At 32.5% G+C, this 72,089-nt stretch overlaps 5 protein-coding genes and 1 long non-coding RNA gene across 7 annotated transcripts in view; 3 read left to right on the forward strand and 3 right to left on the reverse strand.

Annotated features, from left to right (window-relative positions):
- LOC146953071 (transcriptional activator hap3-like) overlaps positions 1-425 on the reverse strand; it is a 1,427-nt gene extending 1,002 nt beyond the window's left edge. Inside the window, exon 1 of the mRNA XM_085744222.1 lies at positions 341-425. Coding sequence (XP_085600348.1) covers positions 341-395 — 55 coding nt within the window. The 5' untranslated portion in view covers positions 396-425. The remainder of the gene's footprint in view (positions 1-340) is intronic.
- Positions 426-17,038: 16,613 nt separating this feature from the next.
- Positions 17,039-22,632, reverse strand: LOC146953072 (dihydrofolate synthetase-like). The gene is made up of 4 exons (XM_085707766.1): positions 22,466-22,632; positions 18,759-18,890; positions 18,038-18,169; positions 17,039-17,620 (listed from the first exon to the last, which is right to left on the reverse strand). The coding sequence occupies exons 1-4, from the start codon at positions 22,533-22,535 to the stop codon at positions 17,268-17,270; spliced, it is 687 nt and encodes a 228-aa protein (XP_085563892.1). The 5' UTR covers positions 22,536-22,632; the 3' UTR covers positions 17,039-17,267.
- A 3,724-nt stretch (positions 22,633-26,356) lies between these two features.
- LOC146953073 (dihydrofolate synthetase-like) lies at positions 26,357-37,634 on the reverse strand. 2 transcript variants are annotated; one of them, XM_085707775.1, is made up of 11 exons: positions 37,221-37,634; positions 36,120-36,217; positions 35,825-35,975; positions 35,568-35,630; positions 33,725-33,881; positions 33,510-33,598; positions 33,038-33,229; positions 31,788-31,887; positions 28,077-28,208; positions 27,356-27,487; positions 26,357-26,938 (listed from the first exon to the last, which is right to left on the reverse strand). In XM_085707775.1, the coding sequence occupies exons 1-11, from the start codon at positions 37,479-37,481 to the stop codon at positions 26,586-26,588; spliced, it is 1,728 nt and encodes a 575-aa protein (XP_085563901.1). In that variant the 5' UTR covers positions 37,482-37,634; the 3' UTR covers positions 26,357-26,585. The 2 variants fall into 2 exon arrangements, with proteins under 2 accessions (XP_085563901.1, XP_085563898.1); XM_085707772.1 differs by lacking the exon at positions 33,510-33,598 and having other exon boundaries at positions 33,720-33,881.
- Positions 37,635-39,045: 1,411 nt separating this feature from the next.
- On the forward strand, positions 39,046-41,561 carry LOC146953074 (ubiquitin-conjugating enzyme E2 10-like). Its single transcript, XM_085707781.1, has 5 exons — positions 39,046-39,199; positions 39,302-39,380; positions 40,356-40,483; positions 40,792-40,896; positions 41,281-41,561. The coding sequence occupies exons 2-5, from the start codon at positions 39,311-39,313 to the stop codon at positions 41,428-41,430; spliced, it is 453 nt and encodes a 150-aa protein (XP_085563907.1). The 5' UTR covers positions 39,046-39,199; positions 39,302-39,310; the 3' UTR covers positions 41,431-41,561.
- Positions 41,562-47,503: 5,942 nt separating this feature from the next.
- LOC146953075 (SUMO-conjugating enzyme UBC9-like) lies at positions 47,504-50,702 on the forward strand. Its single transcript, XM_085707785.1, has 5 exons — positions 47,504-47,614; positions 47,718-47,796; positions 48,903-49,030; positions 49,373-49,477; positions 50,305-50,702. The coding sequence occupies exons 2-5, from the start codon at positions 47,727-47,729 to the stop codon at positions 50,446-50,448; spliced, it is 447 nt and encodes a 148-aa protein (XP_085563911.1). The 5' UTR covers positions 47,504-47,614; positions 47,718-47,726; the 3' UTR covers positions 50,449-50,702.
- A 3,842-nt stretch (positions 50,703-54,544) lies between these two features.
- On the forward strand, positions 54,545-55,143 carry LOC146953076 (uncharacterized). Its single transcript, XR_015008024.1, has 2 exons — positions 54,545-54,696; positions 54,959-55,143. It is a non-coding gene; the product is annotated as an uncharacterized LOC146953076 (long non-coding RNA).
- The last annotated feature ends 16,946 nt before the right edge of the window (positions 55,144-72,089 follow it).

Raw genomic sequence — 72,089 nt, forward strand, 5'->3', positions numbered from 1 at the left:
ACTCTATAACAAAATATAAGCATCCCTCAAAAAAAAAAATATAAGCAAAAAGTAAGTCAAAGAAGGTTGATGTATTTGGACTAAATTTTAAACCAAATACCTCAATTTTGTTTGACTCACTTTTGTTTATTTTTTGTAACAGACAGAGTATTCAATTATGGAGATCATCTTTATTCCTCAATCTTCTTCAAAGTAAAAAAAAAAAAAAGAATATTTAAAATATGTATCATCACTCCTTTTAAAAATAATAATTCTTGATTATTTTTGAGAAATAAGAGGATCTAAACCCATAATAACGAAGATACGATTGTGTACAATTTTGGTTGTTTAGGGTGCTTACCAGAGCTTGATTGTGTTGAACGACTAAGGTTAAGGGACGGGATTCCATTCTCCATACTACTTTTAAGACTTTAATTTGATTGATTTAACAATGGATGTGAATTTTAGTCTATACTCCTCTGAGTTTATAAAGGAAGAATGACTTACACTGTAAATTAGAAACGTAAAGTTGTTGAGATGTCACCGTATTAGTCCATGTACACGTGTTTATATAGTTAATGGCACACTTTTTTTTTTATGTAGAAATTAAACAAAGTTAAATAAGAGATAATTTTTTTTGGTCAATATAAAAAAAAACACGTAGTTTTATGCACTTTATATTGAATTCCAATAAATGTAAAAGAAAAAAAACTTATATTATATTTAAATTCATTAAATAGAATCATTTTTTTTTTCTTATATGGTGAAGCCACGAGGTGGATCATTGAGGCCAGTGATGTGGACATCACATCAAGCATCTGAATTCTGCTTTGAACATTGAAAAAAAATCAAGTTTTTCACTATCTTCTTATTATATCTTTTTATTAGCAAACTAAGTGAAGTTTTAATCTTCTTTTTAGTGAAATGGATTCCAATAATAACCATTTCAACACCCAAAATTATTCTAATTACCCATTTAACTACGAAAATCCCAACAATTATCCAAATCCAAATCAATTTTTCAACCAACGTCCTCAAAACATACCTCAAAACGCACCTAATTTTATGTAATTATAAAAACAAAAATATAAAATTAAATAAGAATAAGAAATAAAGGGTGGTGGGGTAGAGTAGGTGGTGGGGTAGAGTGTTGAATGAAAAAACTATTGGAGAGAAAAAAATTGAATGAGTGTTGAATTAAGAGAGAGAAGATGATGTGGAGTGTTAAAAATTGAAAAAGTGGGTGTTGAAGGGTGTTGAAAGGGGTTAACCATTGTACATGGTCTTATACATACTGTTTCACATCGAGCTGCTTGATCTCGAGATTTTTGTTTAAACATTTGCAATTGTTAATTAATTGTTTTTTTTCCTTTATAAACATTTTAAATAAAACATAAAACACGTAATTAAATAAAACATAACACATCATCACGGATCATCTAAATTAATGTCTTCGTTTGGTGTGTCCATTAGTGCCCTGATCTCTTCATAGTTCATGGGCCGGATCAAACTTTGTTGAATTTGTTCAACAGATCTGACCAACGAAGCGTCTAACTCGATCGACCCTCTAGTACTATACTGACCAAAGATCGAGAACACGGTTCTAACGTCGTTGTCGTTCATGAACTTCATCCGGCTGAACCGCACACTCCCGGCTGAGTCGGTCGACGGACGTCGATACTCAACACCATCTACCCTTCGTGTGTCTTTGTAGTTTATTTCGAGGTTGATTTGATTCAGCTGACTCTTCAACCCGGGGAGGGTGACATCAGTGGGAATCCTGAACAGATGGGGTGTGTTATACCCTAATTTTGGACCTAAAAATACTAACTCAATTCTTCTTTTCTTGCATTTTAAAGTCATTTGATATGTCTCTGATTAATTGCATCTTTCTCTGCATCTTATTTCAATGTTATTTGCAAAATTCACATGGAAGGGTATTTTAGTCATTTCCTATGTCAAATTTCTCTCAGTCTTTCAAAATTTTGTTTGAGTCTTTTCATTTGGTTAGAATAAGTCTCTGTTTCATTCTATGTCAAAATCCATTTCAAAAACTGCATTTGAAGTCATTTTGGGTCAGTTTTGCCCCTAGGGGCATTTTAGTCTTTTCACGTGATAAAACCCTGTTTAAATTCTAAAAATTGTCTCTGAGTCTTTTAATTTTGCTTGTATGAGTCCTTGCTTCAATGTCTTGTTAAAAATCCATTTTTAAATTGCATCTGAGTCATTTTCAGTCGTTTTAGCCCCAGGGGCATTTTGGTCATTTCACACGAAATTTCGGCAGAGAGAGGTTACTTTAAAGTACCTCATTTAGGCCAGTGGTTCGTTTTAGTCCGTTTTGTCAATTTTAATCGTTTCACTTTACGTTATTTTCCGGTTACCAATTTTAATTCATTTTATTTTTAATTTTCATTCTAAGTCATTTTTGTTAAAAATTGCAGTTTAATCCCTTTAGTTTAGTTAATTGCATTTTAGTCCATTTTTGTCCAAGTCATAGTCCAGTGCCACGTGTCAGGTCCCAATTGGTCCAAGAGTTAGTTATGCCACATGTCAACAGTCTATTGGTCCAGTCCGTACAAGTGTCAGCTATAAAGCAGGCCAACTCACCAAAATTCTGCAGAAGCAATCATTACATTCCAACTCATCACAAACAACTTTCCCATTCTCTCTCCTCCATTCACCAGATCAAAGAACGAAAATCTGTAACAAACTCTCAAGAACAAGATGAAGATTCATCTTCATCTTCATCCATAAACCAAAACAATTCTCCAGAAGAATCAACAACACAATACAAACCGTTCCAACTGATACATGGCGATTCTCAGAGATTCGTCATAGAACCTTCATCATCGAATCCATCACTTCGCAATTCAAGCGCAGGTCCGCCACAAATCGTGACGAACTCAACACGATCACGAAGCTACGACTGAGAAGAAGAAGGATCGAAGCTAAAAAGTGACGAATCCAGCAAATTCACAAAGAGCAAGATACGAAAGAGAAGAAGAAGGTGAAACCGATTCATCTCGGATTCCGAATCAAAAACGGTTCAAACTGCAACGTGTCAACAATTACAGAAGGAGTGGAAAGGAAGATAGATCGCAGCACAAGAAGAAAACGAAGGTGAAAGCAAAGGATTCCCTCAGCATCCTTGTTCGATTTCGAAGACGCGTGAAGCTCTTTCCTCTCAGTTCATCGTTTCTTTGTCCATCACTGAGGTACCGCACCTTCCTTTCCTTTTTTCTCCGTTTGTTTTTGGTTTCGAAATCAAAAGAAATGTAGATCTAGGTTTCGATGCCTTTCTTTTTCACAAAACAGAGGCCGGATTCGTCTTTAGAACGATAAAAGCTTTAAAAAGATGTAAAAATCTTTGAGATTGGACGGTTGTGAAACTCGTCGGAATCCACGCTTCTCGCCGGAGAAGATGAAGATTCCGGCGAGAATTTGAACTTTCCGGCGGACAAATCCAGAATCCGGCCGTCGTTTTGTTGAAAGAGGAGAGAGCTTCTCTCTCTAACTTACCCTAGAGAGAGAAACGAGCATGATTTGTGTTGATTCCCTCATACATTTTGCTTTTATACCTGCTCCTAATCCTATGTGCGCTCGCCTACGGTATTCTGGTGATCCTTCGTGTGTTGTAGCCTCTGGATCTTGGATCTGATCCATGTGGATCAATCCAACGATCCTCAGGCGTTCTGATGATCCGTTCCCTGTAGTATGCGGGCTTGGGCTTAGTTTTTGTGGTTGAGGTTCATTTTGCTGGATTTTACTGCTGTTTACACCACTGCCTGATACTGTTCACACCCCTGTTATGCTTAAAATCTTTGTAAAAAATTCTAAAAATAATTCTTACATGTTTCTTGGTGATCTGGAGTTTTTTTTTTTTTTTTTTGTGATACTTTGCACATGAAATTTGATAAAAGAATATGTGTGGTTTTTTTGCTTTTTTTTTGTTAAAATTGATAATTCTCTTGCACTTTTTAAGCCTAAAAAACCTTTAAAAAATTCCTAAAAAATTCATATAGGCTTCTTGATGATTTTGTAGCATTTTGTGATAATTTTCACATGTTAAAATTGGTTAAAAAATAAGGTGTAATTTTCTTGCTATTTTGTGACATTTTGTGCTAAAAATGAATGAAACTTTGCTTGATTTCAATCCCCATTGCTTGATGAACACTTGTGACCTATGCCACTTGATTTGAGAGAGTTTTAGCTAATGTTTGTGTTGATATTAATGCATGAGTATGAATCTTGATAGGTTACTTAGTTTTTAAGTTACTTGTGTAAATAAATAATGCAAATATGCTTGAAGTTTGTTTTAAAATGCCAAGTAAATAATGTTTCCTTAATTCCCATTCCAAGACTTGATTCTAAACCTTTAAAAATGTATTGGAATGTGAGAATTATAGGTCATATGGTTCTTGCATTCTATGGACAAATTTTAGCCATGTTTGCACTCATTTTCTATCTTTTATGTTCTAGTGTTTCTCTTGCTTTATTTCCTTTGATATTGTCATGTGCTACTAACTCCTTTCATTTCATGTTTCATCATTTCATAAGCATCTCCATTTCATCCCACATTCATCTCTATTTTTTTTACAATTTAATTTGTACCAAAGTTAGAATGTAAATATTTAGGAGTTTTGTAATATTTTCCTTTATGCACTTTTAATTTCTTGGCAAAGAGGCCATAGAATGTATCTAGGGCATGATGTAATGAGGACAATGGACTCTAATGATGTACACCGACACAAGCACCGACACATGCACACACATCACTATATAGTTAGAATATGCATGTTTAGATGTATGTGTAGGATTGTATGTTTAGATGAATGTTTAGGCTTTATACTTAGAAAAATCATTTTCCCAAAAACTTGAACAAACTTCACTCAAACTTTTTTCATAATAAACCTTGGGGTCAAAACCCCATTGAATTTTCCTCTTATTTTCTTAATCAAATTTCAATGAAAAATAATCATATTTGACTTCTTTTGCAAATCACTAATTCAAACTCACAATTTCCTAATCTCATGCCCTTGAGGTCTCTTTCTATTCTTCAAAACTCCATTTTCAAACTTAAAATCAACCAACAAAAACAAAAACATTTTTGGAAGAGAACTACGGTGGATTTGATCCCTTAAACGGGTACGTAGGCAAGGAACAAAATTCCTTCAATTCAAATAAAATAAAAATTCAAACACATTCTTCTCCCTCCAATTCTTCACTTAGAAAACTCTTAGGCTTAATATCACTTTTCAAAATAGCATTTAAAAATAAAGCGCGCGCGTAGAAATTAAAGACGGTTCCTATAGGTTACTATAGTCGTTATGGGTGCCTAACACCTTCCCGTAGCGAAAACAACTCCCGGACCTCGATTCTCAAGGGTTTTGCTTACTTTTTCCCTTCCCAAGAAAAAATGAGATATCACCGGTTTAAAAGGATTCAAACGTAATCAATGTTTGACACCCGAAAACCAAGATAAAACAGGGTGGTTTTCCCCGTTGTAGTAAACTGCAACTAGCTTGGTGTTCGGATCAAAGACAGAGTTTTCCATGGTTTTTTTATGTGGTTTCTGGTTATGAAAACAGGGACACCTATTTATAGAGGTCTCTGGGCGTCATGGACCACAAAAACTGTCGGTGCAATGTGGACCACAAGAAAAAAAATCATGTTTCGGATTGTATAATCCAAAATGTCTCTCACCTTACATAAGGTGTGCAGTTTCCTTCACATATTCACCAGTATCGAATAAATTCGGATTATATAATCCGGAAACCATGGGGAGAATTCGGATATTATAATTCGGAAACCATGGGAGGAATTCGGATTATATAATCCAAAATTAGTTAGTTTCTTTGGTTGGTGGTCTGCACCACAAACAACACGTTTTCAAAGGTTTTTACCAGCATTAATGTTTGGTAAAACCCCCTTTGAACACGTTTTTTGACTCAGCATTATGGGGAGTTACAACCTATGCACAAGTATTTACTATAAATAGCCTCCAAAATGCCACCATTTCTCACACCATCACACCCTCTCATCCTCTTCCTTCTATGAACAATATGTTTCCATCGTTAGCCTTTCATAAAAAGAGGCTACTTTGGAAACTCAGGGTTTGTATGAATGGTCAACGAGGAAGGCAACGCGCTGCAAAGAAGCACGATCCGTCTGGTGCAAGGTTGGATTGTTTTGGTGTAAGGTTGACCATCATGGTCTCTTTCTCCCTGGAAACAAACCTTACCCCAGTACCTTCCCCCCAACATCTCTTTCTCTTTCCAACCCCCCCTTTCCTCCCCATCAACTTGCGCCACTGGTTTAGCTTTTCCCCCTCCCCCTCCATGTTCTTGTGCTGTAGATTTAGTTTTAAGCTTTAGGTGTTTTAATAATTTTATGTAATAAGCTTTAAGCTTCAAATTTATTGTAAATGTATTAGTTATTTTAATAAAATGAGATTTTTTGTGTATTATTTTTGTTTATATTTGCATTTATTTTATGATTTTGGCATCTAAATAATATTTTTTTTGGTTGTGGTCGGGGTTTGAACCCCGGACCTTGCATATTTTTATGCATTGTCCATACCAATTGAGCTATGCTCACGAGGACGACATCTAAATAATATAAAATAAAGCAAAGTGCATTTAAATTCTGGTAAAAGGGATTTTCGGATTATATAATCCAAAATTAGTTAGTTTCTTTGGTTGGTGGTCTGCACCACAAACAACACGTTTTCAAAGGTTTTTACCAGCATTAATGTTTGGTAAAACCCCCTTTGAACACGTTTTTTGACTCAGCATTATGGGGAGTTACAACCTATGCACAAGTATTTACTATAAATAGCCTCCAAAATGCCACCATTTCTCACACCATCACACCCTCTCATCCTCTTCCTTCTATGAACAATATGTTTCCATCGTTAGCCTTTCATAAAAAGAGGCTACTTTGGAAACTCAGGGTTTGTATGAACGGTCAACGAGGAAGGCAACGCGCTGCAAAGAAGCACGATCCGTCTGGTGCAAGGTTGGATTGTTTTGGTGTAAGGTTGACCATCATGGTCTCTTTCTCCCTGGAAACAAACCTTACCCCAGTACCTTCCCCCCAACATCTCTTTCTCTTTCCAACCCCCCCTTTCCTCCCCATCAACTTGCGCCACTGGTTTAGCTTTTCCCCCTCCCCCTCCATGTTCTTGTGCTGTAGATTTAGTTTTAAGCTTTAGGTGTTTTAATAATTTTATGTAATAAGCTTTAAGCTTCAAATTTATTGTAAATGTATTAGTTATTTTAATAAAATGAGATTTTTTGTGTATTATTTTTGTTTATATTTGCATTTATTTTATGATTTTGGCATCTAAATAATATTTTTTTTGGTTGTGGTCGGGGTTTGAACCCCGGACCTTGCATATTTTTATGCATTGTCCATACCAATTGAGCTATGCTCACGAGGACGACATCTAAATAATATAAAATAAAGCAAAGTGCATTTAAATTCTGGTAAAAGGGATTTTCGGATTATATAATCCAAAAATTTATGGGAAATAGAATTCGGATTATGAAATCCAAAGGGTATTTTTGAAATTTTATAGGGCGCGTGAAAATCCAGCAGGGTGGAAAAAGTAATAGTCCAAAGTTAATTAGGTCTTTATTATAAAAGATAGAATTGAGGGCTCCAACTTACAAAATGGGCTTTTTTTTAGAAGTGGAAAGGATTTTTTTTACCATAAAAGACAAAGACCCAACATACAAAGGAGATATGTTAATCATGGAGGGACCATATTCATAACCATGTGTAAATAGTAGTATATAATAATAGGATAGTAATAGTATAAAAAAATTGAAAAATTGGGAGGGACCACAGCCACCCCTGGCCCCCATGGTCCCTCCCTCCCTGAGATCACCGTATGAGTTGTATTAGCTTCCATTGTTTACCATATATTAATATTAATTATCACAAGAGATCATAAACTCTTATGTTGCTTGATGGGACTAGAGCGCATAAGTATGAATAAGAGTTTCATATTTGATGACAAAGTAAATGTTGAACAATATATAAGTGAATTTGATATTAGATTTGGTGGTTCAACTGGATCCTTGCATAAAAAATCTTTCTGACAATGGCAGTCAGATAGTGTGGTCCGTTGATGTTGTGTGTCAACGCTGATGCAAAGTGGGTGTAAAGGCTTCCGCTTAAGGGGAAGTGATTTTAAATGAATGGATATAACCGCACTTGAGGGTGGGGGGTGGATTGCCTTGAAGTGTTAGGTTAAGATATCCAATTTTACATATGAGGTTTCTTAGAGTCCAATGTGATAGTACCTCAGACTCTTTCATTAACTAACAATGGTATCAAAGCCAATATTTTGACTAACTAAATGTATTGAAAAAGAGTCTTATATTGGATAAAATAAGGTGATGTTTAACATTATGTAAGTGATACGACTCATATACCTTACATCTTATGAACTTGAGTGAGGATATGGTATCTATCCCACTTGTATGGTTGCTCAAAATTCAAGGAAAAGTCTTAAACTTTCTCAAACACACAACTACCAAAGACTTCAATCCACCCACAAGACTAGGGTTATTGTCATGAAGAAAACTAAAACTAACTATCCATATTTATGATAACAAATTTTAAACATATGACATGTCATCTTACATTATTTTTAGCATGTTCTTCTATCATTTTAGTAGTAAACTGAGTCAATAAAGAGGAGTTTTAGAGAAGTTGCTCATGGTTTAAGAAACATTTTGTAATGTTTTCATATTGAGTCATGTAGTTCTATTTCTTCCCCAAACCAAGCAATTTCATAGATGGTTTTTAGTATTGTATTGAAAAATCATGTAATTTAACAAATCAAGACATCTCATAATGTTATGGAAGATAGGGAATGAAGATTCAAGAGGCCTCTGAAGACATTAAAAGTTGGGAAAATTTTGTCTCAAGTCCTAAGACCAATGTAGAGTAAGAAAGCACTAAAAAAGGACAAAGAAAAGGAAACAAATGGCATAGGGGGTTGAGGCCATGTGCCCGAGCGTGCATCTCATGTTTACCAGATCCTTGGAACTGAGAGCAAAAAGCTAGTTCAAGAGGGAGACAAGCGTTAGGAGCATCAAAAGGAGTCCATCTCTTCAATCTTTGTTCGTATAATGTTTTATTTCTTTGTAATATGTCTTTTGTTACCATGAGTACATAATCACCCGTTGATTATGGTTCTAAGATGAACCTCTGAAGGGACCCAGGAAACTAACTTCTTGAATAAGAACCCTCGTTTCATAAATGATAGTTATTTGCATTAATTCCAACAAAGAGATAAAGAGAATTCGAAGAATCCTAATCACAGCTAAAACTTTGAATCAAAGCTTTACTTTACTGCAATCAAACCAATTGCTTTGAGCAATCAAATCAAACATGCAAACTCTCACTTTTTACTGCTTCTATTTATCGCTTTTAATAGGTTTAACTAGTTGCCTCGTCGAAACAACAATCCATTCGAAGGTGATTTGACTTACTACTGTATTACTTGGAAACACTTTGGTGACTTGCCAAATTTAGTTATAAAAAACTCAAATATTTTTCTTGGTGTAAAATAGGTATCTTCCGCGCGCGCAAATGCAAAGACTAATCTTCCGCATCTTGTGGGCCCCATATGTGCGACAAATTTTCCTAAGAGTTTTAACGTGTGACCAAGGATGGATTCCAACCCAGGACCATGGTTAAGTTAGAAGAGACGTGTGTCATCTCATCTAAACGCTCTTGGGTCAAATATTAATTGACTATGTTTTTTATCTCAATTAATTATGATAATTTTATTACTAAGATTTATGTATTTGCTTAATTTATAACAATTGTAAAATATTTAATAAATTTATTAAAATGCTCAAAAGCTTACATTAAAGTATAGTCATAGTACTATATAATGTATTTGAAATATCAAATGTTGCTATCATCACATGAACGTCTTGCATTCAAGGGCGAATTAAGTTCACTTGCCACATCATAAAACTCTTCAAATGTGTCTTCTTAAGATTGTTGTTGATTTTAGATCGTTACTACTTGTTATTTTCAGCATAGAACATTATTTTAAGGTATATGGTTTGATTTTTTGATGAGTGTTTATTATAGCTTAAATTTTTTGTATGCAATATGATTTGTGTAATTAACTTATATATTAAAGTTTATTTTAATGACTTGCCCGAACTTTTTTCCTAGCTCCAACTAATTTTTTTTTTTTTTAAAGAAAGTTATTTTTAAGGTCGACTAACCTTATTTATAATCAGCATGTAGGACATGTTAAATTTAACTTAACAATAAAAAGAAATTGTAAAATTATTCATAAAACTTTATAGACTTGGCTCTATATATAAGAAAACTTCATTGATTTCCCAATCTGAAAACACATTGATTACTACCCACGCAATGTGTGTGAGCAAAACATTACTGCTCTCTTTACCTAAACCTTTTCTTTCTGCTGCAGGGAGTCCCACATCACTCACATTGTCGATTCTGTTATATTTCCATGACCCATGTACTGCCCATGTCTCCATCCCCATTTCCTTTGACAGTTGGCGGCTAAACTTCCATTGCTGCCCCTGCTTTCAATCATGATGCATGTTTAAATTGAATTTGCATGGAATACTAGAGTGATTGAAGTTAGTTTTGGAGAGAATCCAAGTTAGTTTGTTGCACTTTAAGATTAAGTTTGCACTTGCATTTGCACTTGCACTTTATCGTTTTGAATAAAATGTTGAATGCTTATGCTGCATGCTAGTAATCTATATGGATCATCAACAATAATGAAACTGCCAATAGTAGTTGAGAAAATGCAGTCACAATAATGTGGGCACAGAAAAAAGAATGCATCCGTTGTTCTATTTTGTCTTATAGTTGCTATTAATTTTGAAGATCTTTAGTCCCTTTCATGATATATATAGGAAAAGGTTTCTGCAATTTCATGTGCAACAATTTCATATACTATTAATTTTCATATTATATGCTTTGGAGTTATGAGAATGGGACAGGGTGAATGAACCTTCTTTTTTGCAAAATTTGTCTTAATTTTCACATATAAAAAATCAATTTTGTACTATAGACATAAATGTGGCCTACTTATGTATGAAAAATAAAAGCGTACGTACATTTTACCACAGCTATTTTAAATGCTATTGTTGGTATTCGTTTCATGTACTTCATACAAAGCCAAAATTTGAATTTGATCTCTTTTTCTATGATAGTGACTACATGTTTTTGAATTAGCCCCACAATTAACCTTGGGATTGAATGTTTCAAATATAGGGACTTTCACTATTCCATATCTCCCTTTGTTTCCTTTGTAACCCTTCTTTATTTTTTCACTATATATCAGTACTTCTAGAATATGTACATCTAGAAATTAGTTTTTGGACGTTATACAAATATAGAGAAATTGGCTTCCAAATTCTTGTTTAATTAACCTTCGGAACATTCTTAAAAAAAATAGTTTTGTTATAATTTCTTTAAAACCAGAAACTAAATTCTACCAATAACAACTAAATCAAAATTAAAGGATTAAGGCATACATCCAATCATTGCTCTTAATTATAGATGTTGATTTTCTTCTAAACTTTCAAAATCTCACATTGATTGTCCAAGCAGGCATGGAATCCACGTTAGAGATATTGGGGGCGGTCGCCCCCACAAATTTTTATTTGAGTATTAGTTTTTTAAAAATTTGATATGTTTTTCATGAAAAATTAAGTGATGCACCAGTAAAATTAAGGGATGCCCCCACATCAGTACTTATTTGATCACGTACATAGAGAAATATATTTTTGAAAGTGTAAAAAATGAAAAAATATAGACCAATTGTAGATGTTGAGGTATCTTCAATTTTTTGGGTATATTATAATATAAATTTGTAATCTTTAAATTTTTCTTAATTTATGCATTAATAATTATTTTTTATATTATCGTGTCCTCGTTTATTGAAATTTCTAGATCCAGCATTTGGGTCTAAGATTACTTAATAGAGGCTTTGGACTTAGCGAATCAAAACAAATGAATTGCAAGCCTTTATATAACTTTTGGGTGTGCCATTTAGTTTACACCACCAAATAGAATGCCCCAACTTACACCACTAAAATAACACCTTGTAATAGCTTTTTCATCATAAGATCCGGACCGTTAGAATAAATTTATATTACATCAATGACTTATATTGAGGTGGTGTAAGTTAGAGCAATATATTTGGTGATCCAAACTATACTTTGTCTAACTTTTGTCCATCAAAGAATTTACAACAAGTACAACACAACCAGTGATCCTCATTCCAAATGGGATGGTGTAATTGAGGAAAGAGTAAAAGACCGATTTTGCCCATAAAGAGTAATTATCATAATGTGCACTTAATGGATATTTGTCCCATATTTTTTTTTTAAGATGCTAAATTAACCCACCAAAATTGACACCGAAGAGAATTGAATCTGAGACCTTGACGATGAACACGTTCCCAGACACCAAGCCAATACCACCTTAGAAAGCACAACAATGAACGAGCATTGCACAATACCTTTATTAGTTTCCTCCAATGACAAGACATTATTTGGAATCTAAGTAAATAAAAATAAAATGTCTAAAATGATTATCAACAATTAATAATATCCCAATCACGTAGAACAAAAAGAAAAGTCCACCAATTTCAAAAACGCACCAACACCACTTTTTTATATTCAACAACTCATTTTCATTCTTCAGTTCACAGATTCTTTGCAAATCCGAAGGGAAGATCTCTTTTTCCTAGGTAACCATATCTACAACTATATGTTGTAAACACATGTTTTCGATCTATTCATATTTTGTATTATGATTTTAGCTGATTATGGATTTCGATATATTTATGCTAGGTTTACGCTATGGCTTCAATGCGGCTCTTGAAAGAACTCAAGGATATGCGAAAGGATCCTCTACCTTATATCAGTGCTGGTATTTTATTTAATTTTGTTCATTTTTTTTACCTTATCTCAGTGCTTTGATTATTATTTTTAAATATTTTCATTGTTTTTCATTTTGAAATAAATATTTGGAGCTTGTTTGTTCTTAGTGGCACCAATTTTATGTTTGGTTCGGGTGCGTTAAAGTACATATTGTAATTGCATGTTGAGAATATTATGTCGTTCATTTTTGTTTGACATTGTTTTCAATTATTGAAGGGACATGGTCATATGCAAGTGTGTTGAATTGGGGGCCCTTTCCCCTACTAAGTTAATTTAGTTAGGGTTAATACTTAATACCTCAAATAGCCCTTTTAATTTGGTAGTGGACTGAAAATAGCCCCTCTAAAATAAAATAAAAATACAGATTTCACCAATGTAGTTTTGAATTGCTCATATTTTAGTCCTTTAAACAGGTTATTATCATATCTCACCCAATTGCATGGGCTATTTGATGAATGTTTTTTTAACAGAGTCAAGGCTAATTATGAAGAATCTAAAATTATAAGGGTGGAATATGTATTTTTTATTTTTACAGAGGCTATTTTCATACCTCGTCCAAATTAAAGGGGGTTCTTTAAGGTATTAATCCATTTATTTATACTTAGGTGTTTGATAATTGTATTTATTTTTCACTAAAATTTAAGGGCGGCTCCCACTAAATAAGTGATTTGTTAAAAATATTAGTAACAACTAGTGGGTATTTTACATATTCAATTATGTACTTATTTATTAAGTTGGTTTGAATTTTGTTTGTGAAAACTACATGAGTTGAAATAGTACAAAACATGAATTGTTGAATGATTCTTCAGTAATAGATGTTGAGGCATCTTCAAATTTTTTGGTATAAATTGGTATCGACGTCTTTCACTTCATTAACATAGTTGTATGCATGAAATTTTAAATGATAATCATGTCAATGTTTTATGACGAATATTTTTTTTATCTAAACATTAAACATTAATTTATATGGTAAGATCATGTAATATTTTTTTTTCACCAAAAAAAAAATATTACATGATCTTACCCATATAAATTAAAATTCATGGATCCATCCCTAGAAGTGGGTGTTGTGTCGAGATTGGTTTTAGTATCATTTATGGATTAGTACAATGTTTGTTTGGCTCCATGTGGATACAAGATTCGAGGATTTTATGATGTTGTTATCGAATAGATAAAGTGGACGTTTATATGTTTTCATAGTTTGGCGTCAATGTGCAATTTTAAATTTTATAAATATCAAATTATATTTATCTTCTTTTTTTACCTGACAATATTATTTCCTAGATTATGCATCTATTGATGATGTTATTTGTTTCTTGACTAGATTATTCATAAATCAGTTTTGGAGTTGTTGTAGATGGGTATTGATCGATGTTGTAAATTAACATATTATACTTGGATTATGGTCCAATCACTACCTAAATGTATAAAGAATTATATCATTGGTATATTTTGGTGCCAAATATTATTGAACTTATGCCCTGATCTAGATAGATTTTGCTTAACAAACTAGTTATGCAACTAGAAACCATGTGAAATTTTTTGTATAAGTGGCTAGGTACGATGAAACTACTTTATCAGATAAGTTATATATACCATTATACCAATTGACATTGTGGGTAATGGGACATTATATAGCCTTTTGTTTTTTTAGGTGCACTACTTATGTTGGCACTTAGAAAAAAAAAATTGTGTTTCTTTTTTGTTTTGACCTTGTTTCAAATTCAATATACTACAGGTCCTGTTGCTGAAAAAATTGTGTTTTAACAATTCATGCTTAATTACTTATGCATGGTGATGGGTCTTTCAGGTTTCGTTCAAGACAATGATATCTCACCCAAACTTAAATAGTAGTGGAACCATTTGGATTGATATATTAAAGGACCAATGGAGCCCTGCTCTTACCATTACTGAGATAAGCTTTCATTCCTTGAATTATGTTTCCCATTCTTCAATTGCAATTTATTTTTGAACTAAGATTTGATTGTTTCTTACACTTGTTGACAATAAGAATTTATTGAACTAGGGATTCATCACAATGTTTTTAACAATATCAGTGAAGGGTGTCCAAAATTCAACATAATAAATAAATAAATAACCTTAATTAAGAGTGTGTTTGATGAGAAAAATATTTTGAGGTAATGTAATGTTTTGAGAGAATTCAAATTCTTTTATTTAATTTTCATTATTTAGATGATTAATTTGGAGAATTTTCAAAATGATAGAAATTTATGAGGCATTTTGTTCAAGTTAAAATTAGAGAAATTCAAATAACACCTAATCATAGGCACCCAAACAGAAAGACTACTAGCTTCACACCACCCACTGCTAGCGAGAACAAGGTGAGCCAAGGTGACTCCCAAAAAACCAATACCACGAAGAGAATTGGAGATCTTATGAACAAATTCCTCCATATTTAGAGTCTTACCAGAAAACACAATATCATTACGAGCTATCCAGATGGTCCACACAACAATATATCAGATCAACAAAAAAAAAACCACGATTAATCTTATATCTCCCAGCTAGCCCCAAAATCCCTCTCAACAAGACAAACCAAATCCATATGCAAAATCAGTAACCAACCTAACCACCCAAAAATCTTATACCACACCTTAGAGGACACCCCATATTTAATGTAGTTTTTTTTTTTTTACATAACAACAATGGTACCAATATTAAGATCTGGTTATGGAGTTATATCTAATTATTATTTTCTTTTTCATTATTTCTCTGACATTTATAGGTGTTGCTCTCTATTTCTTCCTTTGGTTCCTGAAATTGCTGATGTATACCAGACAGACAAAAATGAGTATGAGGCAATTGCAAGAAGATGGACCCAAAAATATGCCATGGGCTAACAATTAAGCATCTAACAGTCTTTGTATGAAATATTGTAGTCCTCTATTAAGGTCCCTCCATTTGAGAATAAAATAAGGAACATTTCTTCAGTTGTTTGTATTGTGCAAAAGACAAATGCTACTTTCAAAATTAAAAGTTTGTTCAATGTTTTAAAAAATGTATTAATTAGAGATTGGTTGGCTTCTTTTTTAGGTTACATATTATTGGTATAAAATTTTCACACTATTTAGCAGTGACTAATGTCTGTTGACGAACCCCTAGGCACACAAGATAAATTCTCTCCTCCTAAACGAATTTGCGGTGCATAAGAAGTATACGGATTGAACTCTTGACCACTTGTTTAAATGACTCATATCTCTTACCTCTTGTACTAATTTATTATCGGTTGGTTAATTTGTTTTATTATCAGCTTATAGAGGAGAATTTTAGACAGAAAAAAAGATATAGAATTTCAAGATATATGCTGTTGGAGAATAAACAGCAACATAATCAAAAATCCCAACAATATAATATCATATCAGTGCCATATCTGCATAATTCTGATATTCTAATGTTCAGGCTAAATCTATGTGAACCTTACGTAGGCACAGCCTTTGTTTGTGAATTAGGACTCGATATTGTATCACATATAGTAATAATTTAAGGGCCAGCTAACCTTTTTTTTTTTTTTTTTTTCTTTCAATAACTTAAGCTTCATTCAAATTTTGAAACAACAAGAATCCAATTTATTATGAGTTGGGATACTCATCATTCACATTTTGAAAGTCAAATACATGCTATCAATTTACATAAAAAATTTAGAAATCAAAAGTACGTTAGCAAACCAAACTTTAAATCCTAACAACCAAATTAAATTCTTCCACATACATATGGCCAATGATCAAGAATAATGAAAGATCAACAGTCTTCAATTACATCCATCCTCGAAAAGAAGAAGAAAAAAAAGTTCTAGATGTTTGCCCATTTTGACTATAGGTGCTCTTTGAAATGACCAAATCAACCACATGTTGACAAGTCTTCTGTAAGACCGAATCAATGTTGAATTTGGTCATAAACACGATAAACTCCTTATATACGATACCGACAAAATAAGACACTCATTGATGCCAAGCTACAAAACAACGAGCAAACAAAAGAGAAAGAATGCAGTCACACCAACAAGGGATGACTATGACACTACGGTTGGAACCTAATAGGGGATAAACCCTAGCAGAGCGGTGCAATAAGGAGAGTGGGGCTTGAAAGTTTTGAGATTATTTTCCATAAATGCCACCTAACCTGATTTCCCATGATACATATACAAATATAATTTCGGATCCAATTGTACAAAACATTGATTTAATCTAATCATATACTAGAGAAGCCTCATATTGTTCCTATTAAATACATAAAATATCCATTCTAGACTTAATAAGTACATTGTTATTGAATGGTGATCATACATTATGTAAAAGCATACTATTAATCAGCAAGAGAAGCTAAGACTGAGGATACAATATGCAGTGATCCAGTGATGACAATAACACCCTTTTCATCTCCTCTTATGTTTAGAATCTCATTTGCAATTCTCAAGCAATCCTTTAAAGAAGACTCAGTAGCCAATATGGTCTTACCATCAGTCAAATTGCTTTCTGAGCTTACTGGCTGTTCCTTGAATAATTCTGTGTATTCTGTCATTCCATCATGACAAATGTCGACGCCAAGCTCTTCAGAAGCTTTAATCCAGGAATCTCTCAACAAAGAAGCTGGTGTTGTTCGAGTTACAGCTCCAGCAATAGCAGCTTCAGTCAAAATAACAGTCTTCACATATGCACCTGAACAAATGTCGCAACAGATTTAGAGTTTTAGGAGTGCATTTTACACTAGTTTTATATGTTCAGCTAAACAAAAGCCTACATATTGCATCAAATAATTTGACTTCTTTAAGATGAGTGAATTTCAAAAACAAAAAAAAACGGAATTATAAATTGTAGTTGGAGAGTAAATTGAATGAAATTACAATTTTAAACTTCACAGCTCAACATATCTATGCTAATTTATTTTTAATTAATAGTTTAAATCATTTTACTAATAAAGGCATTATAGGCAGGCTGAAATTAGAAGTCTAAATGAATTAAAATCTAGTTGACATTTTATTCCCTCATTCAACAAAGTTTATGAAACTATAGTTAATATGATGACATGATATTTTATTTTTCATTCAATTAGCACATCAGATTAGCATAGTTTACCTGAGAGAATCTCTCTAGCAAAACCTGCATGGTCTTTGTCAGACGCCATTGCAACAACAAAAGCTAATGGAGCCTTGGGAAACGCCACCCTTATTGTATTCATCAGTGCTTTGGCAGATTCTTTGGTGTGGGCTACAGAATGAATAGACACAATTATAACTATGGTGCTTATAAATTCACATTTTACAATACCATTAGAAATTTTACAAACATAAACTGTCAAACAGGTTATGCACTTGAATTTGCATGATATTGTTCATGATTCTACAATCAAATTCCATTTAAATGTTTCATAAGTCTTTTACATATTTTGTTTAAACTACAGCTTTAGCATGTTTCATAACTTGGCATGTTTTATAAAGTAATTTGACTTCTTGCAAACCAGCAAAAATCATGTGTTTCAAGTCAAGAATACTTATTTTTATATGGAAATTGAAAGGCACTGACAGGCGTGAAACTAATCACACCCAGAGCATGATCTTGGTGGCCCTTTTTTTCACAAGCGAGGACAATATGAAATATTAACAATGTGTCCAGTCTGCAACAAAGAATTATCATATTTTTATGTCTATCTTTCCTTAAAAAAAATTAGAGGATTTCTAGAAAATTTTCCAAAGCAAATGAACACAATTTTTTTAAACAAAATGAAATCATCAGGTTATCCCATGGTTCCCTCAAAAAAAGGTTATCGCATGGTAATAAAAAGAGAAGAGCAGTCAACCTCCATCAAGCAGTATTGTTGCTCCAGAAAGTCCCAAGGCCTTGGCTTCTTCAGATTTTAGGAGCTGACTCCTTCCAAGGAGGTATGTACGCTCTAACCCACACCTTATAGATTCATCAGAAATTTTCCATCCTAATCATCCAATAAACAATTTATAGTGATGGTTATTACCAAAGCAAGAAAATTGAGACTTACAATATGAACTGGTTGATTACATAACAATGCAAAACATTGGGGGTATATAAACAAAGGTCCAAAGGCTGCAATTCACTCAAATGACTGGCTACCCTCTTCTTCCCTTTTTCTATTATTTATATACTTTGTACCCCTATCTACCCTCTTTACTTATCTTTGTTTACTAATTATCTATTTGTTTCTAACTAATGGTGTTGTGTAACACAATACAAGACTTTGATTTCATTTGTCATGGTTAGGGTCAAAATGACGGAGACCAAGAGGAAAACTACAAAAATAACTAAGTAGGAGAGATAGAAAATACATAAGCAATGTACGCACAAAAATGCAAGAGGCGTTATACCACGCATTGTAGACTGCATCTATGAAGCACGGACACAGGGACACTTGTAATGTAAAAAACATAGGACACGGCTATATAGATATTAATAAAATTAAGCAATTTATGAGCACAATTTATAAAGACACTAACATGAGAAGCAAAATTCATATTTATTTAAACTCGGTACTTTCAATCAACCAAAAAAAGACATAAATCAACCAAAAGAAACCGAGTACTTTCAATTATGAAAAATATTCAAAAACAAAATGATAAAATCATATCCTAGTCACTCCACATTGAGAAAATCAGCCTCTAAGCCTTGCTCGTCTAAAGACAAGTCAGCAACATCAAGAAATCCACTATCATCCAAACCCATCTCCAACGATATCCCACATTTTAGTTTCTTCTTGATGGTATTGGGGAGTGCTCCTTGATAGAAGTCGAAGGTTACTATGCAAATATACTAAAGTTTTCGCTCTATGTAGTGCAATCATGTTTCTCTTCAAATAATGGAAAAATGAATATGTGCTCTAATTTCTTTCACAACACGAAGATGAACAAAACTGTGCAAGTAGCTTATGTGCAACCTTTTGAAGTAATCAAGCTCGATTATCTTTATCAACAATAGGATCAAGATTGTCAAAACCTTCTCTTTCATCTTAGAATCAGAAAACAACTTTCTGAAACATTTTTATCTTTCCTCGGTGAGCTCAATCTTCAGTTATCCATTATGTACTATACTAATGTGAAACCCGTGCATTCGCACGGATTAATATATCGTCGATCTACAAACATAACATTTGCGGCAAAAGCAACAATTACATCAGATTTTTTATGAATATAAACCTATGTTCCACACACATGCCATTACTAAGTAAGTTCAAAAGAACACAAAATGTTGTCCACAAAAATGCAGGAACTGCTATGGTGACCAGGGTTCCAACATGGGTAGAATTAGCGTTGGCTGCGCACTAAACAATATCACCAGGATCAAGAAATATTGACATATTACATTCAATTTCAATTCCAACGCCGAAATCTAAAACTTAAAAAGTGGTAAGCACAAAAAGCTAAAACGTATAAAGTAGTTAGTGTTAGAGATGACATCACACGCACAATCAATCTTAACGAATAAAAGGAAGATCAAATAAGTTCATAAGAGTTGGATGCCCTAATGGCCCAAACAACCTCATTTTCGTCATCTCCTCAACCACATATATCTCTATCCATACAAAATTATGAAAGGAGTAGATAAAAAAATGAGTTGTCTATTTTGATGGATTTTTCGACCCTGTTTCATCGATCGAGCCCCATAACCTCTGTCATCTCATTTCATACAAACCCACGGAAGCACAGTAATATACCGAGCAAAATGGTAATCTAAAACTATTTTCCCTTTTCTTTCTCTAGTTTGTTATGCATGTCTTTTTTTTTTTTTTTTTTTTGCCTTATGAACTCGATTTAAACCAACTGTTATGTGATTTCCTATAAAGGATCGGGTCAAAACGATTTTGTGAAGGTGGGATCCAACTGTTATAAAAATAAAAGAACAATATTTTTCCCGCAAAATGCAGAAATTGTTAAATCGAAAGAAGATCAAGACTAAAGAATGGCAAATGGGTAGCATTTATGTCGAGTCTGCAATTTTTGCATGTGCTGAAGTAGTAATCTTCATCGCAAAATACTACTCATTTGTCATTCTTTAGTCTTGGTCTTGTCCATGGCTTTTCCCCGTGTTCTTTGATGCATACTTTAGAGAAAACTAAATTTGTTGGTCATGGTTTCCTTAGCGTCCAATAACGGTCAATGTTTTGATCGGCCACAATCATATACTTCATTCGAAAAAAGTTTTTAATCTCCATATATCAGTTAACATAATTGTACCTAATTTATGTGTTTCTAAATCACCCGAAAAGATTTTTAGCATGGCTAGAACGTATTTTGCACCAACATGACCTGTTTCAAAAGATACAGTTAAAAGATGTGTTGCGGCTTCGAAATTCGGAATTCGATATCGAATGTTTAGCAAACCTATTCTAAAACAAAATTCTGAATTTTTGTTTAATTCTAAGAGGGAATAAAAATCTAGCCGATGTTCAATCTCATTTTGTGATCTAATGATAAGTGAAACATCTCTTAATCTGCATGATTGAATTACTTTTCCATTGTTGGAGGTTTTATTCAATAGTTGCGATGTTTGTTTTATACTAAAGATATTTTTCAATGAATTCTCTATCTTTTACCTCATTAAACCCACATATGTTAGGAAGGTCAAAACAAATTAAGGACAACATCACTTCAAAATGAGCAGAACCATGTGGAGAACTTGTTGCAGCCTATAAAAAATACATGGAATCAAAGGGGTGTGACTGTTGTTAGCGATGGATGGAGTGATCCACAGAGAAGATCTCTTATTAATTTCATGGTTGTCAAAGAGAGTGGACCTATGTTTCTAAAGGCCATAAATTGTTTTAATGAGATAAAATATAGAGAATTCATTGCTAAACGCATAAGGGAGGTAATTATGATGGTTGTCCCTTCAAATGTTGTGCAAGTAGTGACTAATAATGCACCTATTTGTAAGCCAGTGGGTTTAATTATTGAGGTTGAGTTTCCTTCTATTTACTGGACTTCATGTGTTGTTCATACATTAACTCTTGCTTTGAAGAACATATGTGGGATGTCGTTGGAGATGAGTTTGGATCCTTGAATGGATTTCTTGAAGTTGCTGACTTGTCTTTAGATGAGCTAGGTTTAGAGGCTGATTTTCTTAATGTGGAGTAACTAGGATATGATTTTAACTTGTCTTTATAATTTAGAATATTTTTCATAATTGAAAGTACTCAGTTGTGTTTGTCTTTTTTTGGTAGATTGAAAGTACTGAGTTTAAATAAACATAAATTAAGCTTCTCGTTTTAGATTTTGTATAAATCGTGCTCATAAATTAATTTTATTAATATATATATATATATATATATATATATATATATATATATATATATATATATATTAAAATAGCCGTGTCTGTGTCCGTGTCCTATGTTTTTACATTACCGGTGACCCCGTGTCGCGTCGTGTATCGTGTCCGTGAGTGAGTATGTTATTTATAGCTTCTGAACTTGAATGGCAATATATTATATTCATAAGAAAAGAAAAGTCAAAGGCCAAGCATAAGTTAGAAAATGTGTACCTAAATTACGAAGACAGAGTGCCACACAAGTAGCAGTTGCTGCATTTTGAAGTTGGTGAGCACCAGGCATTTGCAGCTTCAAATCATGCAACTTACAGGACTGCGTGAATAGCTATACTTAGTAAATTTCTCATAAACATTCCCATGATCAAAAATAAAATACAGATTGAAAATTAGTTAACTAGCACAGCAAAGTGGTAGAGAGGGGGGGTGCACTTCTTTGAACATTCAGATTTCAGATGAGTGATATCATACAATATAAGACATGTGATACTGTGACACTTGAAGCTCAAAAAGTTCTCTATTACTCTGTTATAATTTTGGACTCCCTGCTTTTGTTGTAGATTAACACATTCAAGTAGACTACTACTCCAATAAAAGATTTAATGGTAGAACATTATCAATATGTTATCTTCAGAACATGTAATGATATTTGGTATTAAGAATGTTTACATTATTGGGAAAGTTGAGCAACAAATTAAAGTTTTCCATGTGTTGTACAAGAGTTAAAAATTTGTGAATAAAAAATTAAATTTCATTGACCACATTCATTTGTAGGAATAAAACTTTCCTTTGCAAACAGGAAACTATATGTCGTCAAGTTATTATGTTATCTTAAATGTGCTTTGATCTCACTCTCAAAAGTTAACTCAGAGGATGAGGGTGCTCAAGCACATATCAGCATTTCACAGCCTTAGAACCTTAACAAGTAAACAAATGCAACTTCAATACCTACCCACACACGCAGTGTGGATCAGGGTCCATTGCCTGCAAAGCCATCTCTGATGTCATGTTAAATGTGTTTGGATTTCACTACTAAAAGTAAGCTTAAAGGATAAGAGTGCCGAAACACATAAGCACTGCATAGCCTGGGGTTCTTGGTAAACACACAAATTTCGTCTTGACGTTTTTATTTAATTGGATTATGGTCCAATCACTACCTAAATGTATAAAGAATTATATCATTGGTATATTTTGGTGCCAAATATTATTGAACTTATGCCCTGATCTAGATAGATTTTGCTTAACAAACTAGTTATGCAACTAGAAACCATGTGAAATTTTTTGTATAAGTGGCTAGGTACGATGAAACTACTTTATCAGATAAGTTATATATACCATTATACCAATTGACATTGTGGGTAATGGGACATTATATAGCCTTTTGTTTTTTTAGGTGCACTACTTATGTTGGCACTTAGAAAAAAAAAATTGTGTTTCTTTTTTGTTTTGACCTTGTTTCAAATTCAATATACTACAGGTCCTGTTGCTGAAAAAATTGTGTTTTAACAATTCATGCTTAATTACTTATGCATGGTGATGGGTCTTTCAGGTTTCGTTCAAGACAATGATATCTCACCCAAACTTAAATAGTAGTGGAACCATTTGGATTGATATATTAAAGGACCAATGGAGCCCTGCTCTTACCATTACTGAGATAAGCTTTCATTCCTTAAATTATGTTTCCCATTCTTCAATTGCAATTTATTTTTGAACTAAGATTTGATTGTTTCTTACACTTGTTGACAATAAGAATTTATTGAACTAGGGATTCATCACAATGTTTTTAACAATATCAGTGAAGGGTGTCCAAAATTCAACATAATAAATAAATAAATAACCTTAATTAAGAGTGTGTTTGATGAGAAAAATATTTTGAGGTAATGTAATGTTTTGAGAGAATTCAAATTCTTTTATTTAATTTTCATTATTTAGATGATTAATTTGGAGAATTTTCAAAATGATAGAAATTTATGAGGCATTTTGTTCAAGTTAAAATTAGAGAAATTCAAATAACACCTAATCATAGGCACCCAAACAGAAAGACTACTAGCTTCACACCACCCACTGCTAGCGAGAACAAGGTGAGCCAAGGTGACTCCCAAAAAACCAATACCACGAAGAGAATTGGAGATCTTATGAACAAATTCCTCCATATTTAGAGTCTTACCAGAAAACACAATATCATTACGAGCTATCCAGATGGTCCACACAACAATATATCAGATCAACAAAAAAAAAACCACGATTAATCTTATATCTCCCAGCTAGCCCCAAAATCCCTCTCAACAAGACAAACCAAATCCATATGCAAAATCAGTAACCAACCTAACCACCCAAAAATCTTATACCACACCTTAGAGGACACCCCATATTTAATGTAGTTTTTTTTTTTTTACATAACAACAATGGTACCTATATTAAGATCTGGTTATGGAGTTATATCTAATTATTATTTTCTTTTTCATTATTTCTCTGACATTTATAGGTGTTGCTCTCTATTTCTTCCTTTGGTTCCTGAAATTGCTGATGTATACCAGACAGACAAAAATGAGTATGAGGCAATTGCAAGAAGATGGACCCAAAAATATGCCATGGGCTAACAATTAAGCATCTAACAGTCTTTGTATGAAATATTGTAGTCCTCTATTAAGGTCCCTCCATTTGAGAATAAAATAAGGAACATTTCTTCAGTTGTTTGTATTGTGCAAAAGACAAATGCTACTTTCAAAATTAAAAGTTTGTTCAATGTTTTAAAAAATGTATTAATTAGAGATTGGTTGGCTTCTTTTTTAGGTTACATATTATTGGTATAAAATTTTCACACTATTTAGCAGTGACTAATGTCTGTTGACGAACCCCTAGGCACACAAGATAAATTCTCTCCTCCTAAACGAATTTGCGGTGCATAAGAAGTATACGGATTGAACTCTTGACCACTTGTTTAAATGACTCATATCTCTTACCTCTTGTACTAATTTATTATCGGTTGGTTAATTTGTTTTATTATCAGCTTATAGAGGAGAATTTTAGACAGAAAAAAAGATATAGAATTTCAAGATATATGCTGTTGGAGAATAAACAGCAACATAATCAAAAATCCCAACAATATAATATCATATCAGTGCCATATCTGCATAATTCTGATATTCTAATGTTCAGGCTAAATCTATGTGAACCTTACGTAGGCACAGCCTTTGTTTGTGAATTAGGACTCGATATTGTATCACATATAGTACTAATTTAAGGGCCAGCTAACCTTTTTTTTTTTTTTTTTTCTTTCAATAACTTAAGCTTCATTCAAATTTTGAAACAACAAGAATCCAATTTATTATGAGTTGGGATACTCATCATTCACATTTTGAAAGTCAAATACTCCCTCCGTCTCTAAATTATTGTCGTTTAAGGTTTGTGCACGGTTATTAAGGAAATGATTGATTGTGTTGATTTCAATGGTAAAATTAATATCATTTACTAAAATACCCTTATTAATTGTAGTTAGTGAAGTAGTTAAGTTTGATGAAATTCAATAAATAAGGGTATAATGATGGAAAAAAATAATAAATGCTGCATTGGTATTCTAAAGTGACAATTATTTTGAGAAAAAGAAAAAATGCTAAAGAGACTATTATTGTGAGACGGAGGGAGTACATGCTATCAATTTACATAAAAAATTTAGAAATCAAAAGTACGTTAGCAAACCAAACTTTAAATCCTAACAACCAAATTAAATTCTTCCACATACATATGGCCAATGATCAAGAATAATGAAAGATCAACAGTCTTCAATTACATCCATCCTCGAAAAGAAGAAGAAAAAAAAGTTCTAGATGTTTGCCCATTTTGACTATAGGTGCTCTTTGAAATGACCAAATCAACCACATGTTGACAAGTCTTCTGTAAGACCGAATCAATGTTGAATTTGGTCATAAACACGATAAACTCCTTATATACGATACCGACAAAATAAGACACTCATTGATGCCAAGCTACAAAACAACGAGCAAACAAAAGAGAAAGAATGCAGTCACACCAACAAGGGATGACTATGACACTACGGTTGGAACCTAATAGGGGATAAACCCTAGCAGAGCGGTGCAATAAGGAGAGTGGGGCTTGAAAGTTTTGAGATTATTTTCCATAAATGCCACCTAACCTGATTTCCCATGATACATATACAAATATAATTTCGGATCCAATTGTACAAAACATTGATTTAATCTAATCATATACTAGAGAAGCCTCATATTGTTCCTATTAAATACATAAAATATCCATTCTAGACTTAATAAGTACATTGTTATTGAATGGTGATCATACATTATGTAAAAGCATACTATTAATCAGCAAGAGAAGCTAAGACTGAGGATACAATATGCAGTGATCCAGTGATGACAATAACACCCTTTTCATCTCCTCTTATGTTTAGAATCTCATTTGCAATTCTCAAGCAATCCTTTAAAGAAGACTCAGTAGCCAATATGGTCTTACCATCAGTCAAATTGCTTTCTGAGCTTACTGGCTGTTCCTTGAATAATTCTGTGTATTCTGTCATTCCATCATGACAAATGTCGACGCCAAGCTCTTCAGAAGCTTTAATCCAGGAATCTCTCAACAAAGAAGCTGGTGTTGTTCGAGTTACAGCTCCAGCAATAGCAGCTTCAGTCAAAATAACAGTCTTCACATATGCACCTGAACAAATGTCGCAACAGATTTAGAGTTTTAGGAGTGCATTTTACACTAGTTTTATATGTTCAGCTAAACAAAAGCCTACATATTGCATCAAATAATTTGACTTCTTTAAGATGAGTGAATTTCAAAAACAAAAAAAAACGGAATTATAAATTGTAGTTGGAGAGTAAATTGAATGAAATTACAATTTTAAACTTCACAGCTCAACATATCTATGCTAATTTATTTTTAATTAATAGTTTAAATCATTTTACTAATAAAGGCATTATAGGCAGGCTGAAATTAGAAGTCTAAATGAATTAAAATCTAGTTGACATTTTATTCCCTCATTCAACAAAGTTTATGAAACTATAGTTAATATGATGACATGATATTTTATTTTTCATTCAATTAGCACATCAGATTAGCATAGTTTACCTGAGAGAATCTCTCTAGCAAAACCTGCATGGTCTTTGTCAGACGCCATTGCAACAACAAAAGCTAATGGAGCCTTGGGAAACGCCACCCTTATTGTATTCATCAGTGCTTTGGCAGATTCTTTGGTGTGGGCTACAGAATGAATAGACACAATTATAACTATGGTGCTTATAAATTCACATTTTACAATACCATTAGAAATTTTACAAACATAAACTGTCAAACAGGTTATGCACTTGAATTTGCATGATATTGTTCATGATTCTACAATCAAATTCCATTTAAATGTTTCATAAGTCTTTTACATATTTTGTTTAAACTACAGCTTTAGCATGTTTCATAACTTGGCATGTTTTATAAAGTAATTTGACTTCTTGCAAACCAGCAAAAATCATGTGTTTCAAGTCAAGAATACTTATTTTTATATGGAAATTGAAAGGCACTGACAGGCGTGAAACTAATCACACCCAGAGCATGATCTTGGTGGCCCTTTTTTTCACAAGCGAGGACAATATGAAATATTAACAATGTGTCCAGTCTGCAACAAAGAATTATCATATTTTTATGTCTATCTTTCCTTAAAAAAAATTAGAGGATTTCTAGAAAATTTTCCAAAGCAAATGAACACAATTTTTTTAAACAAAATGAAATCATCAGGTTATCCCATGGTTCCCTCAAAAAAAGGTTATCGCATGGTAATAAAAAGAGAAGAGCAGTCAACCTCCATCAAGCAGTATTGTTGCTCCAGAAAGTCCCAAGGCCTTGGCTTCTTCAGATTTTAGGAGCTGACTCCTTCCAAGGAGGTATGTACGCTCTAACCCACACCTTATAGATTCATCAGAAATTTTCCATCCTAATCATCCAATAAACAATTTATAGTGATGGTTATTACCAAAGCAAGAAAATTGAGACTTACAATATGAACTGGTTGATTACATAACAATGCAAAACATTGGGGGTATATAAACAAAGGTCCAAAGGCTGCAATTCACTCAAATGACTGGCTACCCTCTTCTTCCCTTTTTCTATTATTTATATACTTTGTACCCCTATCTACCCTCTTTACTTATCTTTGTTTACTAATTATCTATTTGTTTCTAACTAATGGTGTTGTGTAACACAATACAAGACTTTGATTTCATTTGTCATGGTTAGGGTCAAAATGACGGAGACCAAGAGGAAAACTACAAAAATAACTAAGTAGGAGAGATAGAAAATACATAAGCAATGTACGCACAAAAATGCAAGAGGCGTTACCACGCATTGTAGACTGCATCTATGAAGCACGGACACAGGGACACTTGTAATGTAAAAAACATAGGACACGGCTATATAGATATTAATAAAATTAAGCAATTTATGAGCACAATTTATAAAGACACTAACATGAGAAGCAAAATTCATATTTATTTAAACTCGGTACTTTCAATCAACCAAAAAAAGACATAAATCAACCAAAAGAAACCGAGTACTTTCAATTATGAAAAATATTCAAAAACAAAATGATAAAATCATATCCTAGTCACTCCACATTGAGAAAATCAGCCTCTAAGCCTTGCTCGTCTAAAGACAAGTCAGCAACATCAAGAAATCCACTATCATCCAAACCCATCTCCAACGATATCCCACATTTTAGTTTCTTCTTGATGGTATTGGGGAGTGCTCCTTGATAGAAGTCGAAGGTTACTATGCAAATATACTAAAGTTTTCGCTCTATGTAGTGCAATCATGTTTCTCTTCAAATAATGGAAAAATGAATATGTGCTCTAATTTCTTTCACAACACGAAGATGAACAAAACTGTGCAAGTAGCTTATGTGCAACCTTTTGAAGTAATCAAGCTCGATTATCTTTATCAACAATAGGATCAAGATTGTCAAAACCTTCTCTTTCATCTTAGAATCAGAAAACAACTTTCTGAAACATTTTTATCTTTCCTCGGTGAGCTCAATCTTCAGTTATCCATTATGTACTATACTAATGTGAAACCCGTGCATTCGCACGGATTAATATATCGTCGATCTACAAACATAACATTTGCGGCAAAAGCAACAATTACATCAGATTTTTTATGAATATAAACCTATGTTCCACACACATGCCATTACTAAGTAAGTTCAAAAGAACACAAAATGTTGTCCACAAAAATGCAGGAACTGCTATGGTGACCAGGGTTCCAACATGGGTAGAATTAGCGTTGGCTGCGCACTAAACAATATCACCAGGATCAAGAAATATTGACATATTACATTCAATTTCAATTCCAACGCCGAAATCTAAAACTTAAAAAGTGGTAAGCACAAAAAGCTAAAACGTATAAAGTAGTTAGTGTTAGAGATGACATCACACGCACAATCAATCTTAACGAATAAAAGGAAGATCAAATAAGTTCATAAGAGTTGGATGCCCTAATGGCCCAAACAACCTCATTTTCGTCATCTCCTCAACCACATATATCTCTATCCATACAAAATTATGAAAGGAGTAGATAAAAAAATGAGTTGTCTATTTTGATGGATTTTTCGACCCTGTTTCATCGATCGAGCCCCATAACCTCTGTCATCTCATTTCATACAAACCCACGGAAGCACAGTAATATACCGAGCAAAATGGTAATCTAAAACTATTTTCCCTTTTCTTTCTCTAGTTTGTTATGCATGTCTTTTTTTTTTTTTTTTTTTTGCCTTATGAACTCGATTTAAACCAACTGTTATGTGATTTCCTATAAAGGATCGGGTCAAAACGATTTTGTGAAGGTGGGATCCAACTGTTATAAAAATAAAAGAACAATATTTTTCCCGCAAAATGCAGAAATTGTTAAATCGAAAGAAGATCAAGACTAAAGAATGGCAAATGGGTAGCATTTATGTCGAGTCTGCAATTTTTGCATGTGCTGAAGTAGTAATCTTCATCGCAAAATACTACTCATTTGTCATTCTTTAGTCTTGGTCTTGTCCATGGCTTTTCCCCGTGTTCTTTGATGCATACTTTAGAGAAAACTAAATTTGTTGGTCATGGTTTCCTTAGCGTCCAATAACGGTCAATGTTTTGATCGGCCACAATCATATACTTCATTCGAAAAAAGTTTTTAATCTCCATATATCAGTTAACATAATTGTACCTAATTTATGTGTTTCTAAATCACCCGAAAAGATTTTTAGCATGGCTAGAACGTATTTTGCACCAACATGACCTGTTTCAAAAGATACAGTTAAAAGATGTGTTGCGGCTTCGAAATTCGGAATTCGATATCGAATGTTTAGCAAACCTATTCTAAAACAAAATTCTGAATTTTTGTTTAATTCTAAGAGGGAATAAAAATCTAGCCGATGTTCAATCTCATTTTGTGATCTAATGATAAGTGAAACATCTCTTAATCTGCATGATTGAATTACTTTTCCATTGTTGGAGGTTTTATTCAATAGTTGCGATGTTTGTTTTATACTAAAGATATTTTTCAATGAATTCTCTATCTTTTACCTCATTAAACCCACATATGTTAGGAAGGTCAAAACAAATTAAGGACAACATCACTTCAAAATGAGCAGAACCATGTGGAGAACTTGTTGCAACCTATAAAAAATACATGGAATCAAAGGGGTGTGACTGTTGTTAGCGATGGATGGAGTGATCCACAGAGAAGATCTCTTATTAATTTCATGGTTGTCAAAGAGAGTGGACCTATGTTTCTAAAGGCCATAAATTGTTTTAATGAGATAAAATATAGAGAATTCATTGCTAAACGCATAAGGGAGGTAATTATGATGGTTGTCCCTTCAAATGTTGTGCAAGTAGTGACTAATAATGCACCTATTTGTAAGCCAGTGGGTTTAATTATTGAGGTTGAGTTTCCTTCTATTTACTGGACTTCATGTGTTGTTCATACATTAACTCTTGCTTTGAAGAACATATGTGGGATGTCGTTGGAGATGAGTTTGGATCCTTGAATGGATTTCTTGAAGTTGCTGACTTGTCTTTAGATGAGCTAGGTTTAGAGGCTGATTTTCTTAATGTGGAGTAACTAGGATATGATTTTAACTTGTCTTTATAATTTAGAATATTTTTCATAATTGAAAGTACTCAGTTGTGTTTGTCTTTTTTTGGTAGATTGAAAGTACTGAGTTTAAATAAACATAAATTAAGCTTCTCGTTTTAGATTTTGTATAAATCGTGCTCATAAATTAATTTTATTAATATATATATATATATATATATATATATATATATATATATATATATATATATATATATATTAAAATAGCCGTGTCTGTGTCCGTGTCCTATGTTTTTACATTACCGGTGACCCCGTGTCGCGTCGTGTATCGTGTCCGTGAGTGAGTATGTTATTTATAGCTTCTGAACTTGAATGGCAATATATTATATTCATAAGAAAAGAAAAGTCAAAGGCCAAGCATAAGTTAGAAAATGTGTACCTAAATTACGAAGACAGAGTGCCACACAAGTAGCAGTTGCTGCATTTTGAAGTTGGTGAGCACCAGGCATTTGCAGCTTCAAATCATGCAACTTACAGGACTGCGTGAATAGCTATACTTAGTAAATTTCTCATAAACATTCCCATGATCAAAAATAAAATACAGATTGAAAATTAGTTAACTAGCACAGCAAAGTGGTAGAGAGGGGGGGTGCACTTCTTTGAACATTCAGATTTCAGATGAGTGATATCATACAATATAAGACATGTGATACTGTGACACTTGAAGCTCAAAAAGTTCTCTATTACTCTGTTATAATTTTGGACTCCCTGCTTTTGTTGTAGATTAACACATTCAAGTAGACTACTACTCCAATAAAAGATTTAATGGTAGAACATTATCAATATGTTATCTTCAGAACATGTAATGATATTTGGTATTAAGAATGTTTACATTATTGGGAAAGTTGAGCAACAAATTAAAGTTTTCCATGTGTTGTACAAGAGTTAAAAATTTGTGAATAAAAAATTAAATTTCATTGACCACATTCATTTGTAGGAATAAAACTTTCCTTTGCAAACAGGAAACTATATGTCGTCAAGTTATTATGTTATCTTAAATGTGCTTTGATCTCACTCTCAAAAGTTAACTCAGAGGATGAGGGTGCTCAAGCACATATCAGCATTTCACAGCCTTAGAACCTTAACAAGTAAACAAATGCAACTTCAATACCTACCCACACACGCAGTGTGGATCAGGGTCCATTGCCTGCAAAGCCATCTCTGATGTCATGTTAAATGTGTTTGGATTTCACTACTAAAAGTAAGCTTAAAGGATAAGAGTGCCGAAACACATAAGCACTGCATAGCCTGGGGTTCTTGGTAAACACACAAATTTCGTCTTGACGTTTTTATTTAATTGTATTTCTGACAAAGGTTGATTATAAACCTGAGAATAATTCACTTGAACCAAATATGGAAATAAAATTTTGTTACAAATATGGTCTATTTTGTTACAAATATGGTTTATTATTCTCAAGAATAATTCACTTCATTCCTACGAATGAATTTCCCAAAAATGTGGCCTAGATGGAGACAAAATATGTCTTACACCCAACTACATCAAATTTAAAGAATGCTAACTACAAAATTGCACATCATATTGCTAAGATGCCAATCGAGTTCTCAGTGGCCTACGCTGCATTTGCTAAACTGAACAAACATTGAAAGCTATAGAATACAAGCTCTTACCAGTTTCAAGTCTTTGACAGTTTGTATTTCTATATCACAAATTTGACAAGGCTTGCCATTGAGTATGCTGAAACTTTTTACTGCTAAGTTATTCCCAGAGTCAGATGCTGATACTACAGGGGAATCCATGCTCACTGCTTTTTCTCGAATAATGTGCTTAATATGAGGGAGGAACGGCCCACCTAACACCAACTGAAATGCATATTTTAGTTAGCAAAACGTAAAGGAGAAAATGGGCCTCTTTCAAAGCAATTTACAAATACAACAATTAAAAAAGAAAACTAAATTTTCATTTTGGTTTTCTACTTTTCTGCTTGTGAATAAATGAACTTCGAAATCTGTATTTATACATTACATATAAACAATACAAAATAAGAAACGTTTGACTTCATCCTTAAAAAATGTTTCATTGCTGCTACAACATTAAAAAATGCCACAGGACTAAACATTAGAAGCGAAAATAATATTTTACATTTATCATTATTGGCTCCCCTTTAGAGCAAAAACTGCTAGTTTTGTGTGCATAAGAATTGGATGGAACTTGTTTACCAAAGAAAATGGATCTACATTTGCCAATTCACTCTAAAGGGGAGCCTGTAGTTACAAAATTCATTCTATACCATGTCAATTTCAGCATATCACAATAACATGAATATGAGATCTACAAAGAGATACACCTAACTGGGCGACCTTGTTTTATAATTCCAGCCTTTGCCATTGCAATAGTTTCCAACGAACCCCCAAGAGCTGCCAAGTGTTCCTCACCTACAGTCGTTATGACTGCTGCAGCAAGTCCAGAGCTTGATATAATATTTGTTGCATCTCGTGCACCTCCTAACCCAGCCTGTACACAATAAAATAAGGTTTTTAACATCGGTACTTAAAGGAATAAGCACTAAGACGGCTAATGGGTTAGTCACTAAATAAAATTGGTTTCGGCAGTAGTTAGTTAGGACTTAGAGTTTATGTAGCAGAATTGAACAGATCAGGATCAGGTTGGAATAAATGTCAGTTAACTCAGTTACTCTGTTGTAAGGAGTAAGGACCATATGTTGTAAGGGAATTCACTCCCTGATCCTGCATCTCTGCATAATAGCCAAATTCAGAGTCTCTATTCATCAACCTTGGATGCTAACCCGCGCGTTGCGCGGTTGCACATGTGAATATATGCTTTTATTCATTTATTTAAGAATTATGAAATGATGATCATGATATATAAATAAAAAAAGTAAGTTTGGTAGAGAATATAAGTTTGCGTTAATCTTAAATATGGTCACAATCTATAATAGTAGCAAGCTCTGTTAAGCTCAAAGAGGTGTTGGTTTTTGTGTGTCCAAATAACATAACTCAAATATCACAATATCAAAACAGAGCTAATTATTTGATGGTAAAACATAGTAAACTTTATTGGTTGAAATACATATGATCCCTAGGAGTTATGTTGAACCCATATATAAATTAGTTGGACCTGTTTATATTTCAACTCGTAGGATTGAGTGTGACAAACAATATACAAAAGCTACTCGAGTCCTACATTCAAGAGTTAAGTGTAATCCATGAATCTTATTATGAGATGACATGAGATGAGATGAAAGCCCTCCCAAAGAGTAGATATAAGCTATCTCTTACTTAAAAGCTCAACAACACTGCCAAACCAATCACCATAGACCAAAAATCCTCCAAGGCTTACTTTCGTCCAAATTTTGAAGATTGAAAGAATCTTATAAGGTGAAGGTGATACCTTGCAGAAAGCTTAACCATGAGAGAGCTAGAGATCACTTGAATTATAATGTCATTTTCTTGATGTGGCTCCTAGTAGTGTGATGCATATTAGCTGGCACCATTTCATTGGTGATTTTAATTAACTGCAGAAGGCTCAAATTAGGAGAAGTAGTGTATAATTGTATATTTTTGGTTTCTTGATTTTCATTGCACTTTATCATAAACCTATCAACGTAGGAGGCTAGGAGCCAACTGTCCACCAAATGAATAAATTGAGTATGGTATCATTATTGTGGGGTATGCAAAACTGATGAAACGTAACTTTGAGCATTGAAGGAGAATGAGTCGTTATTGAAAGATGATAACGGTAAGGAAATAGGTATAGATAACGCGGTACAAAGTGAAATGGCTTACATTTTCATGAAATTTGCTACTATTTATCATTATAAGACTAGTAAACACATAGGATTTTTCTTGACATGGCAAAACCAAGCTTATGTGAAAAGACTGTTGATGAGATGGCACCAAGACAATTTGAGGGTCTGGTTTAATAAATTATAATAGATTATTCGTTTCTTTCATCCCCCCTCCTTTCCATTTTGCCTAAACAGCTAGTTCAGATCTCTATTAGACCAATGCTAACAACCTCAACCAAGCCCCAATGCAATCACTGGAGCAAGGAAAAGTGAAATTCAACGCAAGATTCTCTTGGTGAGAGGATAACAGCAGTACTATCAGACGAATTATTTGATATGAAGTTTGTAACAAGAAGTTGTTGGATGAAGATGAAGTAAAATATATAACTAACCTCAATAACCGCAATGTCAACTTTCTCATCTGCAAACAAGATGAATGCCATGGCAGTGAAAACCTGAAATTGAAATATATCCATAAGTGATTTGAGTTGCAACGACATTATAACAATAATCCTATTCACTTACATTATCTACGCTTAACATATTCCTAATCAATGTGCATTCACACCCAAATTTTCAACAAAATCTCAGCACAGTAACTTCTTAAGTTAGCTCAGCAATTTGATAACAATTTTCAACAGTTCAATACCTCAAAATGGCTTATGCAACTGTTTTCCTCTTTAATTGCTTGGTCAAGATCCTGCTTGATCCTATGAAAGAGATTGTTTAACAATTTCGCTGAAACAGGATCACCAGATCTTCCTAGCAGAATGCGTTCCCTGATAGTCTGAATATGCGGACTGCTCGAGAAAAATAAAGCCTGTCGTCAATGATATATCAATCGTAAAAAAACTATGGATTGAAGATGAAGTTGCAAGTTGACGCTGTTGCAGTTATATAAAAGTAAACATTAAAAAACAATTAAAATAATAAAGAACCTTTACCTAGTATAACAACCAACAGAATAACCTTCAGTCCTCAGAATATTAGATATAAAAGCAGCCGTTGATCCTTTTCCCTTTGTCCCAGCAATATGAACAGCCTACAATTGCCAGAAATTGAAACACTTAATATTTATCACTTACTTCAACTGCATAACATTGAGTTAAAGTACTACAAATTCATGACCCTTAAAGGAGCCCCCAAGGCTAATAGGAAAGACACTAATGGCATATTGAGTGAGGCTCAATCTTGTGGATTACTGCAAAGGTCTAAACCACAAACCGTTTCACCGGTAGCAGTAAATGTTCTAAATAAAGGTCTGCAACAGAGATCAAGACCATGTTATCAGGGCTTTCGATTTCTTCGAGACTACAATGCGACTATGTTTGAGACTGGTTATTATGATCTTGATCCTCCGCAATATCAAGGATTCCAATGTGATAGGATTACACTTTTAATCACTAAAAAGCTAATAGAATCCTACAAATCCACTTCAGAAAAAACCCTTCAAAATTCGGAAGTTTTTCAATACTACATAATTTCCTAACTAAAATTTTGTACTCCCGGTTAAAAAAAATCATAGTTGTCCTAATTGAATACAACTGGTTATCTAGATTACATAAAATTCTTGATTGAATATACAAGACTCTTTTATCACATAAAATCCTTTAAAATGCTAATAATATACATTGTGTTATTTTAACATCAAAATATAGATACCGAAACAGTTTATATCTTAGGACTAGTTTCAATAAACAACTTCTTTACAGCTATTAGCACAAACACTGATAAGCACCTATGTATAAGTTATTTCTATAGCAAAAGATAAAATTAAGTTAAATTATTTTCATATAAGTTGTGTTCATAAGCTATCCTGGATAACTTATGAAAATAAGCTCAAAAGAGCTTATGAATTATGCAGCACCAACACTTCTGATCTAAGGTGTGTCTAGTATCCGACATGTGTCACTGACTCGTGTGGTTACATTCAATTAATTCATTTTCTCAAATTATTAACTGTGTCTACGCGTTAGTGTTGTATCCGGTGTTTGTGTGTGTGTTTCATAGATTATGAACAATAGAGTGAGAATGAGAATTTGAACCTTGAATTTGGAGTGAGGATTACCAAACCGATCCAATAACCGTTTCATTCTACCAAGATCAAATCCATCGTTCGAATCAGTCCCTGCTCCAGTAGGAACACCAGATTTCTCGTAATTCTTCAATGAATCAATGTAATCAACTAAATCTTTCATTTCTGAATCTTCTCGGTGCGAACTCATGGTTCGCACCAAATGCACTTGCTTTGAAATTCCTCTATGTGAGAATGATGAGCTAACAAATGCCTTGAAATGCAGAAGCATGATGCGCGAGTACAGTGAGGCTGAAGAGGCGGCAGCGATGAGGTGAAAGTATTGATTATGCGGCGGCAAGGTTCGTCTGGATTTTTCCGGCGAGAGATTGACGGGCGGAGATTCGCCGGAGAAAGATATAGGAGTTGGTGGTGGGACCAAGGTGACGGTGAATGGAATAAGTTCATCTATACTATGATTTTTAAACGTTTTTTTTATTTAAAAATATAACGAATTCTGATTTTTAGTACTATATAAAAAGGTAAAAAAATTCTCTCAAAAAAAAAAAGTAAAAAAATTATCCTCCAAAAAAATTTATTTTATTTTTGTTCATAAATTCACAAAAAATATTTGGAGAAAAACTACAAGTTGAAGAAAAAAAATTCACAAAATTAATAAACTCATCATGCAAAGAAATCTGTTAATTCACTGAGAGTGACAATTCATTAAAGAGTTTGAATTGCAAGTTTTCAGCGAAACAGCCACCACTGAGAGTGAAACTTTACTCGTTTAAGTAATTGATCTAAGGTAAATTGAGTATTTACTCTCCTTTTTTTGACAAAAAGAGGGACTAAAATCATTTTTACCCAATATAAAATAATTAAAATTTTGAACAACATTTAGAGCCCGTTTGTTATAGCTTTTTTAAGAAAAAAATCACTTTTTTTAAACAAATAATCACTTTTAAGAGTTTTGCATCCGTTTGTTACAGATTTTTAAAAAAATCAGAATCTAAAAATAATCTAAAAACAGCTTCAAATGAGAAGCTGTTAGGAGCAGCTTAAAATAAAATAGATTTTTTTTAGAGGAGAGAGAAAATATAATTTAAAAGATTGAACTAATTTTGTAACAAAAAAATCCCTTTTATATAGTTGTATCCAAACAAACTAGATTATTTGTTTAAAAAAAGTGATTTTTATAACAGTAAACAAACGCAAAATAGATTCTGATTTTTCATATAATCTCTAAAATATAATCTCTAAATTATTTTATATCAAAATCACTTTTATTTTAATCCGTAACAAACGGGCCCTTAATAATATCCCGCAATTAATAATATCCCATTAACATAGAAGAAAAAGAAAAGTGCATAAACTTTGAATGTGCACCAACACCATTTATTTTTGAACCCTCATAATATTCCTAAAGACTATAAAACCCTTAGAAAGGACTCGGACGCCTCCAGATGGGCTCCTGAGGCCCATGCGTGTCCTTCCTAAACGACGCCTCCTTTCTTAAACTTCCAGAAGCTTCCACAAAGCGCCTAAAACACCTAAACCGCCTAAGATCAGTTAAAAAGACCAAAATCCCAGCTTTCTTGGGGCCGAGCAGAAGGCTATAAATACCACCCTTGAGAGCTTCCTCAAGACATCCAATAATCAGTCTAAACCCTAGAATACGATATTTAACCCTAGTATCCCTTACCGTACTTTTTGCAAGTACAATTTTTAGGAAATTTTTAGAGGAACTAAAAATTAAAGAATATATTTAGAGGGACTAAAATCATTTTCACCCAATATAAAATAATTAAAATGTTGAACAACATTCAATAATATCCCCCTTTAAAAAAAACAATTAATAATATCCCATTAACATAGAAGAAAAAGAAAAGTGCATAAATTTCGAATGTGCATCAACACCATTTATTTATATTCGATAAATCTTTTTCGTTCTTCAATTCACAGATTCCTTTAAAATCAGACGAAGGATCTCTCTTCTGATTTTCTTCGGTAACCATATCTACAATTATCTTTTCTGAGCGTGTGTTTTTTATTAATTCGTATTTTATATTTGATTTTTAGCCGATTACGGATTTCGATCTATTTTTTTAGGTTTATGCTATGGCTTCAAATCGGATTTTGAAAGAACTCAGGGATATGCAAAAGGATCCTCTCATTTCTTGCAGTGCTGGTATTTTATTTAAATCTGTTTATTTTTCACCTTATCTTAGTTCATTGATTATTATTATTGAATATGTTTTGATCTTTTTCGTTTTGAAATAAAATACTTGGTGCTTGTTTGTTCTTATTGGCTTCAATTTTATGTTTAATTCGGGTGCGTTAAATTACATATCAAAGATCCACGTGGAGAATTTTATGTCTTAAAAAAAAATTCAATTTTGTTTGAGATTGTTTTTAATTGTTGAAGTGGACAGGGACAAATGCAGGTATGTCAAATTGAGGGGAATTTCCCCTACTAATATAATTTTTTATGTCGAGCCGTTTAATAATTGTATTTATTTTTCACTAAAATTCAAGTGTTGCTCCCTCTAAATTAGTGATTTGCAAGAAATATTAGTAAAAACTGTTAAGTATTTTGCATACGCAATTTTGTATTTTTTTATGAAGTTTGCTTGAAATATGTCTGTAAAACTGTAATAGTTGAATGATCTTTTGTTCATAAATGTTGATGTATCTTTAAATCTTTTGGTTTAAATTGGTATCGATGTCTCTTGTCTTATCAGGAGAGTTGTGTACATGGGGTCTCAAATGTTAATGATGTCATTATTTATCTTTTATATAATCATTAATAGTAGATGGTCTACCCCCATTTGATAAAAAATTTGGATATGTCATTGGAAGTGGTTGTTGTTTGACGTTGATTTTACTATCATTTTTGGATAAGGACAATGTTTGTTCGATTTTATGTGGGTGCAAGGTTAGACGATTCCATGATGTTGTTGAAAAATGGATAAAGTAGACTTTCATATGTTTTTGTAGTTTGGTTTCTACGTAAGCTTTTGGATTATAGAAATATCAAGTTATATTCATAATTTCTTATGCATTTGTTGGTGTTGATGCATGTTTCGTGACTAGATTATGCAAAATTTAAATAGATTGTGCTTATTTATTGTGTTGATTTTGTTTCAAATTCAATACATTATAGGTCCTATTGCTGAAGATATGTTTCAGTGGCAAGGAGCAATTAAGGGTCCTCCAGACAGTCCTTATGTTGATGGTGTTTTTCGACTGAGGATTCGTTTCCCTCGAGATTATCCATTTACTCCACCCAAGGTGTGTATATTCATCTTGTATCTCTTTTTGTATTTTCAACCATGATTGTTTTAAATTATTTTTATTTTATATAATGTTACTTTGCATTTTCTCTTAGTTCATTTGATGACTTTGTTGTCATTTAAACATTAATTTATTGACAATGACAACACCTTAAACATGCTCAATTTCTTTTCTTGGAAGGGAAAATGTCATTGTTGCGTGGTTCTGTTGAAAATTTTAGTTAGTATTATATTCATTTTGCATGTATGACATATTTACGTAGTACATCTAATCTCATTGCTTATGTGTGGTGATTGATCATACAGGTTATATTCTTGACAAAGGTCTTTCACCCAAACATTGATAGTAATGGAAACATTTGGATTGATATATTAAAGGATCAGTGGAGCCCTGCTCTTACCATATCCAAGGTTTGTTTTTAAATTTGTCAGATACTAAGATAAACATTCATTCCTTAAAATATGCTTCTTATTATTCAACTGCAATCCATTTTTAGAAATAAAATTTGATTGTTCCTTACACAACATAGAAAAATCCTTAAAGGATGTTCTAAAGTCTTAATGTTCTCAGTGCTTACCAAACTGGTGGGTTCAACAAACTTACAAAACCATATTTTATAATTTATGTGGAAATAATTAGGAACAGATATTGTGGATCAATTTTGTGGACATATTTTATGTGGTTTTTCTTACATAGCACACTACAATGGTACATGTATCAGGATTTGATTAATATTGAGTTATATTTAATCATTATATACACTTTTTTTTAATATTTCTATGTCATATAAATAGGTATTGCTCTCTATTTGTTCCTTGTTGACGGATCCAAATACTGATGAGTCATTGGTTCCTGAAATTGCTCACATGTACGAGACAGACAAGAACAAGTATGAGTCAATTGCAAGACATTGGACTCAGAAATATGCCATGGGCTACAATTAAACATATGATATGTGTGTTGGAGGTAATTTTTACTCCAAGTGTTTAGGCCTAATAACATTTGTATGAAAAGTTGTTGTCTTCCATTAAGCTCCATCCATTTAAGAATAAAATAAGAAACATTTTTTATGTTCTTTGTATTGTGCAAAATACAAATGTTACTTTTAGAATGAAAAGTATTTTCAATGTGTTAACAAATGTATTAATAGTTTAATGATGCACATGTATATTGGTTGGCTTATTCTACTATCGGCTTACATTTATTTTTCATAAATAATTAAATATTGAAAAAAAACATTAATTTGTTTTATTTTGTTTATCTTTTACGAATTTATCAAAGAAACGTGATAAACACTTAAATTTTGCTTTTAACTTTATGTGATAAATGTCTTGCAGTAGTAAAATTGAAAAACATTGATATTATTTTTCCCGACAAAAAAATACACTATAGAGATCATAGGAAAGCCTTTCACGTTTTAACTTCTCATTCTAAAAAAATTATCATACACATTTTGAATAAGAATAAAATTTATATAAGTTGGAAACAAATTAGTAGCTACATGTATAAAATAAAGAACTGAAAATATATCATTTAATAATTGAATTAAGTGCTCCTAAAAAACTCTACAAAATAAAATGTACTCCTTAAAAAAAAACAGTGGAATTAAGGAACTCAACGACTCAATATAGTTTTTAAGAAAGACAAATTTATAGCATTACCTCCAGAATCAATTTTAACATCTACAAAAGTGCAACAAAACATACACATAATAATCTCTCTTTTTGAAAATGAAATTACAAAACTGCAAAAATAAAACTATTATGGATTGGTCTAAGGCTCAAAATTTCCTTCATGTTTTAACCAAACACATCAACCTCTTAGTTGGCCTAAAACGCATCAAAACTACGCCTTGAGCTGCACTTTTCTAAACCAACATTTCCATCAAACGAAGATCTTTAGATTCTTAGATAGTCGTAATGTCTCCGACGTTAAATGCACCTCAATGATAGAGCACAACACAAGGCACACGTTATTGTATAAATAGGTCCATAGACCACAACGCGAGGTACACATTATACATCCTTTCAACACCTCTCACTCTTTGGTCTCTTAATGATTTGAGCATCGAATCACTCTACTAGACACAATCCAACATTCTGATCACTCTATATCATTTGCACTTTGCTTGGGAACAAGTTCGCCCATCTTTTATTCTTAAAAGATGAAAAACTTCACAGAAAAATCCAAAATTATTCACATGGTAAAAGAAAACAAAATTGTCTCCCTAGCATCACTCGGGGTGCCACATTGAAGGATGGAAAATTGCATCACCGGTACTTGTCAACACCCTGTGAATGACGTGGGCACCAATGCTAACGACGAAAGCACCACCAGCACCATTCATGGTGGGAACAAAAGATATTCTTTGTGACCTGGTTCAAGCTGTGCAAAAACATAATATCATCATTAAGGGCAAAAACATACGCATGTAATAGGTGGAAAGCTATTTCTACTCATCAATATAGTAACATCCCAGACTAATAGTAACATCCTAGACTACTTTCAGGATTGCCGACTGACCGCACAAATCAACACGAGTCTTTTCAGCGTGTTTTGTTTTTGTCCTCACTCGCACGTTTATCGGGAAACTTCCCGGTAGGTCACCCATCCCAAAATTGCTCCAAGTCAAGCACGCTTAACTGTGGAGTTCTTATGGAATGAGCTACCGAAAAGAAAATGCATCTTGTTGATATAGGTAGTACCAAACAATTCTTATAAGCTTTCCTTCAACGATGTAGTCCCATACCTACACAGCCTTAGGATCCCTCTCATTCCGATGTGATTCGGTTCCTCTATAAGCTGTCGGGAGCCGGTCATTGTTGTGCCTTGTGCACCGGCGACCACTCACATGCCCTCGTCAGCCGTGGGTGTTACATGCCCACCAGCTTCCGCTTGGTTCGTCCCCGAACCACACCGTACTGGGAGAGGTCTGCTCTGATACCATTTGTAACATCCCAGACTACTTTCAGGATTGTCGACTGACCCCACCCCACAAATCAACACGAGTCTTTTCAGCATGTTTTGTCCTCATTCGCACGCTTGCCGGAAAACTTCCCGGTAGGTCACCCATCCCAAAATTTCTCCAAGTCAAGCACGCTTAACTGTGGAGTTCTTATGGAATGAACTACCGAAAAGAAGATGCATCTTGTTGATATAGGTAGTACCAAACAATTCTTATAATCCTTCCTTCAACCATGTAGTCTCATACCTACACAGCCTTAGGATCCCTCTCATTCCGATGTGATTTGGTTCCTCTATAAGCTGTCGGGAGCCGCTCATTGTCGTGCCTTGTGCACCGGCGACCACTCCCCTGCCCTCGTCGGCCGTGGGTGTTACAAATATGAACCAACGATGTCTCCCGAAATCATTGTTGTGTAAGATGACTTAGTCAGGATTACACCTTTTCTCTGAAATCTCGTAAAAAAAGTAAAACATTTCTTGAAAGATTTAGGTTCTCGCAACCATTTCTTACTAATCAACATATAAATGATTTGTGCCAAATTTACCTAAATTCCAATATATAAGTAATGCACTTATTTGCTTATTTTGAAAGAAATCCTTTGAAATTACCCACTAGTAGATAGTTCGGTTTTTGAGTAATTGCATATTTATTATGACCTGCTTCCCTTACATTCATATGTTAAAAGAACAAGAAATGATTGGAGTATCAAAGAAAAATAAATATGAGGATTAGGAAATTCGCTAAACGAGTCTGAAGCGAGATCAAAGCAAATACAGTAAAATAGTTGAAGATGGATTGCATGAGAAAATTCTCTAAGCAAGTAAGAGAAAAGATATAATAACACAATAACGATGGTTAGGGTTTTCAATAAGATTGCAATAGCATAAGTTGAGAATACAAACCGTTACTCTACTAATATAAAGTGAACTATAAATAGACCAAACTATCCTTAACCTAATTACAACCAAAAGCCCATTACATAATATCTAATAGATTTCACAGTAGTTTGAAAGTTACTCTTCATCCTTCCAAAATTTCTCATTTTGACAACTATTGTTGGCCGAGAAGTACTTAACTGTTGTTCACCTCTCCAGCGTTAGTTAAGTGTCGTTTGCCACTTTTATCAGATGAATCACTTTTTAAATTGGCTTAACTGTTTTAAGAAGTCTCTCAAACGAAAATTAACTGTCGGTGGAGGTAAATGAGTAATTTCATAGTGGTTGAAAGAAACTTTGGAAGCCCAACGAGTAACTTTACCCTTGTTTTATACACTCAACTAGAAAAAAAACTACGCCCTTAAAAAAAACTACTCCCTCCGTTTCAAAATGAGTGTCGCTTTAGCCAAAAAAAATTGTTTCAAAATGAATGTCACTTTCAGTTTCCAATGCAATAATAACTTTTTCTTTTCAATTATACCCTCCAATTAATACTCTGCACACTACTTTCAAAGTATTACTTTTAAAACTAACCAATAGTTAATAAGGATAATTTCGTAAAATAACCTTTCTCTTTCTTTTAATCATTGCATTTCTTAATATGTGTGTAAACACCTAAAACGACACTAATTTTAAAACGGAGGGAGTAGAAAAAATATAATTAATGTTCTAAAATTACAAATATTGAGATATAAAAAAAAATTCAAACGTGACACATAATATGAAAGGAGGAGTAATTGAAAAATCAATGGAACGAAATTCCAGTTTACAATTCCATAGTTCGATGATATAACTATGCTAATTGATATTTGAATCAATGGCCTACATCACTTTACCAATAAAGGGGCATTACAGGCAGGCTCATATTAAAGGTCTAAATTAATCAAATCAACTCATATTCTATTCTCATATTCAACAAACTATATTGTACAATTTGTCCAACAAAAAAAAACTATGTAGTATCATGTTACAAGATTAAATTATAGTAAATATGATATGATATGACGATCAATATGATATGATATGATCATATCATATTGAAACTATGTATTTTAATTAAATGACAACATTAAATTAACTTAGTTTACCTGAGAGAACCTCTCTAGCAAAACCTTCATGGTCTTTGTCATCCACCATTGAAAAGAAAAAAAAACTAACCGAGCTTTGGGAAACATCATCCTTATTGTATTCATTAGTGCTTTGACAGATTCTTTGGTGTGGGCTACAAGATAAATTCACACAATCATAACCATGGTACTTATGAATTTGCATTTTACATGGTTTTATAAACATAAACTATCAAACAGGCGATGCATTAGAATTTGCATCGCATTATTTTATTGATTTCTGCATTCAAATTTCTTTTACTTTGGCATGTTTAATAAGTCTTTTACACAAACTACACCTTTGTCTCTAGTTTAATTAAAAAATAAGTAGCATTTTTTTTAAAAAGCCAAAATGATATATATATATATATATATATATATATATATATATATATATATATATATATATAAACACAGCTAGACTATTTAGTACAAGGAGTGCCAAAGGCCTAGACCAAACAAAGTTCAACAATCCTGTACAATGTCATCGAGGCACAAAACAACAAAAGGAAAAAGAAAAACAAGCTAGAGTACTGAATTTAAGCAAGCTAAAGGACTCTGCCGCCACGATTGGTAATCGAAATAAAAAATAGCATATTTTGATTTCAACTACCAAAATGACTGAAGCTTCACCCTTTCGCTTAGCACCAACAAGTTGTCCTCTTTCCTTTGAAAAATTCTATCATTCCGAGCTTTCCAGATAGTCCAAACAATTGACAGTCAAACAATATTCATGGACTCGGTAGACTTCTTTGAAAAGCCGCGCAAACCACCAAACTGGTGCAAATGATTAAACAAATAACCATACAAAACTGTTGAGAAACCAAACCAACCCGCAATAAGCTGCCACAAACTGCAAAAAAAAAAAAAGTACCTTGACTAAGAAAAATCATATGATTGAAGACCCAAGAAAGTTTGAAGCAAAACTGAAGCAGCTTCCAGTCAAGAGTTGAAGTAAGATGATTAGATGGTTTCAATCTCGTGAAACAGCCTCTAGACGTGGTTGGAAATAACAAAAATAACTTCTTTTTTTCAAAAAAAAAAAAAAAAAATCTTCTTATTTTAGAGAAAATTTTAAAATTTATCATCCAAAAAAAGTTGTAGCAAAAGAATGAAATGCTTAAAATGACTCTTAAGATAAGTTGTTTAAACCAATTTCTCGTTTGAAGTTTTCTTGAAAATATTCTTTGTTAAAAAATTATAAAATAAAAATGAAACATTAGAAAAATCATTTTCAAAAAATGCTACTCTTGGTTTGTGTAGATAGTAAAGGTATAGACAAAAATGGGTAGAAATTAAATTATAGTTTTAATTGGTATGGAAAAATATAGATTCATTACGTGCAAAAAATTACTTTGAAAATGTGTTTTATGTATATAGTATTAGAATTAAGATTAAGTTAAAAATTGAGATATTAATGAGTTGTGGCAACCATAGATTTATTGATTGACACTTTAAAAAAAAACTTAGTAATAAGATAAGATTATGATACTTAAAAAAGTTAAAATATCATTAACTTAATAATTTAACTATTTGATTTTTTTTTTTGAGAAATTTAACTATTTGATATATAATTTAATCTTCTAATATTTAATTTGAAGTTATAGATAAATTATATAACATTTTGAGATTGGCGGTAGAGTATGAGGGTTTATCGGGGTATCAACCTAGTTGGGATGTCAATGTTTTCCCATAATGTTTGTCCTCTCCTGGTTTAGCAAAAAAAAAAAATTTAAAGTTTTAAAAATGACATGCCATCAGAAAAAGTCACTTGGAACAAGCAAACGTGAATTTCTGTAAAAACTCAGCGACTAAAATTTGTAATAAAAAAAAATTATAAAGACCAAAGTTCGAAGGAAATTTTTAGAGAAACTAAAAATGAAAGTTAGTATATTTAAAGTGACTAAAATCATATTTGACCCAATATAAAATAATTAAAATGATGACCAACAATTAATAATATCCCGCTTTATATATCCTATTAACATATACGAAAAAGAAAAGTGCATAAATTTCGAATGTGCACCAACACCATTTATTTATATTCAATAAATCTTTTTCGTTCTTCAATTCACAGATTCCTTTAAAGTCAGACGGAGTATCTCTCTTCTGATTTTCTTCGGTAACCATATCTACAATTATCTTTTCTAAGCACATGTTTTTGATCAATTCGTATTTTATATTTTGATTTATAGACGATTAAGAATTTCGATCTATTTTTTTAGGTTTATGCTATGGCTTCAAATCGGATCTTGAAAGAACTCAAGGCTTTGCAAAAGGATCCTCTCACTTGTTGCAGTGCTGGTATTTTATTTGACTCTGTTTATTTTTCACCTTATCTTAGTGCATTGATTATTATTATTAAATATGGTTTGATCATTTTTTGTTTTGAAATAAAATTTTGGTGCTTGTTTGTTCATATTGGCTTCAATTTTATGTTCAATTCAAGTGCGTTAAATTACATATCAAAGATGCATGTGGAGAATTTTATGTCTTAAAAAAAATTTAGATTGTTTTTAATTGTTGAAGTGGATAAAGTGTACTTTTATATGTCTTCATAGTTTGGTGTCTATGTAAGCTTTTGGATTACAAAAATATCAAGTTAGATTGATCTCTTTTTTACCTGAAAATATTATTGCCTAGATTATGCATCTGTTGATGCTGTTGTGAGTTTTAGGACTATCTATATTCTACATAAATCAAATTGAAGTTGTTGTTGTTATGTATAATTAATATTGTAAATTTACATGTTATATCAGGATTGTGGTCCAACCATTACCTGAATTTGGAGAATATTAGATCAATAATATTTTTCACTCAAAATATTCATGAAGTTATTTCCTATTTTAGATTTAGCATGACAAGCTAGTTATACAATTTGCAACCATGTGTAATTTTTTTATATAGGTGGCTAGCAGGGCCGAACTTTGAGGAGTGCAAGAAGCGCTACCGAATCGAGCCTCTAAAAACTATGGACCTCAAAAAAAATTATAATACCCACCCCCATTGAAAGAATCACAACAATTATTTCTTTTTCGCATAAACCATTCGTTTTGTTTTGTTTCGTGTTTAAAAGTTCTTCTGATTCTGATTTTTTAATGAAGCTAAGCTACACAAAAAGAATTGCGTTTTGATTTTACTGGGGCCTATTTTAAAAATAGAACCGAGCCTCCTATTTCATAAGAACGGCCCTGATGGCTAGGTACAATGAAACTAATGTACCAAATAAGTTATTTATGAGAACTAAATTTGTGATACATTACTTTATCATTATACTAGTTGACATATAATTGGTAATGAGACATTATGTAGCCTTGTGACGTTTTACGTACGCAATTTATAATGGCACTTAGAGAAAAAAAGGTGCTTACTTATAGATTTGATTTTGTTTCAAATTAAATACATTACAGGTCCTATTGCCGAAGATATGTTCCATTGGCAAGGAGTAATCAATGGTCCTCCAGACACTCCTTATGCTGGAGGTGTATTCCTACTTCATATTCATTTCCCTCATGATTATCCCTTTAAGCCACCCAAGGTTAGCATGTGTATCTTATGTTTGTTTCTGTATTGTCAATTTGTTTTCAATTTAATTGATTTACTAAAAAATTAATCAATCTTGTGAATGTATCCAATATTTATTTTTGCGTTGTTTAATATTGTAAAAGCTTTTAGGTTTATAAGAACTTTAATTTTGTTGGCGTTAGTTTTCTAAGGGCTTCATTTTAAATTTTGCTTTAGGCTTCTAGATATGTTGGGTCGAGCTTACCATTTTGTATGTATGAGCACATATATGTAGTATGGAGTCATGAACAAAATATAACAACATTTGATCTCTTATGCCTGCTTAATTGTTTATGCATGGTGATGGATCGTTTAGGTTGCATTCAAGACAAAGGTGTTCCATCCAAACATAGATACTAGTGGAACCATTTGCATTGATATATTGAAGGAGAATTGGAGCCCTGTTCTTACCATTTCCAAGGTTTGTTTATCGATTTTTCAAATACTTAAATAAGCCATCGTTCCTATTTTTCTACGACAATCCATTTCAAAACTAAGATTTGATTGTTCCTTACATTTGTTGACAACAAGGATTCACTGAACTAGGGATTCATCATCACCATGTTTTAAACAATATATGTGAAAGGTGGCACAATACAACATAAAAAAAATAATTAATCGCACTTTTGGTCCCCCTATTTTAAAAAATTCCAAAAATAATCCTCCATTTTAACGTCGTAAACTTTGGTCCCTTAATTTTCACATTTGTTGCAATTTTGATCATGGACCATATTTTTTGCCTCATAAATGATGATTGTTGGACTCATAAAATGTGAACTTTGATCCCAAAAGTTATTGTTTTTATCTTGAGATTTAACATTTGGGTTATAAATTGCAACTTTATAGGCTAAAATCATCTATTTCGAGCAATAAAGTGTAGAGTGGGACTAAAATTATAACAAATGTGAAAATTGAGAGACCAATAAGTTTGATTTTTTTTAAAAGGGACTATTTTTGTGAATCGGATAAAATAGGAGACCAAACGTTCAATCAAGTCTAAAATATAACTTTTAAAGGATTTTATGAAGAGACTTTTGCCATTGTTTACCGAATTGATAAATTCACCAAAACACACTAAAACCTATTTTATATTTATTTTGGAAAGACTTATGAATACATATTGTGGTTCAACGTAGAAGACATATTTGATGTATTTTTTTACATGGCTACAATAGTTCATATACTAGGATATGGTTATGGAGTTATATATCATTATTTACATTTTCATCATTTCTCTTACATTCGTAGGTACTGCTCTCTATTTGTTCCTTGTTGACGGACCCAAATCCTGATGATCCTTTGGAGCCTGCAATTGCTTACATGTACAAGACAGACAAGGACAAGTATGAGTCAATTGCAAGAACATGGACCCAGAAACATGCCATGGGCTAACTATTAAGCATAGAGTAATGATATTTTGACATTCATTTGACTGGTATGGGTGAGGGAGAGCCGTTTTTACTTCAAGTGTCTAGGCCTGACACCTTTATGTGAAAATGTATTGTCTTCCATTAAGGTAGCTCCATTTGAGAATAAAATAAGAAACATTTCTTATGTCGTTTGTATTGTACCAAAGGCAAATGCTACTTTTAAAAGTAAAAGTTTGTTCAATGTGTTAACAAATATACTAATAGTTTCATGATGCACTGAGGGATTTGTTGGCTATTTTTTATTATTATCTTATATTTTTTTTTTCAATAATTAATTATTGCCCGAAAATATTAATTTGTCGGTAAATTCTTAGGTATGTTGGAGTTTGGATGGATGCTCGTACCTTGTAGACAAAATTTATTCAAAAATTGAATTTATTGTAAGATAACTTAATAGAAAGATGAACTATTTTTTATTTTATTTTACGAATTTATGAAAGAAAACAGTAAAAAACCAAGTTTGGTTTATAACTTAATGTGATAAACCCTAAATTTTATCGCATGAAACTAATACTTTTTTTCTTGAAAAAATATACTATTTAAATTAATGAAATTACAAAAATAACAACAACTATAGAGGGTAATTTTAGACGGAAAATAATCTAACATTTCAAGATATATGTAAACTAATTAAGTGTTTTGTACAAATTTGGTTTTCCTCAAAGCTAATTACAGTTTTCTTGGTTCTCTTATAATTAGAAATAGAAAATTTAACCCCATACCCCTAAAAATTATCTCTTCGTCCTTACAAACCATAAAAATATCAAATTTAACCAAACATACATTTAATAGTTTTTAGATTTCTGAAATAAAATTACAAAACTAAAAAAATTACAACATTTGTAGAGGAGAATTTTAGACATAGTAAAAGATCTAGAATTTCAAGAGATATTATTAGATATAATAGTTAATTACAATAATCGTTTACAATTGTTATTTAACCACTTTGGTTGACCTGAAAGTGTTGACTTGAGACCTTGAAGTGTGTTTCTCTCAAAGTCTATCATTTGATTCTTCTTGATATCAATTTTAACGTACTAGTTTGGCTACTTTAAAAAAAAAGTTACAATAGTTAGTTAATTTAGACAAGTTAGTTATTCTAAGGCTATATAAGTATTGTTGAGTATTTTCGTGTAAAGAATAATTATTTAATTAATTGGTATATTTTTTATATACTTTTCTCATTTATTAGTTCTATCAAAATATGTAATATGGTATTAAAGACAGGTGTTCCTTTCTACTTATATTTTTGCTATGGGATTCTTGAGTTTTTCGTCAAGAATGTTTGAATCTTATTAGTAATCAACCAGTAGCATTGCAAATCTTTTAGCTGTTGATGCTATTGTGATAAATTTATTCTTTCTCAATGTTATCTTTAGTTGACAATTTTATCTTTAATTCATATAGATAGATAGTGGATAGTTAAACAATCAAAATTCATTCTTTTTAACCTAATTGATATTTTAGCTTCTATTCATAAGGAAAAAAAAAAAAAAAACTTGTCACAATCTGTCCCCATGATGTTAGCATCGAATATCAGTTTGCTAATATCTATTCAATGTTTTACCTCCTTTAAAATTGCTTCTCCAACATATAGAGGAGCACTTAAGACTTTTTTCCATTTTAGACTGTAAATTCACCATTGATAAAGTTATTTTGTGCTAGAAACTCCAAAGTTGGAAACTAATTAATATTATTATTTTTGTCTCTAATTACTGTTGGGTATCAAAAGTATTGTTATTTTGTTACTTTATCAAATAATATCCTTCCTCTCTGCCCAAGTCTAAGCATTTTAGATCCTTTTTGCATACAATTTTTTGTCATAAGAATAGTTGGTTTATGTATAATTTTATTGAAGTTACTTTTTGGTAGTTTAGTCTCTTAAAAGGAATGCTTACAGGAAGAGAGTCTAAATAAATTATTTAAACCTTATGAGTTGCAAGTTTTTCTGCAAAATTAAGATACATTATGCAAATTTTTTTAGCAATGTAAAATCTTGTATAAGAATAGACTACACTAAATCATGTCTTTCAATCTAAAACATTCAATGCCTTAATCAATCTATGAGTATTATTGACACTACAATATATAATAGAAAGGGAAAAAAGGTGAAATTAATATTAGTAAGAAAAAGTAATGATGTCAAACTTTGGTTAGTCACTGTATGAAAATATTAAAAACAACCTTATGATTTGCAAGTTTTAGTGACTTACTTGTATTTTGGTTTGTTATTGGATATTTGAGAGGCATCGAAAAATTGATTTAATCTTCAATTTTTTTTTTAATAAATCTGTAGAATGAAAATAATTAATGGTAGGTGGAAAACTGAGTTACTCACTGTATGCATTTCATACTTATAATTTTTTTTGTTGATGAAATGTATTTCTTTATGCTTGATTCATTTCATGGCAAGAGCTCATATCTAATCTTTCATGGTACCTGCAGGACGATCAAACAATTGAAAATGTTTAGTAAAAATTTCATTGTAGGAGCAATAGAATCAATAGTTATAACATATACATGTGCAACAATATAAGTGTAGATATAGCTCTTTTTGAGTAATTTTTGTTCTCTACAGATTTAGTTATAACATATTTTTATGAATAAAGTATTTTAAGTGGAAGTTTTCTTCTTTATTGGGCAGATTGCATAGAAAAAGAATGCTTTAAAGAAAGAAAATGATCAAGAAAAGATGAAAGGATTCATACCTCGAATCTTTGGAATGGAATAGAGAAATTCACCACAAATGTCATAGTTGGGTATAATCTTGTTCAAACCTTGCCTAACTTGGATTTTGATTAGTTCATTGCATCGTAATATATTTTGCAATATATCACTGCTTATGTTTATTGATGAAAATCTGTTGCTCTAAGTTTTTGCAAGCTTGGATATTACTAAAATCACTTCTTCCATGCTCTTCCATGCATCAAATATATTCATTTCATTATCAATCACTTTCTCTGTTTACCTTCCTACCAAGTCCTTTATAGTGCAGTATAAAAGCTTATTCGACAAACATGCACTGCTTGGAGTTGTGGGAGAGTGGGAGAACTTGTGGGAGAGTAATCACTTTCTCTGTTTACCTTCCTACCAAGTCCTTTATAGTGCAGTATAAAAGCTTATTCGACAAACATGCACTGCTTGGAGTTGTGGGAGAGTGGGAGAGAGAGTGGGAGAACTTGAAAGGAGAGAGTGGGAGAACTTGAAAGGAAAATGGAAGATTATTAAACCATGAGGAAAATGGAAGATTAAACCATGAGGAAAATGGAAGATTATTAAAATTAAACCATGAGATTAAACCATGAGAATACTAAACTGCATGTGTTATGACTTAAGCCCATGAAGAGAGCTCAACCCAAAAGACTAGTCCAATAGGTGGGAGAACCTCAAGGCTTAAGTACCACATCAAGCACTTTGATATACTCGATGTGGGACTCGTAACATCATGACTCACATGAGGTAATAAAAGTAAGAATTTGGTATATTTTTAGTGAAGTTTTAGTTTTATTTTGAGTTTACATCCATAGATCATATTTAAATTTCATTCTGAAAGATTTCATGATGCAAGATTAAGTTGACATGATCTAAGATTTATGTTACACGATGTTGAAAGATTTCAGTTTGACCTTATTACTTGACACATTTTAGCAATATACTCCATCCGTCCCTTAATACTTGACACAGTTGACCTTATTACGCATGTCAATGCATAATTTTGAGCTTAAATATCTTGAATAATATATTAGAAAAAATTATGAAAATTTGATATTTTGAAAATACTCATCGAGACAAATCTAACGACATCTTATATGATATTATTTATCTTTGTATATTAGTAGAAAAATATGCTCAAAGTAAGTTATGTCAAAATTATACATTTTCAAATGGGTCATCTATTGCTGGACTGAGGGAGTAATAAAGAAACACAATGCAAAACATTTGGAACATAATACTTTTACTTTTAAGCCCCAACGCACAATACTCACATTTCTAGCACTTCAAAACCCTCTTTAGAAGTGCATTCTTACTGATACAATGCTGAAATTTTACAATGATATAGGAGATTGTGTTAAAGATAACGAAGGATTACATAAAGGAGATAATATTGGCATAAAGGAGAGAAGAAAGCACCTGTTATTTATGGGAAGAAAGCACCTGAAATTTGATGAGTAGCTCTTCCTGTTTGGAGTTCACCACTTACATGATCAAGGTAATCATATACTCACCCAACATAGCATATGATCCTTTGTCCAATTCAATTTACTGCTATGGTAAATTGCTTACAAAGCATGAGATAATGCAACAAACATGCTTCCAAACTTCAATTATGTAGAACTTTTTGTTAAACTACATTTACACCTTGGTTGCATAAAAATTAAAAGTTTCAATTTTTCTTTCACACTTTTTAAACTTTTGTGAAATATTCTAATTGTTGTGTTGTTTTGGTGTAACTTCAACTTGCTGCTATGGAGACAAAGAAGCAAGAAATTACATGGATAATGCTATTGAATATACAAATGGAGAATGACATAAATAAATATGAATGAATCTTACATATCTTGTATAGAATTGGACGTCCCAATGAGAAAAGTTGTTGGCTTTATCCTCTATTGTACCACTTGCATCATCAATTTTAGATCATGTAAATTTTGTCAAACTGCATTAAAATCATTAAACATATGAAATGCTTAAACATGAAGGAAAAGTAACCATAACTATGCTAGTCAAAGGTCAAACCAACCCTTGTCGTGAACAATTTTCATGGATAAAATGACAGCTGTCATACCCTAATTTTTGACCTAAGATCCCACATTCATGCGCCGTTTGACCCTGATTAGTCTCTGACTTTTCAGTAAAAAATTCGGCAGAGATATATTTTGAAATACCTCATTTTGTTCCGATTTCGGGCCCTCTTCTCACTTTTTTTATTTATTTTATTTATTAGTGTTTTAGTTTTTATTTTTACTTTTTAATTTTCCATTTTTTCTATATCTGCAAATTACACAAAGGCAGTTTCACAGAACAAACAACAACTCAAAGAACCTGCACATAATCATCATCTCAATCCAATACCGCAAACGCACAAATTCTCCCAACAATCCACAACAACACTATCCAGTCATTCACCGTCACAGAAGCAACATCACACAAACAGCTTCACAAATCAAAAGGTTATATTTATTTGTTTTCATTATTATGGATCTAGGTTTTTAAAGTTTTTTTTTAATTTTGTTTGCAAAAAGGGGAAAGAATCGAAACTAAAAAGGGGAAGAAGAAGTTAGAAGAGAGAAGGAGGATCCGATAGAAATGAAAGAAAATGTGAAGGGAGAGGGTTTTTATACCCCCCTGCCAATCACATGTGCGCATGCCTACAGCTTAAGATGTACCCTCGCCCCTGATAGCCTTCAGATCTTGATCCAACGGGCTTCAATCATGCCTTCATAGATCAGATCAGGGCCCTTGATCAAATCAAGGGCCCATTTTATTCCCCTGCTTTCTTTTCTTTTATTTTGTTTATTTTTCTCATGCATTTTATTTTATTTTGCATTTCATTTTGCTTAGCATTTTTTTTATTGTCATTTATTTTATTGCATAGATTTAGAATGTATATAGACCAAATGTAAACAATAAATAAGAAAAAGCGTGCGTGCGTGTGTCCTTTTATTTCTTTACTGTTTTATATATATTGAAAAAAGGCAAAAAAAAAAAATTAGGTTAGGGATTTTGTGGTGATCCAACGTCACTATAAAATCCACGCGCTTTTATTTTTATTGTCACGTTAATTTATTTTATGTTTTAATTAATATTCAAAAAAAGCAAAAACATTCACATAATCAAAAAAACACAAAAATATTTTTATAATAAACCTTGATTCAAAATCAAGTGATCGTTCTTTTTATTTTCTTTCTTAATCAAATATCAAATCAATTTTAATCATTTTTTGAGTCATCTTTCTTTCAATATAAAAAATACAAACCAATTCTTATTTGTCACTTGGCTTTTTACTTTAAAACCTTTTCAAAACTAATAAAAAACACAAAACCAATCAAACTTCAATTTCTACCCATAAACTACGTGGTTTTGATCCCTCACGGGTACGTAGGCAAAGGACTTGTCCTTCCAAATCAACTAAAATCAATTTTCTTTTTCTTTTTAACTCATCATTCAATTCTATTTTCATTCCTTTAAAAGCAAGCAAGTTTAAGCACAAAAAGTTAAATAAAATCAAGAGGTTCTCGTAGAGTACTACGAATATTTAGGGTGCTAATACCTTTCCTAAATACATCAATTACTTTTACCACCCCTGTGAAAATGATATTATTTGTGAGGCGGTGACAATACAAAGTAATACACAAATTCCATAAGAAATTAGTGTGGAACTATGTGTTCCAAACCTAGCAAATATAAAATGGTAGATTGTTATACTAAACAGTAATGACGAAATAATATAACTAATTCCACAAAAAATATAGAATATTCCTTGTATGAAGTATCTATATTTTCTTTTTATATATAAAATCGCTAAGCCATCTAAAAATGCGGTGAAAGTAAACCCTATAGCCGAATAAACAGCAGCTTCCATAACCGTACCGTTGTTGTCTTCGAAATTTGTTAAGTTCTTTGTAAACGGTAGGGTTGTTAACCCACAGAACAGTGCAAGTGGGCCACCGAATATTCCAGTCCATTTGAGGATAAATTTCAGGTTTTCAATTTTTGTGTTTTCGTCCATCTGTCACAAAGTAAAAAAATTCGTATGAATTAAAAATAGTGCAAAAGAAGAGATTGTACGTGAATAAAGGAGAGGGAGGAGAGGGTTGTGAGGGAGTGAAAGAGGAGGGCGAGAGTGCGTGTATATATAGAGAAGAGGGTTTGGAGTGCTTATTCCATCCACTTTGAGAGTTGGAAAACAAAACAAAATTTTCGGTTGTCAATATGCTTATGACAAAATTCCTTGCTATTCTAAAGTATATAGGCAGTCGTGAATAAAGGAGAGGGTTGTGAGGGAGTGAAAGAGGGGGGGCGAGAGTGCGTGTATATATAGAGGAGAGGGTTTGGAGTGCTTATTCCATCCACTTTGAGAGTTGGAAAACAAATCAAAAGTTTCGGTTGCCAATATGCTTATGACAAAATTCCTTGCTATTCTAAAGTATATAGGTAGTGTACATACATGACATATAATCTTCTTATTAACCATACTTGTTTACTTCCTAGAATAGACATTTGAAACAAGTACAAGAAAAGCTGTTTTTAGGGCAATAACTCTTGTGTCTTAAACTATATTTAACAAAATAGAAACTTCAAACAATTCACAAAAACCACATTAAAGTTAGTCAGTTAAACATGATCACATAATAAAACATAACCATTAATTAGAAAACACAACGACAGTATTCAACCGTAACACGACACAACGACTCATCTACTTGGCCGGATGGACCGACCTGCTCTAATACCAATTGTAACACCCCGTTTTCCCAACATATGAAAATTTCAATAATAAATCAGCGTATTCAACTTAAAACATGAAACTGATAAAAATATAACTTAAAATTTTGCTTGACTCAAGTTGAAATCAAAACCCTTATATAAATGAATTACAACACCAAAACCTTCATACTTTATTCTCGTATATCTAAATACATCAATTACTTTTACCACCCCTCTGAATATGATATTATGTGTGAGGCGGTGATAATACACAAATTCCATAAGAAATGAATGTGGAACTACGTGTTCCAAACCTAGCAAGCATAAAATGATAGACTGTGATACTAAACAGTAATGACGAAATAATATAACTAAAGAAGAGAATAAGGAAATTAATCTTCTAAAGAAGTGGGAGTGAAAGAGGAGGGCTTGAGAGTGTGCGTGAAGAGATGAGACGGTTGGAGTATTTATTCTAAAGTAATGAAATCAAGTGAACCACACTTGGTGACTGCCCACGCATAATGAGTCATCAAGAGCTATGAAGAGGAACTCAATTCAATTTATTCCATCCACTTTTGTTATTTTATAAAGTAAATAGATGATTAAGCATTTTTAGTCGATGTATTTAAACATTTCATATTCTTTATAGTCGGCATTCTTTCGGCATTTCTTACTTTTATACTCCCTCCATCTCATAATAATTGTCTATTTACCATTTTTTTCTCAAAATAATTATTACTTTAGAATATCAATGCCGCATTTATTATTTTTTTCCATTATTATACTCTTATTTATTGAATTTCATCCAACTTAACTACTCCACTAACTACAATTAATTAGAGTGTTGTAGTAAATGAAACTAATGTCACCATCAAAATCAACACAATTACTCATTTCCTTAATAATCGTGTATAAACCTTAAATGACTATTATTTAGAGATGAACCCACAACTTAGGTTGGTCTGGTAGTATTGGCTTGGGACCTGAGAGGTGCTCCACCTCAAGGTCTCAGGTTCGATTTTCTCCGGTGGCAATTTAGATGGACTAATTTAGCTTCTTAAAAAAAACTATTATTTAGAGACGGAGGGAGTAATTTCCAAACTTAATGTGTAGTAAACACATTCAAAGGTAATTCAAATAACTAACAAGTCTAACCTACCTTTTTTTGAAGGGAAAAAAAAAAGGTAAGTCAAATCGATATAAGCATTGATGTATCTCTTCATGTAAACAACACTTCTCTCATCAAATCGATATATTTTTCTATAATTTTCTCTAGTTTAAAAGTTTTATCAATAATTGTAATACATATCTATATATGTGTGTATGTGTGCGCGCGCGCGTGCACGCGCGTGCGACTGCGTGCGCGCGCGCAAACAAAGTTAATGACGGTTTCGATTTTTCTGATTTATCTAAACACATGGAAATAACGATTTTGCTTTCAACGGTAGTTAACTACTGTTCAGTTTTGTCCGCCGATAGTTAACTACCGTTTCACATATACAGTTAAAAAATCTCCAACGATAGTTGTCTACCGTGGAGCAAGAAAATTCATTTTTGTGAACAATTACATGTCGCTAAGCTTCACCAATCCATTACATACATGCTTGCAAAAGGCAAATATAACAAACTCCCCATTTTTAACAATAAAGCCAAAAACTACAATTTCACCTACATCTGAGTAAAAAAACAAATTATTCTAAAGATACAAGAAATAATTCACAAAATAAAAACTAGATAAAATTATTGTAGTTTCCTAGGGAAAAAAAGGGTGCATCAAAACATCATGATTTAATAGCATAGATAACACAACACTTCTACAGTAGCAACAATAGTTAACCATCGTTTACCATTAGAGGTAAAATCGTCATTTCTATTTGTTTTTAAGAAAAATTGAATGTGAGATAAGCAATTTTCTAATCTTTTTTTGGAGGAAGTGGTAAGAAGTTGGCCCAAGTTTCACACAATTTAGATGATAAATTAAAGTTACGGGTTCTACTATCTACACCAGCTCGAAACCATTACCCCACCCTCCCACATTTTAGAAATGCAATGAGATAAAGAACGTTCCCACTTCCCCCCACTTGAACATGAGAGCTGTCAAATTGATGTAGTATTTTTCTATCAATCAAAAGTAAGTATTGTATATCGTCTTCACAGAGACTAGCGCGATATTCAAGTCATTCAACAATCAATATTGTTCTAAGTGTATGGATTTAAAATGTTTGTTTGTGTAAACCTATACAAACTATTTGAAATAAAATAAATAGAGAAGAGGTAGGGCCATTTCGCTTGGGGTCAGAGATATCAATCAAGCGTAACAGCTGCAGTCTCTCGATCAATTAACTGATTCTAGCTTTTTAAACGATATTATCACAATCACTCGACAATATCATTCGTGTAAAATGATATCGTTATTTCTAAGGGATCGTTTAAATGTCGATTTCCCAAACATTTAACCAATCACAAAGTCGATTGAATCATTTAATCGACGATTTCCCAACCTATTAAATGACCCAAAAGCATTAAGTTCTAGATTAAAAGTGATTATCAAATATTAACATCTATGTCTAGAATGAAAACTTAAAGATAGATTGTTATTTTGTTTATTTTTCTCATGCATTTTATTTTATTTTATTTTGCATTTCATTTAGCTTTGCATTTTTTTTATTGTCATTTATTTTATTGCATAGATTTAGAATGTATATAGACCAAATGTAAACAATAAATGAGAAAAAGCGTGCGTGCGTGTGTCCTTTTATTTCTTTACTGCTTTATAAATATTGAAAAAATGCAAAAAAAAATTAGGTTAGGGATTTTGTGGTGATCCAACGTCACTATAAAATCCACGCGCTTTTATTTTTATTGTCACGTTAATTTATTTTATGTTTTAATTAATATTCAAAAAAAGCAAAAACATTCACATAATCAAAAAACACAAAAATATTTTTATAATAAACCTTGATTCAAAATCAAGTGATCGTTCTTTTTATTTTCTTTCTTAATCAAATATCAAATCAATTTTAATCATTTTTTGAGTCATCTTTCTTTCAATATAAAAAATACAAACCAATTCTTATTTGCAACTTGGCTTTTAACTTTAAAACCTTTTCAAAACTAATAAAAAACACAAAACCAATCAAACGTCAATTTCTACCCATAAACTACGTGGTTTTGATCCCTCACGGGTACGTAGGCAAAGGACTTGTCCTTCCAAATCAACTAAAATCAATTTTCTTTTTCTTTTTAACTCATCATTCAATTCTATTTTCATTCCTTTAAAAGCAAGCAAGTTTAAGCACAAAAAGTTAAATAAAATCAAGAGGTTCTCGTAGAGTATTAAGAATATTTAGGGTGCTAATACCTTTCCTAAATACATCAATTACTTTTACCACCCCTGTGAAAATGATATTATTTGTGAGGCGGTGACAATACAAAGTAATACACAAATTCCATAAGAAATTAGTGTGGAACTATGTGTTCCAAACCTAGCAAATATAAAATGGTAGATTGCTATACTAAACAGTAATGACGAAATAATATAACTAATTCCACAAAAAATATAGAATATTCCTTGTATGAAGTATCTATATTTTCTTTTTATATATAAAATCGCTAAGCCATCTAAAAATGCGGTGAAAGTAAACCCTATAGCCGAATAAACAGCGGCTTCCATAACCGTACCGTTGTTGTCTTCGAAATTTGTTAAGTTCTTTGTAAACGGTAGGGTTGTTAACCCACAGAACAGTGCAAGTGGGCCACCGAATATTCCAGTCCATTTGAGGATAAATTTCAGGTTTTCAATTTTTGTGTTTTCGTCCATCTGTCACAAAGTAAAAAAATTCGTATGAATTAAAAATAGTGCAAAAGAAGAGATTGTACGTGAATAAAGGAGAGGGAGGAGAGGGTTGTGAGGGAGTGAAAGAGGAGGGCGAGAGTGCGTTATATATAGAGGAGAGGGTTTGGAGTGCTTATTCCATCGACTTTGAGAGTTGGAAAACAAAACAAAATTTTCTTATGACAAAATTCCTTGCTATTCTAAAGTATATAGGGAGTCGTGAATAAAGGAGAGGGTTGTGAGGGAGTGAAAGAGGGGGGGGCGAGAGTGCGTGTATATATAGAGGAGAGGGTTTGGAGTGCTTATTCCATCCACTTTGAGAGTTGGAAAACAAATCAAAAGTTTCGGTTGCCAATATGCTTATGACAAAATTCCTTGCTATTCTAAAGTATATAGGTAGTGTACATACATGACATATAATCTTCTTACTAACCATACTTGTTTACTTCCTAGAATAGACATTTGAAACAAGTTCAAGAAAAGCTGTTTTTAGGGCAATAACTCTTGTATCTTAAACTATATTTAACAAAATAGAAACTTCAAACAATTCACAAAACCACATTAAAGTTAGTCAGTTAAACATGATCACATAATAAAACATAACCATTAATTAGAAAACACAACGACAGTATTCAACCGTAACACGACACAACGACTCATCTACTTGGCCGGACGGACCGACCTGCTCTAATACCAATTGTAACACCCCGTTTTCCCAACATATGAAAATTTCAATAATAAATCAGGGTATTCAACTTAAAACATGAAACTGATAAAAATATAACTTAAAATTATGCTTGACTCAAGTTGAAATCAAAACCCTTATATAAATGAATTACAACACCAAAACCATCATACTTTATTCTCGTATATCTAAATACATCAATTACTTTTACCACCCCTCTGAATATGATATTATGTGTGAGACGGTGATAATACACAAATTCCATAAGAAATGAATGTGGAACTACGTGTTTCAAACCTAGCAAGCATAAAATGATAGACTGTGATACTAAACAGTAATGACGAAATAATATAACTAAAGAAGAGAATAAGGAAATTAATCTTCTAAAGAAGTGTGAGCGCGCGTGTGCACGCGCGTGCGTGCGCGTGCTCGCGAGTGCGTGCGCGCGCGCAAACAAAGTTAATGACGGTTTCGATTTTTCTGATTTATCTAACCACATGGAAATAATGATTTTGCTTCCAACGGTAGTTAACTACCGTTCAGTTTTGTCCGCCGATAGTTAACTACCGTTTCACATATACAGTTAAAAAATCTCCAACGATAGTTGTCTACCGTGGAGCAAGAAAATTCATTTTTGTGAACAATTACATGTCGCTAAGCTTCACCAATCCATTACATACATGCTTGCAAAAGGCAAATATAACAAACTCCCCATTTTTAACAATAAAGCCAAAAACTACAATTTCACCTACATCTGAGTAAAAAAACAAATTATTCTAAAGATACAAGAAATAATTCACAAAATAAAAACTAGATAAAATTATTGTAGTTTCCTAGGGAAAAAAAGGGTGCATCAAAACATCATGATTTAATAGCATAGATAACACAACACTTCTACAGTAGCAGCAATAGTTAACCATCGTTTACCATTAGAGGTAAAATCGTCATTTCTATTTCTTTTTAAGAAAAATTGAATGTGAGATGAGCAATTTTCTAATCTTTTTTTGGAGGAAGTGGTAAGAAGTTGGCCCAAGTTTCACACAATTTAGATGATAAATTAAAGTTACGGGTTCTACTATCTACACCAGCTCGAAACCATTACCCCACCCTCCCACATTTTAGAAATGCAATGAGATAAAGAACGTTCCCACTTCCCCCCACTTGAACATGAGAGCTGTCAAATTGATGTAGTATTTTTCTATCAATCAAAAGTAAGTATTGTATATCGTCTTCACAGAGACTAGCGCGGTATTCAAGTCATTCAACAATCAATATTGTTCTAAGTGTATGGATTTAAAATGTTTGTTTGTGTAAACCTATACAAACTATTTGACATAAAATAAATAGAGAAGAGGTAGGGCCATTTCGCTTGGGGTCAGAGATATCAATCAAGCGTAACAGCTGCAGTCTCTCGATCAATTAACTGATTCTAGCTTTTTAAACGATATTATCACAATCACTCGACAATATCATTCGTGTAAAATGATATCGTTATTTCTAAGGTATCGTTTAAATGTCGATTTCCCGAACATTTAAACAATCACAAAGTCGATTGAATCATTTAATCGACGATTTCCCAACCGATTAAATGACCCAAAAGCATTAAGTTCTAGATTAAAAGTGATTATGAAATATTAACATCTATGTCTAGAATGAAAACTTAAAGATAGATTGTTATTTTGTTTATTTTTCTCATGCATTTTATTTTATTTTGCATTTCATTTTGCTTAGCATTTTTTTTATTGTCATTTATTTTATTGCATAGATTTAGAATGTATATAGACCAAATGTAAACAATAAATGAGAAAAAGCGTGCGTGCGTGTGTCCTTTTATTTCTCTACTGCTTTATATATATTGAAAAAATGCAAAAAAAAATTAGGTTAGGGATTTTGTGGTGATCCAACGTCACTATAAAATCCACGCGCTTTTATTTTTATTGTCACGTTAATTTATTTTATGTTTTAATTAATATTCAAAAAAAGCAAAAACATTCACATAATCAAAAAACACAAAAATATTTTTATAATAAACCTTGATTCAAAATCAAGTGATCGTTCTTTTTATTTTCTTTCTTAATCAAATATCAAATCAATTTTAATCATTTTTTGAGTCATCTTTCTTTCAATATAAAAAATACAAACCAATTCTTATTTGCCACTTGGCTTTTTACTTTAAAAACTTTTCAAAACTAATAAAAAACACAAAACCAATCAAACGTCAATTTCTACCCATAAACTACGTGGTTTTGATCCCTCACGGGTACGTAGGCAAAGGACTTGTCCTTCCAAATCAACTAAAATCAATTTTCTTTTTCTTTTTAACTCATCATTCAATTCTATTTTCATTCCTTTAAAAGCAAGCAAGTTTAAGCACAAAAAGTTAAATAAAATCAAGAGGTTCTCGTAGAGTATTAAGAATATTTAGGGTGCTAATACCTTTCCTAAATACATCAATTACTTTTACCACCCCTGTGAAAATGATATTATTTGTGAGGCGGTGACAATACAAAGTAATACACAAATTCCATAAGAAATTAGTGTGGAACTATGTGTTCCAAACCTAGCAAATATAAAATGGTAGATTGTTATACTAAACAGTAATGACGAAATAATATAACTAATTCCACAAAAAATATAGAATATTCCTTGTATGAAGTATCTATATTTTCTTTTTATATATAAAATCGCTAAGCCATCTAAAAATGCGGTGAAAGTAAACCCTATAGCCGAATAAACAGCGGCTTCCATAACCGTAACGTTGTTGTCTTCGAAATTTGTTAAGTTCTTTGTAAACGGTAGGGTTGTTAACCCACAGAACGGTGCAAGTGGGCCACCAAATATTCCAGTCCATTTGAGGATAAATTTCAGGTTTTCAATTTGTGTTTTCGTCCATCTGTCACAAAGTAAAAAAATTCGTATGAATTAAAAATAGTGCAAAAGAAGAGATTGTACGTGAATAAAGGAGAGGGAGGAGAGGGTTGTGAGGGAGTGAAAGAGGAGGGCGAGAGTGCGTGTATATATAGAGGAGAAGGTTTGGAGTGCTTATTCCATCCACTTTGAGAGTTGGAAAACAAAACAAAAGTTTCGGTTGCCAATATGCTTATGACAAAATTCCTTGCTATTCTAAAGTATATAGGCAGTCGTGAATAAAGGAGAGGGTTGTGAGGGAGTGAAAGAGGGGGTCGAGAGTGCGTGTATATATAGAGGAGAGGGTTTGGAGTGCTTATTCCATCCACTTTGAGAGTTGGAAAACAAATCAAAAGTTTCGGTTGCCAATATGCTTATGACAAAATTCCTTGCTATTCTAAAGTATATAGGTAGTGTACATACATGACATATAATCTTCTTACTAACCATACTTGTTTACTTCCTAGAATAGACATTTGAAACAAGTTCAAGAAAAGCTGTTTTTAGGGCAATAACTCTTGTATCTTAAACTATATTTAACAAAATAGAAACTTCAGACAATTCACAAAACCACATTAAAGTTAGTCAGTTAAACATGATCACATAATAAAACATAACCATTAATTAGAAAACACAACGACAATATTCAACCGTAACACGACACAACGACTCATCTACTTGGCCGGACGGACCGACCTGCTCTAATACCAATTGTAACACCCCGTTTTCCCAACATATGAAAATTTCAATAATAAATCAGGGTATTCAACTTAAAACATGAAACTGATAAAAATATAACTTAAAATTATGCCTGACTCAAGTTGAAATCAAAACCCTTATATAAATGAATTACAACACCAAAACCATCATACTTTATTCTCGTATATCTAAATACATCAATTACTTTTACCACCCCTCTGAATATGATATTATGTGTGAGGCGGTGATAATACACAAATTCCATAAGAAATGAATGTGGAACTACGTGTTCCAAACCTAGCAAGCATAAAATGATAGACTGTGATACTAAACAGTAATGACGAAATAATATAACTAAACAAGAGAATAAGGAAATTAATCTTCTAAAGAAGTGTGCGCGCGCGTGTGTACGCGCGTGTGCACGCGCGTGCGGGCGCGTGCTCGCGAGTGCGTGCGCGCGCGCAAACAAAGTTAATGACGGTTTCGATTTTTCTGATTTATCTAACCACATGGAAATAACGATTTTGCTTCCAACGGTAGTTAACTACCGTTCAGTTTTGTCCGCCGATAGTTAACTACCGTTTCACATATACAGTTAAAAAATCTCCAACGATAGTTGTCTACCGTGGAGCAAGAAAATTCATTTTTGTGAACAATTACATGTCGCTAAGCTTCACCAATCCATTACATACGTGCTTGCAAAAGGCAAATATAACAAACTCCCCATTTTTAACAATAGTGCCAAAAACTATAATTTCACCTACATCTGAGTAAAAAAACAAATTATTCTAAAGATACAAGAAATAATTCACAAAATAAAAACTAGATAAAATTATTGTAGTTTCCTAGGGAAAAAAAGGGTGCATCAAAACATCATGATTTAATAGCATAGATAACACAACACTTCTACAGTAGCAGCAATAGTTAACCATCGTTTACCATTAGAGGTAAAATCGTCATTTCTATTTCTTTTTAAGAAAAATTGATTGTGAGATAAGCAATTTTCTAATCTTTTTTTGGAGGAAGTGGTAAGAAGTTGGCCCAAGTTTCACACAATTTAGATGATAAATTAAAGTTACGGGTTCTACTATCTACACCAGCTCGAAACCATTACCCCACCCTCCCACATTTTAGAAATGCAATGAGATAAAGAACGTTCCCACTTCCCCCCACTTGAACATGAGAGCTGTCAAATTGATGTAGTATTTTTCTATCAATCAAAAGTAAGTATTGTATATCGTCTTCACAGAGACTAGCGCGGTATTCAAGTCATTCAACAATCAATATTGTTCTAAGTGTATGGATTTAAAATGTTTGTTTGTGTAAACCTATACAAACTATTTGACATAAAATAAATAGAGAAGAGGTAGGGCCATTTCGCTTGGGGTCAGAGATATCAATCAAGCGTAACAGCTGCAGTCTCTCGATCAATTAACTGATTCTAGCTTTTTAAACGATATTATCACAATCACTCGACAATATCATTCGTGTAAAATGATATCGTTATTTCTAAGGTATCGTTTAAATGTCGATTTCCCAAACATTTAAACAATCACAAAGTCGATTGAATCATTTAATCGACGATTTCCCAACCGATTAAATGACCCAAAAGCATTAAGTTCTAGATTAAAAGTGATTATCAAATATTAACATCTATGTCTAGAATGAAAACTTAAAGATAGATTGTTATTTTGTTTATTTTTCTCATGCATTTTATTTTATTTTGCATTTCATTTTGCTTAGCATTTTTTTTATTGTCATTTATTTTATTGCATAGATTTAGAATGTATATAGACCAAATGTAAACAATAAATGAGAAAAAGCGTTCGTGCGTGTGTCGTTTTATTTCTCTACTGCTTTATATATATTGAAAAAATGAAAAAAAAAATTAGGTTAGGGATTTTGTGGTGATCCAACGTCACTATAAAATCCACGTGCTTTTATTTTTATTGTCACGTTAATTTATTTTATGTTTTAATTAATATTCAAAAAAAGCAAAAACAATCACATAATCAAAAAACACAAAAATATTTTTATAATAAACCTTGATTCAAAATCAAGTTATCGTTCTTTTTATTTTCTTTCTTAATCAAATATCAAATCAATTTTAATCATTTTTTGAGTCATCTTTCTTTCAATATAAAAAATACAAACCAATTCTTATTTGCCACTTGGCTTTTTACTTTAAAAACTTTTCAAAACTAATAAAAAACACAAAACCAATCAAACGTCAATTTCTACCCATAAACTACGTGGTTTTGATCCCTCACGGGTACGTAGGCAAAGGACTTGTCCTTCCAAATCAACTAAAATCAATTTTCTTTTTCTTTTTAACTCATCATTCAATTCTATTTTCATTCCTTCAAAAGCAAGCAAGTTTAAGCACAAAAAGTTAAATAAAATCAAGAGGTTCTCGTAGAGTATTAAGAATATTTAGGGTGCTAATACCTTTCCTAAATACATCAATTACTTTTACCACCCCCTGTGAAAATGATATTATTTGTGAGGCGGTGACAATACAAAGTAATACACAAATTCCATAAGAAATTAGTGTGGAACTATGTGTTCCAAACCTAGCAAATATAAAATGGTAGATTGTTATACTAAACAGTAATGACGAAATAATATAACTAATTCCACAAAAAATATAGAATATTCCTTGTATGAAGTATCTATATTTTCTTTTTATATATAAAATCGCTAAGCCATCTAAAAATGCGGTGAAAGTAAACCCTATAGCCGAATAAACAGCGGCTTCCATAACCGTAACGTTGTTGTCTTCGAAATTTGTTAAGTTCTTTGTAAACAGTAGGGTTGTTAACCCACAGAACAGTGCAAGTGGGCCACCGAATATTCCAGTCCATTTGAGGATAAATTTCAGGTTTTCAATTTTTGTGTTTTCGTCCATCTGTCACAAAGTAAAAAAATTCGTATGAATTAAAAATAGTGCAAAAGAAGAGATTGTACGTGAATAAAGGAGAGGGAGGAGAGGGTTGTGAGGGAGTGAAAGAGGAGGGCGAGAGTGCGTGTATATATAGAGGAGAGGGTTTGGAGTGCTTATTCCATCCACTTTGAGAGTTGGAAAACAAAACAAAAGTTTCGGTTGCCAATATGCTTATGACAAAATTCCTTGCTATTCTAAAGTATATAGGCAGTCGTGAATAAAGGAGAGGGTTGTGAGGGAGTGAAAGAGGGGGGCGAGAGTGCGTGTATATATAGAGGAGAGGGTTTGGAGTGCTTATTCCATCCACTTTGAGAGTTGGAAAACAAATCAAAAGTTTCGGTTGCCAATATGCTTATGACAAAATTCCTTGCTATTCTAAAGTATATAGGTAGTGTACATACATGACATATAATCTTCTTACTAACCATACTTGTTTACTTCCTAGAATAGACATTTGAAACAAGTACAAGAAAAGCTGTTTTTAGGGCAATAACTCTTGTATCTTAAACTATATTTAACAAAATAGAAACTTCAAACAATTCACAAAAACCACATTAAAGTTAGTCAGTTAAACATGATCACATAATAAAACATAACCATTAATTAGAAAACACAACGACAGTATTCAACCGTAACACGACACAACGACTCATCTACTTGGCCGGACGGACCGACCTGCTCTAATACCAATTGTAACACCCCGTTTTCCCAACATATGAAAATTTCAATAATAAATCAGCGTATTCAACTTAAAACATGAAACTGATAAAAATATAACTTAAAATTATGCTTGACTCAAGTTGAAATCAAAACCCTTATATAAATGAATTACAACACCAAAACCATCATACTTTATTCTCGTATATCTAAATACATCAATTACTTTTACCACCCCTCTGAATATGATATTATGTGTGAGGCGGTGATAATACACAAATTCCATAAGAAATGAATGTGGAACTACGTGTTCCAAACCTAGCAAGCATAAAATGATAGACTGTGATACTAAACAGTAATGACGAAATAATATAACTAAAGAAGAGAATAAGGAAATTAATCTTCTAAAGAAGTGGGAGTGAAAGAGGAGGGCTTGAGAGTGTGCGTGAAGAGATGAGAGGGTTGGAGTATTTATTCTAAAGTAATGAAATCAAGTGAACCACACTTGGTGACTGCCCACGCATAATGAGTCATCAAGAGCTATGAAGAGGAACTCAATTCAATTTATTCCATCCACTTTTGTTATTTTATAAAGTAAATAGATGATTAAGCATTTTCAGTCGATGTATTTAAACATTTCATATTCTTTATAGTCGGCATTCTTTCGGCATTTCTTACTTTTATACTCCCTCCATCTCATAATAATTGTCTATTTACCATTTTTTTCTCAAAATAATTATTACTTTAGAATATCAATGCCGCATTTATTATTTTTTTTCCAGTATTATACTCTTATTTATTGAATTTCATCCAACTTAACTGCTCCACTAACTACAATTAATTAGAGAGTTCTAGTAAATGAAACTAATTTCACCATCAAAATCAACACAATTACTCATTTCCTTAATAATCGTGTATAATCCTTAAATGACTATTATTTAGAGATGAACCCACAGCTTAGGTTGGTCTGGTAGTATTGGCTTGGGACCTGAGAGATGCTCCACCTCAAGGTCTCAGGTTCGATTTTCTCCGGTGGCAATTTAGATGGACTAATTTAGCTTCTTAAAAAAAAACTATTATTTAGAGACGGAGGGAGTAATTTCCAAACTTAATGTGTAGTAAACACATTCAAAGGTAATTCAAATAACTAACAAGTCTAACTTACCTTTTTTTCAAGGAAAAAAAAAAGGTAAGTCAAATCGATATAAGCATTGATGTATCTCTTCATGTAAACAACACTTCTCTCATCAAATCGATATATTTTTCTATAATTTTCTCTAGTTTAAAAGTTTTATCAATAATTGTAATACATATCTATATATGTGTGTATGTGTGCGCGCGCGTGTGCACGCGCGTGCGTGCGCGTGCTCGCGAGTGCGCGCGCGCGCGCAAACAAAGTTAATGACGGTTTCGATTTTTCTGATTTATCTAACCACATGGAAATAACGATTTTGCTTCCAACGGTAGTTAACTACCGTTCAGTTTTGTCCGCCGATAGTTAACTACCGTTTCACATATACAGTTAAAAAATCTCCAACGATAGTTGTCTACCGTGGAGCAAGAAAATTCATTTTTGTGAACAATTACATGTCGCTAAGCTTCACCAATCCATTACATACATGCTTGCAAAAGGCAAATATAACAAACTCCCCATTTTTAACAATAAAGCCAAAAACTACAATTTCACCTACATCTGAGTAAAAAAACAAATTATTCTAAAGATACAAGAAATAATTCACAAAATAAAAACTAGATAAAATTATTGTAGTTTCCTAGGGAAAAAAAGGGTGCATCAAAACATCATGATTTAATAGCATAGATAACACAACACTTCTACAGTAGCAGCAATAGTTAACCATCGTTTACCATTAGAGGTAAAATCGTCATTTCTATTTGTTTTTAAGAAAAATTGAATGTGAGATAAGCAATTTTCTAATCTTTTTTTGGAGGAAGTGGTAAGAAGTTGGCCCAAGTTTCACACAATTTAGATGATAAATTAATGTTACGGGTTCTACTATCTACACCAGCTCGAAACCATTACCCCACCCTCCCACATTTTAGAAATGCAATGAGATAAAGAACGTTCCCACTTCCCCCCACTTGAACATGAGAGCTGTCAAATTGATGTAGTATTTTTCTATCAATCAAAAGTAAGTATTGTATATCGTCTTCACAGAGACTAGCGCGGTATTCAAGTCATTCAACAATCAATATTGTTCTAAGTGTATGGATTTAAAATGTATGTTTGTGTAAACCTATACAAACTATTTGACATAAAATAAATAGAGAAGAGGTAGGGCCATTTCGCTTGGGGTCAGAGATATCAATCAAGCGTAACAGCTGCAGTCTCTCGATCAATTAACTGATTCTAGCTTTTTAAACGATATTATCACAATCACTAGACAATATCATTCGTGTAAAATGATATCGTTATTTCTAAGGTATCGT

This window comes from Medicago sativa, chromosome 1, assembly GCF_051527215.1.
Source record: "Medicago sativa cultivar Bolivia chromosome 1, Bolivia_mono, whole genome shotgun sequence".
Classification (NCBI taxonomy): domain Eukaryota; kingdom Viridiplantae; phylum Streptophyta; class Magnoliopsida; order Fabales; family Fabaceae; genus Medicago; species Medicago sativa.

Excerpts from the sequence above, each read along its gene's own strand:
- LOC146953072 (XM_085707766.1), bottom strand. The coding sequence starts at position 22,535 with ATGCCTGGTGCTCACCAACTTCAAAATGCAGCAACTGCTACTTGTGTG. Across the intron at positions 18,891-22,465 it reads ACTCTGTCTTCGTAATTTAG|GATGGAAAATTTCTGATGAA; the intron begins GTACACATTTTC and ends TTGGATGATTAG. Across the intron at positions 18,170-18,758 it reads AACAATACTGCTTGATGGAG|CCCACACCAAAGAATCTGCC; the intron begins GTTGACTGCTCT and ends TTCATTCTGTAG.
- LOC146953073 (XM_085707775.1), bottom strand. The coding sequence starts at position 37,481 with ATGCTTCTGCATTTCAAGGCATTTGTTAGCTCATCATTCTCACATAGA. Across the intron at positions 35,976-36,119 it reads TCTGTTGGTTGTTATACTAG|TCCGCATATTCAGACTATCA; the intron begins GTAAAGGTTCTT and ends TTTCTCGAGCAG. Across the intron at positions 28,209-31,787 it reads ACTCTGTCTTCGTAATTTAG|GATGGAAAATTTCTGATGAA; the intron begins GTACACATTTTC and ends TTGGATGATTAG.
- LOC146953074 (XM_085707781.1), top strand. The coding sequence starts at position 39,311 with ATGGCTTCAAATCGGATTTTGAAAGAACTCAGGGATATGCAAAAGGAT. Across the intron at positions 40,484-40,791 it reads ATCCATTTACTCCACCCAAG|GTTATATTCTTGACAAAGGT; the intron begins GTGTGTATATTC and ends TTGATCATACAG. Across the intron at positions 40,897-41,280 it reads CTGCTCTTACCATATCCAAG|GTATTGCTCTCTATTTGTTC; the intron begins GTTTGTTTTTAA and ends TCATATAAATAG.
- LOC146953075 (XM_085707785.1), top strand. The coding sequence starts at position 47,727 with ATGGCTTCAAATCGGATCTTGAAAGAACTCAAGGCTTTGCAAAAGGAT. Across the intron at positions 49,031-49,372 it reads ATCCCTTTAAGCCACCCAAG|GTTGCATTCAAGACAAAGGT; the intron begins GTTAGCATGTGT and ends TGGATCGTTTAG. Across the intron at positions 49,478-50,304 it reads CTGTTCTTACCATTTCCAAG|GTACTGCTCTCTATTTGTTC; the intron begins GTTTGTTTATCG and ends TTACATTCGTAG.